Below are 56,073 nucleotides of genomic sequence, written 5' to 3' on the forward strand. Positions count from 1 at the left end.
AGCAAAATTATCTGATTTGCTTTCTAAGATCCTACTTTATAAATTATCTTAAAGCAAAATTTATTTTGGTTTCTTTTGGTATTGTAGTGCTATGAATTTTAATACATGTATATATTTGTGTAACCACCACTACAGCCAAGATATGAAACAGCTGTATAATGCTCCCAAATGCCTTCATAACTCTCTTTCTGAGTTATCTTTCATTTTTATTAGTATTTTGTTAATTCTCTGCCTTTCCAGGATAACTCTAGTAAAATCTATATACACTTACCTTTTGTTTTAAAGTGGGCAAATATTTGAAATTTACTGAACTTCTGCAATGGCTTTTGGGTTGGTTGGCTTTTTTTCCCTTTTAGTTACTTCCTTTCTTTCTCTTTACAGAATAGAAATTTTAAAAATCTTCAAAACAAAGTTGTTTATTATTTCAAAGCCTGCATGAAATGTGGTCAGTGAGGGGAAGACTTTCTTGGGAGCTATTGCTAGTCTTATGGGGAATGTAGGATAGGTATCATAGTTGTAAAGAGTTCAAATTATTGAGACATTTGAGGAGAAAGTTGTTTTTGGAGCGCAATTGACAGATGACTGATTGGCCTTCAAGTAAATATAGTAAGACCCTCGGTTATGGTTTCAGGTTGAGAATCTATATCTAGTATCTTCCTGAGTTATGTGTCATGGACATTTAAAAAATAATGCCAGTTAGAATCATCTCTGCTAGTTATCCTATATTTTATTCACCACTTTCTCTGTGCCAGATATTGTGCTAAGTGTTTTACATTTATTTGTATAATTTAATTCATACACCATCCCTCTAAGTAATGGCAGTACCTTCATTTCTTTCTGTTACTTTGGGCTTTCCAACTTCTCCTTCCACAGATTTCACCTGCTGATGGTGGCAAAAATCATTATACCTACCAGTCTGTACTAACTTTTGGTGTCCTGTCAAAAACTTTAATACATTATTACTCCTTTATATGATTCTTCCAGTATGTAAGATTTCTTTTGTTGACAAAGTACCTTAGCTTAAGAGAGTATCTTTCCAACTTTGAGACATTAAACACTGGGGAATAAAGGTATGAATATTTCCATATTAAAATGAACAGCTTTTTGCTACTTAAATGCTCCTTCAGACTGCTCAAAGGTGTCCTCCTCCTAGGCCAGTCCCAGTTGTGTTCTTTCTGTAATGAACATTGATTGCTTCATCATGAGTGGGTATCTTCACTTTAAATAGCAAAGACACACTCCATGATTCTTGCAACTTTGGGAAAATTCAGCTCAACATTTTAATTATTCCCACTGCAAGTAGACCAGAGTATCCAATTCCTCATCTCCTCAATGTTGCTGCTTTCTAGAGGCTTTTATACGTGGACTGGGGATAACATATGTCCATATTCCAGGCTTACTAAGGACCATGGTGATTTTAGGTTTCTGAACCTTGAAAGATATAGCATTTTTGATTCCTGATGTATAACTGGTAGGTTAAAAGCTGGTAATAATATTAAGGATCTTGAGAAACAGTCAATTGTAAAAACAATTTATTTAATAGTTCTATAAAACAAATATAATGAAGGGGTAGTAAAGAAAAAATGTATATATAAAGATGTAAATATATATATATATATATATAAAGATATAAAGATGGATGGTTTTATTAAATAGATATTAGAGATGCCCTTCTGGACATCAAAGGAGAGAAACCTGACAACTGTTTATTCACTTACAATGAATACACAATATATTAATCATATATATATATATATATATATGCATATATATAAATTAAGTATAATACTTTGAGTTCTCATTACTAACCACATTCTTAAGTTAGGAAAATAGAAGAGATATTCAAATAAACAAGGCTGAGAATTTTCACTGAAGGTAATATATCAAGATACTCATAATTTTCATTTGAAAAGATTTTAACTTCAAAAAGATGATATGGTTTTGTAAGCACATATCTTTTTCTAAAACCCTGAATTAAAACTAGGTTTGAATATTTTTACTATAATTATTATTATCGTTAATGAAATAAAACAAGCTGATTATGTATGAGCAGTATTCTTAAATTTGGATTTTGAAAGCTAGAGAATTCTTGAATGTGGCCCAAGAACTCTAAGTGCTTTATGCAGCTATCTGATTTAATTCTCACAGGTAAAGTCAACAAATCTTACAGAGCCTACTCAGGTACATTCGAGGTGACACAGGTTAAGGACACCATAATCCTTTTAATTACTTTGCCACAGTTCAGTTGTCAGATTGTTGGAATATTGTTCTCTGATAAATTTTACAAATATTTATCAATATTGAGAGAACAATTTGAGTATGTGCAAATAAATGAGGATGAAGCCAAATTTTTCTCTATGGGAAAGCAAGAGATTACCTAAGTGAAAAACATAATAGAAGGCATTTTAGTACTGGCAATGTGCTGCAAATAAAAAACTCAATTTTCCAAAATGAGTGTGAGTCCTTAAAGTGTCTTTTTCTTTTCCCAGTGGCTCCCATATCACTTTGAAATACTTCCACGTAAGTGGGTTTTTTGTTTGCATTGTTTTGCTTTGAGCATCTTATATTTTGGTGTTCCAAGATGCCCAACACTCATATTGTATATTTCTTGGCCCGGTCCTAGAATCTATTTTTGTTTTCCAATCTAAAAAAATAACTGTTGGAGTAGCATGAGATGTAAAAGAGGGATAGTCTCTCTTTTTAAAATGTTTCATTGAGATCATAAAATAAAATTGAGAATAACTCATATGTTACAAGTATATCTTTTAGTTAATAGTTTTATGGAATTAAGAAATTGTTTATATAGAACATATTAAAAATAATAACAATTATAAACAGTGACAAAACAAGTTGAGAATCTATTTGCAAGTGAAGTGAGAATGAAACCGGATTTTTCTGTAGCTGAGAAAACAGGAGACTACTAAAAAAATCATTTATTACTGACATAGGATACTGTATTGGTCTTCTGAAATTGTTATGTTGAACTGTTAATTACATCCAGCATTCAACGATAATGGATTTGACATAATTCTATTTTTTTTGTTGTTTACCAGAAAGTTTGGAGATTATAACCCTTATTTAAACTTTTATATACCTGATTTATTAGTGTAATCTTCCTCCATATAAATTATGTAACTCCTAAGTATACAGAATGGGAATATTATTGTGAGGGTACTTGATAAGTATAACACAAGATGTACTGAGGTTGTTCAAAACCAGGAAGTTCATTTGAAGTGATATCTGATAGCAATTGTTAAGTTTGTCCCAAAAGGAAAAGTCTTTACTGAGATAGTTATTAGTTGGCTTTTAGGTAATCAATGTTCTGGTGAATTATTAATTGATATCATAACTCTCTCATATTTAATTGTAAAAGTGTTACATTTTCTAGCTCTATAATTTTGTCATTACAGAGCAGTGTGCAGATCAATGGAGGAGTTCAACCATTCTAGAGTGTCTGAATTTGTGTTACTTGGACTTACGGATTCTCCTGAGCTCCAGATTTTTTCTTTGTGATATTTTCTGTTTTCTATTTGATAACTATGTTGGGCAACTGTCTTATTTTGCTCACAGTTCTATCCACCCCACACCTTCACTCCCCTATGTATTTCCTCCTCAGCAACCTGTCTCTCATTGACATATGCCTGTCCTCCTTTGCCACTCCAAAGATGATCATGGACTTCTTTGCTAAACATAAGACCATCTCCTTTGAGGGCTGTATTTCTCAGATCTTCTTTTTGCACCTCTTCACTGGGACTGAGATTGTACTATTGATCTCCATGTCTTTTGACAGGTACATTGCCATATGTAAACCTCTCCATTATTCAACAATTATGAACCAAAGAGTGTGTGTTGGGCTTGTGGTAACTTCTTGGACAGTGGGCTTCCTGCATACAACAAGCCAGTTAGCTTTTACCCTCTATTTACCCTTCTGTGGTCCCAATGTTGTAGACAGTTTCTTCTGTGACCTTCCTTTGGTCATCCAGCTCGCTTGTATAGATATATATGTTCTTGGAATCTTCATGATCTCAACCAGTGGTGTGATTGCTCTTGTAAGTTTTCTGCTTTTGCTCACCTCCTATATCATTGTGCTTGTCACTATTAAGGACCGCTCCTTTACAGGAACATCTAAGGCTTTTTCTACCTGCACTGCACATTTCATAGTTGTGTTAATGTTCTTTGGGCCTTGTATCTTTATTTATGTGTGGCCTTTCACCAACTTCCTGATGGACAAAGTTCTGTCCGTTTTCTATACCATTTTCACCCCCTTTCTGAATCCACTTATCTATACTTTGAGAAATCAGGAAGTGAAGATAGCTGTGAAGAAGAAACTAACTAATCAAAGCTTAAATCTTGGGAAAACTAGTCCAAATTACCCAGTGCAGTGAAACTCCTTTCTGAAATTTTCATAATCGGTTTTGTTCTTTTTTTTTTTTTATAAATTTTATTTTATTTTTTATTTATTTATGATAGTCACACAGAATGAGAGAGAGAGAGTCAGAGACACAGGCAGAGGGAGAAGCAGGCTCCATGCACCGGGAGCCTGATGTGGGATTCGATCCCGGGTCTCCAGGATCGCGCCCTGGGCCAAAGGCAGGCGCTAAACCGCTGCGCCACCCAGGGATCCCTGGTTTTGTTCTTTTGTTTTAAGATTTTATCTATTCATTCATGAGAGATACAGAGAGAAAGAGAGAGAGGAGACAGAGACACAGGCAGAGGGAAAAGTGGGCTCCATGCAGGGGGACCGATGCGGGACTTGATCCCAGGACTCCAGGATCCACGTCGTGGCCAAAGGCAGGCACTAAACCACTGAGCCACCCAGGGATCCCCCTAGTTTTATTCTTATAGTATAGAAAATTAAACTTGGAATTTTCATTTCAAGTCCTTTAGTCTAAATTCAGAAAAATAAGAAGCTGGGGTTGAGAGATGTGAGATATCTTTCCTAAAAGTTAGTGAGATGTTTGCAAGCCTTTTGAGATTATAGATGCATTTGAAAATCTGTTGAAATATATAGGTTATTTTCATGAAAAATGCATGTATAATCAAAACATAAGTTCAGGGCTTGACATATCTCTGAATCCTATCAATATACCTCAGTTAACTTAGAGAAGACTGAGATAAAATACTGTTCTTTTGTCTTCTAACCTAGACAATTCCTACTTGCTGGCAGCCTGGTGCACTCTGATGGTATCCACTTGCAGAACTTTGATTAAGAGTTCTGGGCATAAAAAGGTTTTTTTCCATAGAATTGGGAAAATGTTTGTGAGAAAATTCATATTGTGAAGAGATCCTTCTGAAAGTTGAACAATCCTGATTTATTATGTCCAACTGTTTGAGTTCTGAGTCAACCTTTAACGAAACAGAACAATTGGAGGATCTAAAATTTAACAATATGGTTTCTTTCTTAAGAAGTGTACAGATCACTACCACAGTTGCTAATTAATATAGCAAATAACTGATTAAATGGCCATTTTTGAAATTTAAACCATAGAATGTAAACCACTCAAGTCTAACTTTTAAAACCTGGCTGAATATCAAGGATATGATGAATTCATATCATATCTTGAATTTAACATCAAGACTAGGCGTTTGGAAAATTAACGATTTAACATCTGTCATTTCTAAAATAAAATATTCTAAAGTATTATTAGTTTTGTATGAGTTTTGTTTTTCATTTTCAATATAATGTAGTCTATAGGAAGAAAAGATGAAACTAACTTAGAAAATATATAGCACAAAAAAGTTATTTTTTATTAAGACAGTAATGGAAGTCAGCTGGATATCAGCTGACCAAGTCACTTCCCTAATAGCTGAAGGAGTTAAGATACACAGAATTCATAAACTGACTCAAGGGGCAGTCCGGGTGGCTCAGTGGTTTAGCTCTGCCTTCTGTCCAAAGCGTGATCCTGGAATCTCAGGATTGAGTCCCGGGATTGAGTCCCACATCAGGCTCCCTGCATGTAGCCTGCTTCTCCCTCTGTTTATGTCTCTGCCTCTCTCTCTCTGTCTGTCTCTCATGAATAAATAAATAAAATCTTTTTTAAAAAGCTGTCTCAAGATGGAATCATTATAAGAGGCAAAAATCATTTCCCTAAATACACATAGATCTCAAAATTAAATTTTGGAACTTTCATTTCCTAGTTGTCTTATCCTAGGATATTCACTTTGTCTCTCTATTCTTTTAAATTTCTATTATGAAGATAATCAAAATAGATTGTGGACTATTTTATGGAAAACAGACAGAATATACTCTACAAATGTTATTTTCCCTTCCCACCTGCACAGACTCCTACCAAGAATGCATCTTATTTGTAAGTAATATGCCTTTGAAGAATAACTGCATTCAAGTGAAACCAGTAGGTCACAAAATTTAATATTCTAGTTTTAGGATATCTCTTTGTGGCTTATTAAGAGAAAAAGAATAGTTTCAATTTTTTCCATTGCTAACATGGAGGGTAGTTGGAAAAAATTAGATTGCCAGATACTTGTGATTTTTATGAACAACAATATATTGGTTGGCTATATCTCTTTGAACTGAGTGAAGTATATGTAAATAGTTTAGGAGAAAATCTGATAAGATGGATTTAGACAGTTTGACATTAATGGTATCAATAGTTTCTTATAGTCATTCTGGACTTTTAAGGTCATAACATGCTTCAACATAATCTCCAAGCCAAATATTTAATATCTGAAGTTAAATAATATGGCAGAAGTTTATGAAGAAATCTAGTTTGGAATTAGGCATAAAACCACATTCTAGTTCACTTTTAACCAAATTATAAATTCTTCCCTCTTGACTCAAAGTCAATCAGACAAATGAGAAAGTTAAGGTAAAAATGTTCTTTTGTCTCAACTTCATTCTTCAGCAAAAATTATCATCTTTGTTTTTATTTTAGATTTTATTTAAATTCAAGTTAATTAACATACAGTGAATTATTAGTTTCAGGGGTATAAGTTAGTGATTCATTAGTTGCATATAGTTGCATACCCAGTGCTCATTACATCACATGCCCTCCTTAATGCCTCACCCAATTACCTCATCACTCCAACCACCTCCCCTCCAGCAACCCTATTTGTTCCCTATTGTTAAAAGTCTCTTATTGTTTGACTCCCTCTCTGTTTTCATCTTATTTCATTTTTCCTTTCCTTTTCCCATATTCCTCAGTTTTGTGTCCTAAATTCTACATATGAGTGAAATCATGTGGTATTTGTCTTTCTCTGACTGATTTCACTTAGCATAATACACTACCTCCAACCATATCACTGCAAATAGTAAGATTTTACTTTTTTGATGGCTGAGTAATATTCCACCTGTGTGTCTGTGTGTGTGTGTGTGTGTGTTTGGTGTGCACGCACACCACATCTTCTATATCCATTCATCTATCAATGGACATCTGGGCTCTTCCCATATTTTGGCTATTGTGAACATTGCTGCTATAAACATTGGAATGCATGTGCCCTTTCAAATTGCTGTGTTTGTATTCTTTGAATAAATACCTAGTAGAACAATTGCTGGGTCATCAGGTAGTTCTATTTCTAACGTTTTTAAGAACCTCTGTATCTTTTTTTAAATTACATAATTAACCCAGTTAATGGCTAACCATGTTTCAAATGGTGGAACTTCTGCTGGTCTTTCAACTTGTTCAGTCTCCTGATGGCAGACTTTACTGTGATGGCAGAAGTGGTGCTGTTGGTCCAGGCACCACTGGCTATGGTTTTCATGCAGGAGCCACAACTCCAGATGCTCACAGCTCATCTTTTAATCTTGGTTTTTCCATAGAAGGAGCAAGTGCACTTGGTGTGCTGACTTATTTCGATCTTTTTCATCATTTTCCTGAGGGAGGCACCATAATGGGTCTTGTATTTACCCACAATTCTGACCTTCTTGGTGCATTTAGCCATGTTGCTGCAAACTAGGTCCAGGCCCAGAGAGGAAGAGACTCAGTGTGCCAGGAACATCCACATCTTTGTTTTTAAATATAAACCCTTTTTCTGAAAATTCTTTAGTTCAATAACTATTGGGCACCTACACTGTTACAAGTCTTTTCTGGGTGTTTGTGATACGTTAATGTACAAGATCTTTTTCTCTGTTTTAAAAGAACATATATCTAGCAATTAGATGGGACTCTTGTAGATGGAATTCCAGTCTCACCACTTTCTTGTTGTGCAGCTTTGAGCATGTATTCTTAATGTTTCTAAGACATTTTTTTTACCTATAGTATGTGGACTTAATATTTAACTACTAGGAATGTTGTGAAAATTAAACAGAAAGACATGTAACATAATTAGCAGTACTTGACACTGTTTAAGGAATGCTAACTAATAATATTATTGTTATTGTTGCCATTGTGTTAGACATGCATAAATGACAGGATAAATGGGATGGAAATATGTGTGCTTACTTGAACTTAAAGAACATGGTTGTAATATTAACTAATGTTAAAATATTGGATCTGTGCTAATTATTAATCTTTGGTGTATTGATGTAGTTAATGCTGTCTTTTGTATGTTTGTGTTTTTCAAAGGAAGTATTATATTTTAGAAGTTTCTTAATCATTTTAAGTAGAAATAAATACCAAGATGACATGAAAGGGGAAAATAATAAATGTTCTATAAGTCAGTGTCTTGTCACAATGTTTTTAAGTAAAATTTATATGATTAAAAAGTGATAAAATATGTTCACCTGTTTTGACTCTATCTTTTACCCATTCAAAAGATAGTAGTAAAGTGCTTTAAATTCTTATATAGCTAGATTTATTACAAATATTAGCTGGGAAATGAATGACGACACTTAACTTTACACTTTATATTTAGCACATTAATACAATTACAACTATAGGCAGAGGGTTTTTGTCCAGATTCCTGAAAATATAAGGGAATAGTTTATTTGGAGACATGGTAGAAATATCCTTTAAGAAACTATTAAAATCGGAACCATTAAATTATAGCATCAAAAAAAACAAAAAAAAAATTATAGCATCAAGTCAGATATTTCATCTGGCTAAGATACCCTTGAAGCCAGAGGATAAATACTTAATCTCTACCTTGGCATTTTTGTGGTAAAGCCCATTCCTGAGAAAATCAGTTAAGCTCTAAGCTGTCAACATTGCACATTTTTACAAGTATGTTTCAGTGTAATTGGTTTTCTTTATATGCCTATGTATTTCAGTTTGTGTGTTTGCAATATCATTCTAATGAGGAGGCTTTGAGCTTCACTGAACTTCCAGAGGGGTCTGTGGTACACACATGACTAAGAACTCTTGGAGTGGGGACTGTAAGTATCACCAGTGAAGCCAGGTTGTCTGATTTGAACTCAGCTCTATACCACTTACCTGAGGCCTACTTCTGGTTTGGGGCAAGTTTGTCAACTTCTATCCTGGTTTTCTCATCATTCTTGTAGCAGAGTTTGCAAGTCAACATCCTGCATTCCCAAGATGTTTTGTCTTTCCTTAAAGGTTTGTAAACAAATCAAACTAATTTAATACAATTAGAAAATGGGAGCTTTCAAAAGAAAATACAGCTTTGTAGATCTTCTTAAAAAAACAAATAAAGAAAACAAACCTGCCAACACTGGGCCAGAATTCTAAACTATAGATGGAGTTTTTAGATTGGGCTAATACCTGAGATCTCTGTTTTTTCTTGCACTAGGAAAGTCCATTAATGTGTATTACCCCAGCAGTTTCTGATCTTTAAATTTTTTTTAAAATTTATTTATGATAGTCACGGGGAGAGAGAGAGAGAGAGGCAGAGACACAGGCAGAGGGAGAAGCAGGCTCCATCCACCAGGAGCCTGATGTGGGATTCGATCCCAGGTCTCCAGGATCGCGCGCTGGGCCAAAGGCAGGCGCCAAACCGCTGCGCCACCCAGGGATCCCAGTTTCTGATCTTTAATAAAGAAATTAAGATGTATAATATAAATTTCCCATCACCACATCTATAACTTTTCTTGCAGCTCTAACCCTCACCTTGATACAATTTACTCTTGTCCCCAACTTTTGATGGTTCACTCTTAACAAACAGCATTCATTGGATCTCTCTGGAACACTGATATTCATACAAATTATCCTTATGTGATGATGTAAGTCAAACTGGGATATTAATAAGTGGGTTACACTTCTTTTCTTTTTAAATGCCTTTCTTTTCATAGTCTCTTTCAACTTCACTCTTTTCTGATTCTCTTTCAACTTCACTATAGTAGAAATCTACTTTTGGTCACCTGCATTTTATTCTACATTGAAGAACTACCTTAGCTCTTCCCAATGCATTATTACTTGTAGGAGGATAGGACTGGCCTCTTCTTGGAATAGGTAAATAGTTTAGTATTAGTCACTAAAGAGGAGATGACATTATCTTAAGTAGGATTTTCTGCCTTTGTCAAACAGTGCCGCCTCAATCTCTGCCCTCAGTATAGATATCCCCAGAACACTTTTTTTGTTTTTTGTTTTTTGTTTGTTTGTTTGACGGACTATGCTTTGTCCTCTGGAAACGCAATAAAACATTATCTCTACCCTTAAAGAGATTCTATCTAATATAAAGAAAAGTAATCACAATGCAGAGTCATAATGGCCACGATGTAAATTTGAATATGGTAATATGGAACTTAGGAAAAGGCATGTCAGATGCGCCTGCAGAATCAGAGAAAGCTACTCAGAGGTAATACTGAATCTGAGACTTGAAGGCAAAGTTGAGGGGAAAGTATGACACAGGAAAGGAACAGCATGGGCAAAAGCAGAGAAAAGCACAAATGCCTAGTGAACTCAGGAGTTGGATGTGGTTTACTATTTCTAGAGAACAAGTTAAGTTAGCAGTAGTATAAAGAGGCTGTACTGAAAGAAAGTGGCCAGAACCTTGGAAAGAATGAGGAAGCACTGAATAATTGAGGGCAGATTTTAAGCAATGGGCCAGCTTTTACCCAGTTCCTGTTGTAAGGATGTATTATAGCCTGCTCAGGTGATTTGACAAAAGTTTTGTCTTATTTATTTTTTCTTTGGTGGATAACAGGGTATTATACATGTAGTCTGCACTTTAAGACTATATTGGAGATACAGAACAGATGTTCTCCTGGTTCATCTTATCTCTTTTCAATGTCTCCTATATAATCTTGAATTTGCTTACTTAGCCAGTACACTCAATCTCAGGTTATAAGGTGAGCTGACTTGGAACTTGTTTGCCCAGTAGTTTCTAGAAATAGGGCTCCCTTTTATCTCTTCTCTTTTTGTCTCATCACCTTGCATCTTAAAGCTATGTCGCAGAATCTCTTCCACTCCCATACTCTGAAGTGATCTTACTAGCTTCCTGATGTCAGTTCTGAATGGCATGTTGGTATAGTTTCATTGGGGTGATGACATGCAAGTTGGTGGAAATCCTTACATTAAGTGACAGAGAATACTGGAGGGGAGCAGGAAGGATTATAGAAATGACTTGGACATCCCCAGTGAGACATATACTGCTCAGCATTCATCCCTCCAAGGGCAAAATATTCTGATTTGATGATGATTTTAACACTGCTCATTTCACTATTGATGAATATGATTTATGTATTTATTCTCAAATATTTATTACTAAAAACTTTAAATGTGACAGACTTTATTCTATGTATCACAGAAAAAAACACTAATGCGGTTGGGGAATATACAACCATGTATTATTACAATGTATAGTAGGACATGAATCATCTGACTTCTGCTTACTTCCTTAGCCCTATTTTGCATTTCTTTCCCCCTTAAACACTAATCTTCTTCTGCCATGTGCCACTCATGCTATTTTATATGCTTAAATTGTCACAACAAAACTACAAAGTATGTGTCGTGGCATAAAAGGGTAGTTTTTGTATGCAATTAAAGTTAAGTTTTTATCACCCTAAAAGACACTATTTTAAAAAAATATTTTATTTATTTATTCATGAGAGACACAGAGAGAGAGGCAGAGACATAGAGGGAAAAGCAGGTGCCTTGCAGGAAGCCCAATGCGGGACTTGATGCTGGGACTGCTGAGCCACCCAGGCGTCCCAAGATACTGTTAAAACAAGAAGGTTTTTGCAAGTCTCATGGTAACCACAAAGAAATAAACTTGTAGAATACAAGAAAAGGTAAAGAGAAAAGAATCAAAAGATACTATTACAAAGAAGCAGCAAATCAAAAATGAAGATGATGAGAGGAAGCAGAACAAAAGAAACTACAAGACAAAAAAAAAAAAACAAAATAGCAATAAGTAGTCCTTATCTATAAATAATTACTTCCAATGTAAATAGATGAAACTCACCAAACAAAAGACATAGGGCCACTGAAGGGATATAAAGCAAGATCCAACTATGTGCTGTCTATAGGGTATCTTCTTTAGATTTAAGGACACACACACACAGGCTCAAGGTGAAGGGATAGAAAAATATATTTCATTCAAATGGTAACCAAAGGTGGGAGGGGTATCTATGCTTGTGGCAGAAAAAAATAAACTTTAAGTCAAAAACTGTCACAAGAGCAAAGAAGGTCATATGTAATGCTAAAGAGCCAATTCAAAAGAAATACATAATAATTAGAAATATATATGCACACAAAATGTGAATGCCTAAATCTATTAAGCTAACACAGACAGACCTGAAGGAAGAAATAGATAGGAAACAATAAAGTAGACCTCAATACCTCAAATGAAAATGGACAGGTGCTGCAGACTAAATATCAGTAAGGAAACAGCAGGTAAGAACAACACTACAGACCAAATGAACCTAACACATACACAGAACATTTCACCCAATAGCAGCAGAATGTATATTCTTCTCAAGTACACGTGGAACACTCCCCAAAAGAGATCACATGCTAGATCACAAAACATGTCATTACAAATTTGAGAAGATTGAAATAATCTCAAGTATCTTTTCCAACCACACTGGTATGAAACTATAAATCAATACCAAAAGGAAATGAAAAAATTCACAAATATGTGAAAATCAGCATATTTCTGAACTACCATTGTATAAAAAAAGAAAAACAGATAGTAGAACATCTCAAGACAAATGAAAATGAAAACACAACATACCAAAATTTATGGGATGCACACCTTTCTGGGTCTCCAGGATTATTTGAAGGATATAAAACCAGAGTTCCTTTTCCTTTAGATTCTAATCTTCTCCATTTCTCTTGACTTTTAGGAAGTTTTATATTTGAACTACCACAGAATAAAATGAATTGACAATCAAAGGTCCTATGCATGATGATAGTGCTTGAAAAGACTTCATAGAAGATCTAATTAGATTAAAGTTTTGTAGAGGATCCCATAATTCATGGCAGAATTTGATGGGGGGCAGAATTTGGTAGGGGAAACTACTTAGCTCTGAAATTCTCTCTACCTCAATATTTCTATAATTACTATGATACAGTCAAATAATGGTGGAATAGTAACAAAGAAAACACAAAAGGACATTTAGAAAAACATAATTACTGGGAGGCCTGCATGTCTCAGCATTTGAGCATCTGCCTTCAGCTCAGGTCCTGATTCCAGGGTCCTGGGACTGAGTCCCACATAAGGCTCCCCGCAGAGAGTCTGCTTCTTCTCCTGCGGGTGTCTCTGCCTCTCTCTCTCTCTCTCTCTCTCATGAATAAATAAATAAAATCTTTTTTTTAAAAAGTTGTACCAAATCGCTATTTCTAACTGTGCTCTAAGTCAAATGTTATGACAGACACTGAAAACAAATTAGCAGACAAATAAATAATAACAAAAAAACCAAGCAAGGGCAAAGTTTCTGTTCTCAAAATGCTTATAGATTACAAGACATACACAGGAAATGGTTAGGCAACAATATAAAGCAATGTATAAAATTAATAATGCAGGAAATATTAGCTCTGAAAAAAGTAGAGAGAAGTTAATGAAAGAATTGAAAAAGCCTCATCTGAAGAAGTGAGGCTTAAGCTAAACCTTGAAGGGGGTGTTATAGAATCATACTATATCTTGGTTCTAATACCATTGCAATTTTTTGAAATGAAATTTTTTAAAAAAAATTTTATCTATTCATGACAGACACACACCCACACAGAGAGAGAGAGAGAGAAAGAGGCAGAGACACAGGCAGAGGGAGAAGCAGGCTCCATGCAGGGAGCCCGACGTGGGACTCAATCCTGGGTTTCCAGGATCACACCCCAGGGCTGAAGGTGGCACTAAACCGCTGGGCCATCGGGGCTGCCCTGAAATGAAAATTGTAACATCATCTTCTAAGTAGGTTTTCTGGAAGAAAAGGGGTTGGGGGATGCATGAAGTAATAACTGACCAGAAAAAAGCGGCCCATAAATCACTTTTTGTCAAGTTATTAATAATGAAGTGTCACAAATCCCCAGCTACATCATCAAATGAAAGGCTACTTTGCTGATTATCCTTGTGGCTCCTAGAATGATCAGGGAACAGTAGTTCTTTGAGTAGGAACAATGGATTATTTTTTTCTGGAAGAAAAACACATCTAAAGGGATTTTGGTACCAGAAAGCCAGTTTGGGGCTGATGGCTCACTGCTGAAGCTCGTCCAGTCTCAGACAAATATCAATTATTATTTTGTATGAGTACATTTAATTTTTGGACAATATTAAGTATTTTGATATCCCTATCAATCCACTTTGATATCCATATCAAAATGATATTTTTATTCCTGGTTTTGCTTATTAGACTGTAATTAAAAACCAACTCACAAAACAAGCGGAAATAATTTTCTTAATTTGAGTCTTCTCTCTCTTCTTTTTAATAAAGTTGGCTAATGGTTTATCTATCTTATTAATTCTTTCAAAGAACCAACTCCTGGTTCTGTTGATCTGTTCCACAGTCCTTCTGGTCTCGATTTTGTTGAGTTCTGCTCGAATCTTTATTAACTCCCTTCTTCTCCTGGGTGTAGGATCTATTTGCTGTTTTTTCTCTAGCTCCTTTATGTGTAAGGTTAGCTTTTGTATTTGAGTTCTTTCCAGTTTTTGAATGGATGCTTGTATTGCGATGTATTTCCCCCTTAGGACTGCTTTTGCTGCATCCCAAAGATTTTGAACTGTTGTATCTTCATTCTCATTAGTTTCCATGAATATTTTAATTCTTCCTTAATTTCCTGGTTGACCCTTTCATCTTTTAGCAGGATGGTCCTTAACCTCCACGCGTTTGAGGTCCTTCCAAACTTCTTGTTGTGATTTAGTTCTAATTTCAAGGCATTATTGTCCGAGAATATGCAGGGGACGATCCCAATCTTTTGGTATCGGTTCAGACCCGATTTGTGACCCAGTATGTGGTCTATTCTGGAGAAAGTTCCATGTGCACTTGAGAAGAATGGGTATTCAGTTGAGTTTGGATGTAAAGTTCTCTAGATATCTGTGAAATCCATCTGGTCCAGTGTATCATTTAAAGCTCTCGTTTCTTTGGAGATGTTGTGCTTAGAAGACCTATCGAGTATAGAAAGAGCTAGATTGAAGTCACCAAGTATAAGTGTATTATTATCTAAGTATTTCTTCACTTTGGTTAATAATTGATTTATATATTTGGCAGCTCCCACATTCGGGGCATATATATTGAGGATTGTTAAGTCCTCTTGTTGAATAGATCCTTTAAGTATGATATAGTGTCCCTCTTCATCTCTCACTACAGTCTTCGGGGTAAATTTTAGTTTATCTGATATAAGGATGGCTACCGCTGCTTTCTTTTGAGGACCATTTGAATGGTACATGGTTCTCTCACCATTTATTTTCAGGCTGTCAGTGTCCTTAGGTCTAAAATGACTCTTGTTGATAGCAAATAGATGGGTCTTGCTTTTTTATCCAGCCCAATACCTTGCATGTTTTGATGAGGCCATTAAGCCCATTCACATTCAGAGTTACTATTGAAAGATATGAATTTAGTGTCATCATAATATCTATTCAGTCCCTGTTTTTGTGGATTGTTTCCTTGGTTTTCCTCTTTCTTTTACAGAGTCCCCCTTAGTATTTCTTGCAGAGCTGATTTGGTGGTCACATATTCTTTCAGTTTCTATCTTGGAAGCTCTTTATGTCTCCTTCTATTCTGAATGGGAGCCTTTCTGGATACAGAATTCTTGGCTGCAGGTTCTTCTCATTTAGGACCCTGAATATATCCTGCCAGCCCTTTCTGGCCTGCCAGCTCTCCGTGGAGAGGTCTGCTGTTAACCTAATACTTCTCCCCATAAGAGTTAGGGATTTCTTGTCTCTTGCATTTTAAGGATCTTCTCTTTATCTTTGGAATTTGCAAGTTTCACTATTAAATGTTGAGGTGTTGAATGGTTTTTATTGATTTTACGCGGCATCTATTGCTGGATCTGAATGCCTGTTTCCCTTTTCAAGTTAGGGAAGGTCTCTGGTATTATTTGTTTAAGTACACTCTCTGGTCCTCTGTCCCTTTCAGCCCTCTGGAACCCCAATTAAATGTAGGTTTTTCCTTTTGAGGCTGTCATTTATTTCCCTTAACCTTCCCTCATGATCTTTTAATTGTTTTTCTCTTTTTTCCTCAGTTTCCTTCCTTGCCATCAACTTGTCTTCTATGTCACTCACTTGTTCTTCTACCTTGTTAAAACTCATTGTTAGGACCTCCAGCTTGGATTGCATCTCATTTAATTGATTTTTAATTTTGGTCTGATGACATCTAAATTCTGAAGTCATGAAGTCTCTTGAATCATTTATGCTTTTTTTCTAGAACCACAGTAGCTTTATAATTGTGCTCCTGAATTGGCTTTCTGATATTGAATTTTAATCCAAATTTTGTAACTCTGTTGGAGAGAGGACTGTTTCTTATTCTTTTGTGGTGAGTTTTTCCTTCTAGTTATTTTGCTCAGTGCAGAGTGGCCCAAAAGAAGTTGTACTGGAAAAAGGAGAAAAAGAGAGAGAGAAAAAAAGGTGGGAACTGAGAACAAAAAACGCGAGTATCCTCTGATTCTATATACTGTAAATCCCTCGAGTTCCCCTGTTACTTTCCAGTGCTACTTGGTCAATAACTTGTTTTTCCCCTGTCCTTCCTGCTGGTCTTCTGGGGGAGGGGCCTGCTGTGCTGATTCTTAGATGTGTATACCTGGGGGAGCCGCCCAGCCTCCTGCCAGATGCATGGCTCAGTGAGAGTTGTTTATCTTGTGAGGCCCCTGCTCCCTGGCGGCCCTGCTCAGTCCCTGGACAAGGTAACACCAGGAGGAACAACAACAGTGGTGGCAGCCAGCCCTCCAGCTCTGGAGTCAGCTCCTGCAGTAACTACCACAGTCTCCCAGTGTGCAGGGGCCTGGATGCTCCAGGGGCTGGGGGCACTGATCTGCACAGCTTGGGGATGCCCGGTGGCAGTAGTGTCCTTGCTGTGTCCTCCCGGCCTCAGCCTGTCCCGGGGGAAGTTCCAGATCTTGGGCTGTGTCCCCCAGCGCACTGGGCTCCAGGTCCGCACCACTGGAATCTACTCCCGTGCCGTTCAGCCCGCTCCACATGGAGCCACCGCTTGAGCCACCATCCGAGCTGCTCCCGGGGCAGTGCAGCCGCGTTTGCGTGGTATTGCCGCTAGAGCCGCTGCCGGAGCTGCTCCCAGGGCCCAGCCGTGCGCTCGCTGCAACCCTTTAGGGAGATCGGCCCAGGGGGTGTGGCGTGCTCTCCCCTGGGCAGCAGTTCCTCTGTTAGTGCCCCTGGGATCCTGATGGCATCCCTGCCCCTCCTGGGATCCTGCCCGAGTCCCCTGTGAGCACCTTTCTGTCCGGGAAGTTTGGTAAATTTTCTGCTTCTCCAGGACTGGGCTTTCCTGTCCTGGGGGCACTTGTGGGGCCCCTCCCCCTCGGATGCTTTTTTTCTTTATTTTTTTCCATCTTCCTACCTTGATAGAAGCATGAACTCTTCTCACTGTAGCATTCCAGCTGTTCTCTCTTTAAATCTCATGCCAAATTCGTAGGTTTTCAGGATGATTTGAAAGTTATCTACGTAAGTTGGTGGGGACAGGTGACTTGGGGACCCTATTCTTCTGCCATCTTGCCCTGCCTCCCCCTGATAGTTTCTCTTGTATGTAACTTCTTTATGTTCTCTTGCTGCTTTTAAGATTCTTTCTTTGTCACTACTTCTTACCATTTTAATCATTATGCTCCTTGGTGTGGAGCTCCTTGGGTTGATTTTGTACCTCTTGAATCTGGATGTCTGCTTTCTTCCCCAGATTAGGAAAATTTTCAGCTATTATTTCTTCAAATAAATTTTCTATCCCCTTTTCTCACTCTTCTCCTCCTAAAATCCCTGTAATGTGAGTCTTATTTTGCTTGGTGATATTTCTGAGTTCCCTTGACCTACTGTCATTTTTTTATTATTCTTTTACTTTTTGCTGTTCTGCTTGGTTGCTTTCCATTACTCTACCAGATAGCTGATTCATTCTTCTGCTTCCTTTTGTCTACTACTTATTCCATCTAGTGTGCTTTTTAAAAAAATATTTTTACATTTGAAAGAGAGAGAGCAGATGTATGAATTGGCAGGGGTGGGGGCAGAAGGAGAGGGGGATAGCAAATTCTCCAACATTCTCCCAGCTGAGTGCAAAACCCAATGTGGGACTCAATCCCAGGACCCTGAGATCATGATCTGAGTCAAAATCAAGAGCCAGCCATTTTAACTGACTGAGCCACCTTGGTGTTCCCCTGTCATGTATTTTTAATTCCAATTATTGAGTTCTTTATTGCTGATTGTTCTTATATATTCCTTTCTCTTTGCTGAAGATTTCTCTGAGATTCTCCACTCTTTACCAAAGTCCAGTGAAAATATTTATGACCATTATTTTGAAATCTTTATCAGACATACTGCTTATCTCCATTTGATTAAGCTATTTTACTGTGATTTTGTTCTGTTCTTTCACACCCACAAACTGACACATATATTAAAATACTTTTTTCACTGAGGATGTTTTTAAGATTCATCCATGCTATAATATGTATCACTCTTCATACTTCATTTCATTTTATGGCTAAACGGTAATCCATTGCATGGCTCTATCACATTTTGTTCATTCTCTTATCAGTTGATAGATGTTTACACCTGTTAGCTATTCCGAATAGTACTGCTATGAATACTTGTGTATAAGTTTTTGATACAAGAAGAGTGAAATAGAAGTGAAAAATACTGAAATACATATAAATATAAATTAAAAATATATCATGTTCCTGCCCACCATTCTCTCTGTGAGGTAATCAATTTTTAATAGCCTAGTTTGCTTTCTTATTGTTTGATTTTATAAAATCAAGATCATATAATACATATCATCAATTCACTTTTCACTTGAGGCTACTTTGTGGACATATTTTTTGCACTTGTATATTCAAATGAAGCTTTCCCTTTTTGGACAACTGCATTTTTTTTCTTTCAACCTGCTAACTGAATATCTTGCTTCTTTTTAAAAATATGTTATTTATTTATTCATGAGAGACACTGAGAGAGAGAGAGAGGCAGAGACACAGGTAGAGGGAGAAGCAGGCTCCATGCCAGGAGCCCAATGCGGGACTCGATCCCGGGACTCCAGGATCACGCCCCAGGCCGAAGGCAGACACCAAATCACTGAGCGACCCAGGGATCCCCTGAATATTTTTCTTCTGAAAATAATTTTACTGTTTTATTCCCCACATGCATTAAAAAAATTTTTTTTATTGGAGTTCAATTTGCCAACACATAGCATAACACCCAATGTTCATCCCACCAAGTGCCCCCCTCATTGCCCATCACCCAGTCACCCCAACCCCCACCCACTTCCCCTTCCACAACCCCTTGTTTGTTTCCCAAAGTTAGGTGTCTCTCATGTTTTGTCACCCTTACTGATATTTTCACTCACTTTCTCTCCTTTCCCTTTGTTGTTCCCTTTCACTAATTTTTATATTTCCCAAATGAATGAGACCATATAATGTTTGTCCTTTTCCAATTGACTTATTTCACTCAGTGTAATACCCTCCAGGTCCCTCCACGTCAAGTCAAATAGTGGGTATTTGTCATTTCTAATGGCTGAGTAATATTCCACTGTATACATATACCACATCTTCTTTATCCATTCATCTTTCGATGGACACTGAGGCTCCTTCCACAGTTTGGCTATTGTTGACATTGCTGCTATAAACATTGGAGTGCAGGTGCCCTGGAATTTCACTGTATCTGTATCTTTAGGGTAAATCCCCAGGAGTGCAATTGCTGGGTCATAGGACAGATCTATTTTTAAGTCTTTGAGGAACCTCCACACAGTTTTCCAGAGTGGCTGCTCCAGTTCACATTCCCACCAACAGTGCAAGAGGGTTCCCCTTTCTCCACATTCTCTCCAACATTAGCTGTTTCCTGTCTCTAATTTTCCCCATTCTCACTGGTGTGAGGTGGTATCTCATTATGGTTTTGAGTTGTAATTCCCTGATGGCCAGAGTTGTGGAGCATTTTCTCATGTGCTTGTTGGCCATTTCTATGCCTCCCTCTGTGAAATTTCTGTTCATGTCTTTTGCCCATTTCATGATTGGATTGTCTGTTTCTTTGCTGTTGAGTTTAATAAGTTCTTTATAGATCTTGGATACTAGCCCTTTATCTGATGTGTCATTTGCAAATATCTTCTCCTATTCTGTAGGTTGTCTTTTAGTTTTGTTGACTGTTTCTTTTGCTGCGCAGAAGCTTCTTATCTTGATGAAGTCCCAATAATTCATTTTTTCCCACATGCATTTTTAATATATTATCAATCAATATTTGTTTTCATTATAGGCTGAGTTCATGACCTGTCTTCTGCCAGAATACTCTCTTGATTGATTAAGCACATTAGGGGATTCTGGGTGGCTCAGTGGTTGAGTGTCTGCCTTTGCCTCAGGTCGTGATCTCAGGGTCCTTGGATGGAGTCTTCCATCAAGCTCCCCATGGCAAGCCTGCTTTTCCTTCTTCCTGTGTCTCTGCCTCTCTCTGTGTACCTCTCATGAATAAATAAATAAAATATTTTTAAAAATTAAGCACATTATAATTAAAATATTCAGTTATCTAAAATTCCATTCACTCATGGCATTTGAAAATTGCGTGAACATTAGATTTATTTGGCTATTTTTCACATATTTAAAACATTTATTGGTATTTAATATCTCCAAATAAATAATAAACCACTTGAAGTAGAGGTGAATGTTTTTGGATTTTATTCTCTGTTGTCTCTAAAACAGGGTTAGAAAATCAGAAATACTTATTAAAACTCACTGATTTGATATTTCTGGCTACCTCTTAAATGATGGATTTTCAAACTTCCATTCCCTGAATCTCTCCAGTCCAGGTGAAAATAATCATTCTAAATTCCCATAAGACTCTTGACATATATTCCTGTTGTGAACCAAATAATACCATCTTTGCTACTTAATGAATCCCATTGCAAGACGTTTTCTTGCTGAATCCCCAAGTTCCTACAACATCCATTTTATCTACAGCTGCTAAACAACTAATGATTCAACTGGATCCTTTATTTATATTTAAAATTACCTCCTATATGCTAATATACTTATATACTTAATACTGAATTACCCAAAGCCTGATTCTACTGTAGATCTGGTAAGCTTAGGTGTTTTAGAAATGATTTCTATGGAAATATTTTAAATGTCTGTTCCTTTTACTTCCATCTCCTATCTCCTATTCTGTGGAGCTAAAATCAATAAAACAGTTTACGTCTGTTGGCACATATGAAGGGAGAATTCAAATGGGGAGACACTAAAGAGCTTAATCTTTGTGTTCTTTCCCATAAAAATGATGATATACAGTCTTTAGGAGACAAAGGTAAAATTTTAAGTCATAGAATTATAAATATTTATAAGAGAAACAGACTCCTATTTTAACAAAAAAGAAATCGGGATCCCTGGGTGGCGCAGCGGTTTGGCGCCTGCCTTTGGCCCAGGGCGCGATCCTGGAGATCCGGGATCGAATCCCATGTCAGGCTCCCGGTGCATGGAGCCTGCTTCTCCCTCTGCCTGTGTCTCTGCCTCTCTCTCTCTCACTGTGTGCCTATCATGAATAAATAAAAAATTTAACAAAAAAGAAATCACAAAAGTTAAATGCCTTTCTCTGGGCTGTATGACTATAATGTAATAAACTTGGTCATAAAGCAATCTTCTTATATTGGATTCTTACTAATTTTCTGTTTCTGATGAGTTCAACAAGATAACTGTGAATATGTTAAAAATCTTCTCTGGAAATTTACAAGAGTTCTGCACCTGTTTATCAAACTGTTTTTGTAATGTCACTTATATGTGATATAGTTTTATATATTTTTCAATAAAGATATTCTTAGGGATGAACTCTAAATAACTAAATGTGTGTGTGTGTGTGTGTGTGTGTGTGTGCATGTATTTAACACATTGTCATCCCAGAGCAAGTGCTTACTTGCTATTATCTGTAGGATTATACAGATGAATAGAGGACAAATATGTAGATAAGTAGATACCTTCTGGATGATATAATCTCAATTTGATTGCTATTTAGTAACAAAAAAGAAAGTGTTATTTTCAACATCTATGACTTTACTGGTATTTCACTGTGATCTCTAATATTCTATAATTATCTTTCAAACTAACATACCAATGAAAATGGAAAAAAATAGTAGAGATAGAGGAAACAGTCTATGAAAGTGGATTCTTGGAGCTTTTGCTTAAGTAGAATCACACTTTCTCTCTCTCTCTCTCTCTCTCTCTCTCTCTCTCTCTTTGATACAGGTTTTCACCTATCAATCAGGCCAATGGATGCGGCCAATAAGTCTGTTTCTGAATTTGTTTTGCTGGGACTCTCTAAATCCTGGGAACTACAGCTGTTTTTCTTCATGGTGTTTTCACTGTTTTATGTGGCAACAATCATTGGTAATAGCCTCATAGTCATCACAGTTATAGCCGACTCTCACCTACACTCTCCTATGTATTTCCTGCTTACTAACCTTTCTGTTCTTGATATGTCACTTGCTTCCTTTGCCACCCCTAAGATGGTTACAGACTACCTCACTGGACATAAAACTATCTCCTTTGATGGCTGTATCACCCAGATATTTTTTCTACACCTTTTTACTGGTACTGAGATAATTTTACTTATGGCCATGTCCTTTGATAGGTATATTGCAATATGCAAACCTCTCCGCTATGCTTCAGTCATAAGTCCCTGGGTGTGTGTTGCCCTCGTGGTGGCTTCCTGGATTGTGGGAGTCATGCATTCAATGAGCCAGGTCATATTTGCTCTCACATTACCATTCTGTGGTCCCAATGAAGTAGACAGCTTTTTCTGTGACCTTCCTGTGGTGTTCCAGCTGGCTTGTGTGGATACTTATGTTCTGGGCCTCTTTATGATCTCAACTAGTGGCATAATTGCCTTATCCTGCTTTATTATTTTATTCAATTCATATGTTATTGTCCTGGTTACTATCAAACATCATTCTTCAAAAGGATCATCTAAGGCTCTTACTACGTGCACAGCTCATTTCATTGTTGTCCTCATGTTTTTTGGGCCATGCATCCTTATCTATATGTGGCCACTAAACAGTTTTCTTATAGATAAGATTCTGTCTGTGTTTTATACCATCTTCACTCCCATTCTGAACCCAGTAATATATACCTTAAGGAATCAAGAAGTGAAGACAGCTATGAGGAAACTGAAAAATAGGCTTCTAAATCCCAACAAGACAACTCCTTTGCATTATTTTTAGTTTTAAATTCTAGTTCAAGTTTTAACTTCCTAGGCATTATATGTCGCAGTTTTGGTGTACACAGGATTGTGACAAGGCTTTTATTTCTGGAGTTCTCATCAAATTGTAATTGAACCAAATTGAATCAAATTGTATTTTTTTTTCAAATTATAAATATTGAAACTACTCTCTGTCATATGTTTAAAATACATGTTAGATATCAGAAGAGCAAGTTGACATTAACAATTTCTTCCAGAAGCAAAGACTATGTAAACAATGCCTACAGTCCCTGTTTCAGATAGGAAATTAGAGATTAATAATCTATTCACTGGAAAAGATGAACAAAAAATGAGAAAAGGAGGTACAAATTAAAGGGGAACTAGAAGATAATAGCATTTATATACAATTTGTCACTGAAGGCAGGGTGCGCCTTGGTGGCTCACTTGGTTAAGCATCCCATTCTTCATTTCAGCTTAGGTCATGACTCAGGGTAGTGAGATGGAGCCCAGTTTAGGGCAATGTGCTCAGCGCAAAGTCTGCTTGGGTTTCTCTCTCCCTGCCCTGCTCTCACCCCGCTCCCTGCCCTGGCTCTCACTCTACCTCTCTAGAAAAATAAATAAATAAAATAAAATAAAATAAAATAAAATAAAATAAAATAAAATAATAAAATAAAAAACAACTCATCATTGAGTTACTCAGAGAATCATCCCTAAAATATGCCAAATTAATAATATTTCTATAAGCCTTAGAAACTCTATACTGCTGTAGGATTTTCCCCTGACAGTGATTTCCTATGTATATCCTTGAATCGTTCTTACTTAACATTTAAAACAATTTGTAATCTCTTCTATTGAAGAAAACCTTAGACATATTTTATTACAATTGTTGATAAGGCCCAAAGCAAATGGTCTAAAAGTCTCCACCACTAACTTTTAGCAAAGAAATAAGGTCATGACAACTTCTGATAATGCATTATGAATAAAGAGGCAGAAGAATTCTGCAAATTAGAAAATATTATGAAATGAGCTTCAGAGCAGTACAGTTTGTTTTATACAGGCACTGTGTCAGCTTAATGGCTGAGAAGTTAAAACTGGAATTAAATTAAGAGACACAGTTTATGATAACAATTTATGGAGAGCCTATGGCTTTACATTGATTTAAACTACTTTTTCCAGGTGCCTGCTAGCTCAGTTGGTAGAGCATGAGACTCTTATTAAACTACTTTTTCCTTTTAATATTTGGTTGCAAAAATAATAAATCTAGCTTAGTAATCATTGTCAATGTAATAAGTATATTTCTTTATACAAATAGTGTTTTTTTTTAGTTTTAAGTAGGTTCAATATTAGCTTTAAGGTACACAAGGTATCACTAACACCTGCTAGTAGTTACTGGAATTGCTAGCACTGGAAGTCATGAGAAACACTTTTCCCGTGTGCTCTGCTTTGCAAGTCATCTTTAAATGATGGCAAAAATGAAAGAACTGATTGTTATTTGAAATTGACTAAATGATACTTATAGTGTTCAGTATATTATCCAACTTTTATGACAAAAAGAATCTGTTAAAACGACAGTATTTGATAAATATCAAGTTGTTCCTCTTTGGCATTATTAAGAAAAAAACAAACAAGAATTATATATGCATTAATTATCATTGCTGAAAGAGAAGGTAAGAAAAGGAAATTCCTAACTGTTCATTTTAAGCCAAATTATAGGATAAATGTGTCTTCTTCATCAGTGTGTGTTTATTCATTAATGTATTAAATAAGGAAACACATTTACAGTTAATAATGTATGATTTTGTCTTAAAAATGTAGGAATGGTTGAAAATGTTGGGTAAAAATGTCTACAGTATTAACATTAGTCTGAAATGGGTATAACCCCAGAATAATAGCAATAATTCTATTTGAAATAGGGATAAAATGGGTGAATTGAGGGTGTCTGTGTGAGTGAACTCTCAGCTACATGTGCAAATATGTTCAGGATTAAGGAATTAATTTATAAAAATTTTCTGGCCAGTGTTTTATAAATTCCATAAATAATTCTTTCAAATAATATATTTCTTTGAACAGGGAATATATGTATATATTTTAAGAACTGCTTTTTGCAAGATAAAACTGTCAAGCCTTTTCTTTTTTTTTTAATTTATTTTTTATTGGTGTTCAATTTACTAACATACAGAATAACCCCCCGTGCCCGTCATGTCAAGCCTTTTCATAGGAATGTTGTCATACTTCAGTACTTGTGTGGAGAACTTTAAAGCTCAGGACATTTGCCAAAAGTCTCAAAGGTGAAACTCATCTGTAAGGCAAGTCAATAATGAGACTGATTAGTTGGAATTATAGTAAGACTCTGCAGCTGAGAATGAAAAGGACTACAGATGGTCTCTGGAACTACTTACTACTTATCCTGGTGGCCCAGCATGAAAAGTAAGGTACAGGCTATCTCTATGTATTGCATAAAACTTAAATTTTAATTAGGAGCTCCTGGTGGGTTATATTATCACCATGACTCCTCATTGCACTGCTGACATTCTTTTATACAAAGGTAAGTACAATGAAATTCACAGGCTCCCTACACCTTATGATGGTGCCATTTGCTACTAGGGCATCCAAAGCCAAAAATAATGTTTTCAAAGTATTCTAGATGATATTTATTAATCAGCTAATATAAAACAGATAATATAAACATACCAGGTCAAGAATGGCTTTAACTGGTCTAAATTTCCAATAACACAATTGAGAGAGTATTGTGATTAGGATAATCTATAAGAAGACTTTGTTAACAAACAATTCCCTCTTTAGGTATTTGGGAAGACTGGAAATGACAAATTGATGCTTTCAAAATTTTAAAAAACTATCTTGTAAAATTAAGTGGAATAGTAAAATGTAGGTGAAAATGTTAAAAATCAGGTCTAGTTGAAATTATAAAATGTAAATTATAATATGTGAAGGAACTGGATATCTGTAATAGCAATAAAAACTGCACATGATATATACTTCCAAAAATATTTGAGGAAAATTTCAGAATACGATATAGTGTAATGGTGGTGGATTTATATAGCGAATCCTGTTTTAGACCTCCTTTGCCTGTGTTTCCTCCAAGGTCCTAGAATGGACCCTAACAACCACCTACTCACAATTTTGTCCTTATTAATGCATTCCACCCAATTAATTGCCCCATCCCCCCAACCACCTCCCTTCCAACAACCCTCAGGTTATTTTGTAAGTTAAGAGGCTTTTATGGTTTGTCTCCCTCTCTGATTTCATCTTATTTTATTTTCCCCTCCCTTCCCTTATGGTCTTGTTTTGTTTCTTAAATTCCACATATGAGTGAAACTGTATGATAACTGTTTTTCTCTTCAAATGGGCTTTTGGACAAAACATTTAAAGTTGGCATTTCTATACACTAACAATGAGACTGAAGAAAGAGAAATTAAGGAGTCAATCCCATTTACAATTGCACCCAAAAGCATAAGATACCTAGGAATAAACCTAACCAAAGATGTAAAGGATCTATACCCTCAAAACTATAGAACACTTCTGAAAGAAATTGAGGAAGACACAAGAGATGGAAAAATATTCCATGCTCATGGATTGGCAGAATTAATATTGTGAAAATGTCAATGATACCCAGGGCAATATACACGTTAAATGCAATCCCTATCAAAATACCATGGACTTTCTTCAGAGAGTTAGAACAAATTATTTTAAGATTTGTGTGGAATCAGAAAAGACCCCAAATAGCCAGCGGAATTTTAAAAAAGAAAACCATATCTGGGGGCATCACAATGCCAGATTTCAGGTTGTACTACAAAGCTGTGGTCATCAAGACAGTGTGGTACTGGCACAAAAACAGACACATAGATCAGTGGAACAGAATAGAGAACCCAGAAGAGGACCCTGAACTTTATGGTCAACTAATATTCAATAAAGGAGGAAAGACTATCCATTGGAAGAAAGACAGTCTCTTCAATAAATGGTGCTGGGAAAATTGGACATCCACATGCAGAAGAATGAAACTAGACCACTCTCTTGCACCATACACAAAGATAAACTCAAAATGGATGAAAGATCTAAATGTGAGACAAGATTTCATCAAAATCCTAGAGAAGAACACAGGCAACACCCTTTTTGAACTCGGCCACAGTAACTTCTTGCAAGATACATCCACGAAGGCAAAAGAAACAAAAGCAAAAATGAACTATTGGGACTTCATCAAGATAAGAAGCTTTTGCACAGCAAAGGATACAGTCAACAAAACTCAAAGACAACCTACAGAATGGGAGAAGATATTTGCAAATGACATATCAGATAAAGGGCTAGTTTCCAAGATCTATAAAGAACTTATTAAACTCAACACCAAAGAAACAATCCAATCATGAAATGGGCAAAACACATGAAGAGAAATCTCACAGAGGAAGACATAGACATGGCCAACATGCATATGAGAAAATGCTCTGCATCACTTGCCATCAGGGAAATACAAATCAAAACCACAATGAGATACCACCTCACACCGGTGAGAATGGGGCAAATTAACAAGGCAGGAAACAACAAATGTTGGAGAGGATGTGGAGAAAAGGGAACCCTCTTACACTGTTGGTGGGAATGTGAACTGGTGCAGCCACTCTGGAAAACTGTGTGGAGGTTCCTCAAAGAGTTAAAAATAGACCTGCCCTACGACCCAGCAATTGCACTATTGGGGATTTACCCCAAAGATACAGATGCAGTGAAACGCCGGGACACCTGCACCCCGATGTTTATAGCAGCAATGGCCACGATAGCCAAACTGTGGAAGGAGCCTCGGTGTCCAACGAAAGATGAATGGATAAAGAAGATGTGGTTTATGTATACAATGGAATATTACTCAGCTATTAGAAATGACAAATACCCACCATTTGCTTCAACGTGGATGGAACTGGAGGGTATTATGCTGAGTGAAGTAAGTCAGTCGGAGAAGGACAAACATTGTATGTTCTCATTCATTTGGGGAATATAAATAATAGTGAAAGGGAATATAAGGGAAGGGAGAAGAAATGTGTGGGAAATATCAGAAAGGGAGACAGAACGTAAAGACTGCTAACTCTGGGAAACGAACTAGGGGTGGTAGAAGGGGAGGAGGGCGGGGGGTGGGAGTGAATGGGTGACGGGCACTGGGTGTTATTCTGTATGTTAGTAAATTGAACACCAATAAAAAATTAAAAAAAAAGTTGACAAGAGAACTGAATAAACTCTTCTCTTCCTGTTCATTCTCTATTACTATTTTTGAATGGTGAATTTTGGTTGTGTGTATCCAGACTTAAAACTAGGCAAAACAAGCAAGCAAACGAACAAACAAAAAAACAAAAAAAATAAAACAAACAAAAAACCAACCATGGAAACCTAAATCATGTGAACTTTTTGCATGTACTCTTAGAGTCCAGTGAAATACATTGAGCAATTTGATAGTCTTTCAGTTTATATGCTTCTGATCGGATGATTAATTTTTTAAAGATCAGAGTAGTTTTTGTTTTGAATTATTTTTAGTGGTATTAGTTATACCTAAGAGGTAAATATGTCTGGAGGGCTAACAACCAAATGAGGCTGGAACTGTAACTGGGATCATGGGTTGAGGTATTCTGTCTATATGGCTGTTGGTATAACTTGACTTTTTATCTTTTTCTTTCTGATTTTTTGTTAAATACATGCATACATCCCAACATCTATCATGTACCAAAATATCATGTTTGCACTTTTATTTATTACTATGATAATTTACACTGCCAACATAAGAAGATGTATACCTACTTATATTTTATTGTCTCTTTAAAATTTACTTTTTAAAAAAGATTTTATTTATTCATGAGAGACACACAGAGAGAGAGAGAGGCAGAGACACAGGCAGAGGGAGCCATGCCAGGAGCTCAATGTGGGACTTGATCCCAGAATTCTGGGATCACACCCTGAACCAAAGGCAGATGCCCAACCACAGAGCTACCCAGGCATCCCTAAAATTTACTTTATTGAGGAAAATGTTCAGGCCTGGAGGTTTCATGTGTTTTCCATAGTAGCCATTTTATGATTACTAAATGCTAGCTTACTGTTGATTTTGCCTTGTAACTTTGCTAGAACTCTAAGGCCACCAATAAAAGCTCATTATCCCAGTTCCTCACCTACCAGGGCAAATTTAAAGGAGAAAATGTATTTTAGACTGAAATGCTAGTGCTAGAATTGACACTTAAGCTAGAAATTTTATTTTACATAATTATGTATCTACCTCAATCATTCTCTTTGTCAGAGTATAATTATATGGGTTGACCCTCAGTGATGAAAACAGAACACACTGTGTATATTAAGATTTAATAGAGTGCTTTGGATGCTCATAAAATCATCCAAAGAGCTGGAGAAGTGGGACTCAGGGGGCCACTACTAGACTTTCTGGAATCCAGAATAGACCCCAATAGTGAGATCTTAAAGTCAAAGGGTCTTGATGCTATTGCCACTGCCTCACCATCCTCAACACCCTTGTTGCTCTGTACAGTCAGTGGAATACAGGAGGGCTGCCACAATTGCTTCTCCCTTACATCTCATCATCTTGCTCACCAGCAGTGATTATATCAGTACATGTCTTCTGCTTTAACCCAAATTCTAAAGCTAATATTGTTACATCTAATTGGTGGAACATAATTTGCAAAGAAAACCTTGGCTAAAAAATCAATTCACAGATTCCAAGTGTTTTATGTAACAGAAAACATACTAAAGGAGAGTAGAGTCTGAGTCATCAATGATATCTATTATATTAACATTCATTTTTATTATAGCCTTTTTACTGTAGAGTAAAACCAAGGTAAATAAAAATACATAGAGCTTATAGTTTAATGAACTAGAAGGCAAATACCATTATAACCACATCTCAAGTTACAAAATAGAACTCTGACAGTCACCTGGAAATTGTTACATTTGTCCATTTCAAGTACAATTTTTTCTCTCTCCCCATCCAAAATTAACCACTGTACTTTGACATTAAAAATTATTTGCATTTCTTTATAGTTTTATGTATTCATGTATACCCAAATATGCATCCTGAGACACTTGAATTTCATCTTGTCCGTGTTTTTTTCCTTTACTTTTAATGTACAACTCTCCCTCCCACCATCTCTTACATTTCTGTATAATTTATCTTTTGAGGAATCACAGCTATTCACTAGGCAGTGTCTCCCCCATCTGGAATGCATGATTGCATGCATATAGTAGAGCTCAACATATACATCTGTCCTCTTTATATTTGTGGCAATTTACAAATCCAGAAACTTTATCATATTTGGTTTGATATCCTTTACAAGACAGACTAGGGATGGTATTACGTTCTTTCATTTGGAGGACACTAATATCTCCCTCTCGTTTTGGAATCAGAGCAGCTATTATTATTCAATGCCACAGCTTGTACTCAATATCTTTAGTCATTTTTCTTGTCAAAAGTGTATTTTCTATAATATTCCTCAGAACAGCTTCTTGAGAACCATATTCCTTAAATTCTGGCATATTGATAACAGTTTCTCTGGTTCTTTAAACTTGAAAGTCACTTTTGCTGTAAATTCTTGCCATCCCTTTATTTTCTTGAGTACCTTAAATTTAAATTATGACTCCTTTTTTAAGTACTCAGGAGCCTGAAAAACATGTGTTTTTCTATATTACCTGAAAACATTACAAGTTAGGAATTTGGGACTAATCTTATAATTTTTGAAGGGAAGCACTCAAATCCCATCCTGGTAGTTATTAGTGGCCTCTCTAAACCAATCAAATAGGATTCCATTGCATTTGAGAGAATTTTAGGACACCTAAATACCTAAATTTATAAATTTTCTTTAAAAATCTTAAATAAATCTGAATTAAAATGTTCAAGAATAACATATAATTGGGTTATTATCAGTATATCTATTTAAGTTTTCTAATTTTCTTTCAAGGAATGTATAGCTTTATAGGTACCCTGATTTCTTATAAAATAGAATTCCTATAAATATCCTATAGGCTTTTTGCATCTGCTATCCCCATTTCTCATTTCACACAGGCTTTAACATACGAAGAGAGAATGAAACTTGCTGAAACCATTAAAATAATTATGATGCAGAGATTACATGACTATTACTTTAATATATTGTGAACTAGCTCCAAAGGGACAGACGCTGCCCTTTATGTCTGTTTTACCTATATCTCATTAGTAAGGCACATAATCAAAGAGAAAAAAAAATGAGGACAGGTTAAGGGATCTCTTAGAAAACATAAAGCATAACAAAACAAAACAAAACAAAAACATTCACAATAGAGGGGTCCCAGAAGAAGAGAGGGAAAATGATGAAACTTATTTAAAGAAATAATAGCTGTAAACTTCCCAAACTTAGAGAACAAAAGAGACATTCAGGTTCAAGAAGTACAGAAAGTTCCGAACAAGACAAACCCAAGGAGGTACAGAGATTAACACATAATAATTAAAATGTCAAATGTTAAAGATAGAATTTTACAAGTGATTAAGAGAGGCAATAAGTTATGTATAAGGGAAACCCTATAAGGGTATTGGCTGATTTTTCAGCAGTAACTTTGTAGGCTGGCAGGGAGTGTCATGATATATTCAAAGAGCTGAAAGGAAAAAATCTACATCAAAAATATTCTACATTAAGCAAGCTTATCATTCAGAATTGAAGAGGAAATAAAAGGGTTCCCAGGCAAAAGTTAAAGGAGTTTATCACCACTAAACTGGCCTAGTAAGAAATGTTAAAGGGACTTCTTTAAGTGCAAAAGAAATGGTCACAATTAAATGTGAGAGAATTTAGATAAAAATATGTAAAATATGACTGTCTTCCCATAAAATGTAGAGGAGGGAGTAAAATAAATTTTTTAGGAATGTGTTTAAACTTAAATGATTTTAAACTTATATATATGGCTATATATATAGGATACTATAAATGAACATCATAGTAACCACAAATCCAAACTGTAATAGATACACAAAAAAAGGAACACATAACACTATGGCAACTAATCAAATACAAAGAAAGAGACCAAGGGAAGAAAGGAACAGTAAAGAACCACAAAACAACTAGAAAAAAAGTACAAAACAGTATTAAGTACATAACCCATCAATAATTACTTTGAATTTAAATGAACCAAATGCTCTGATTGAAAGACATACATACAATGATAGAATGAATAAAAAACACAAGACCCATCTATATGCTTCCTGCAAGAGACTCACCTCAGACCTAAAGACACAGAGAAACTGAAAATGAAAGGTTGGAAAAACATGAGCCATGCAAATGCAAGTGAAAAAAAAATAAGTCCAAGGCAGCAATACTTATACTAGACAAAATAGTCTTGAAAATAAACACTGTAACAAAAGATAAAGAAAGGCATTTTATAATGATAAAGGGATCAATCCAACAAGAGGACATAATAATTATAAATATTTATGTACCCAACATTAGAGCACCTAAATATATAAAACAAATATTAGTGGGCAAAATGAGAGAAACTGATGGTAATATATTAATAATAATAGGGGAATTTAGCACCCCACTGACATCAATAGATAGATCATCCAGATAATCAATAAGGAAACAGTGTATTTGAATGACACATTAGGCCAGATGGATGTAACAGATATAAACAGAACATTCCATTCCAAAACAACAGAATATACATTCTTTTCAAGGCTGAATGGAACATTTTACAGAATGAATCCTTGTTAGCCCACAAAAAGAAAAAATCTCAAAAAATTTAAAATACTGATGTATCTTTTCCAAATACAACAGTATGAAACTGGAAATGAATCACAAGTAAACAACTAGAAAAAACCAGAAACACATGGTTGCTAAACAATATGCTACTAAAGAATAAAGGGACTAATGAAGAAATTTAAAAAATACATGGAGAAAAATGAAAATGAAACACAACAGTCCAAAAATCTTTGGAGCACAGCAAAAGCTGTTCTAAGAGGGAAATATATAACAATATAGGTCGACTTCAAGAAAAAAGGAAAATCCCAAACAACCTAACATTACACCTAATGGACTAGAAAAAGAAAGCAAAGCCCAAGGTAAGTAGAAAGCAGGGACGATAAAGATCAGAGCAGAAATAAATGACAGATTAAAAGAAAAAAAAATGAAATCAAAAGCAGGTTCTTTGACAATATAAACAAAACTGATAAGCTCTTAGCCAGACAAATCAAGAAAAGAGAAAGGACCCCCAAAACAGAATCAGAAATGAAAAACCAGAACTAATGGCTCATACTATTGAAATACAAAACATTGTAAGACAATACAACAAAATCTATATGCTAACAAATTGGACAACCTAGAAGAAATGGATAGATGCCTCATAACATGAAATCTCCTAAAACTGAATCAAGAATGAAAAACCTGACTATACTAATTTCTGTTAGCAAATTAAATCAATAAAATAAAAAACTACGCAAAGCAAAGGTCTGGGACCAGATGGATGCAAAGGTAAATTCTACCAAACATTAAAAAAAGTTAATGCCCATTTTCCTGAAACCGTTCCAAAAAATAGAAAGAAAGGAAAGCTTTGAAATATATTGTATGGGCTGGCATTACCCTGATACTTAAACCAGACACAGACACCACAAAGAAAGAAACTATAGGCTAATATTCCTAATGGACAGATATGCAAAAGTATTAGCAAAGCATACCCAACAATACATTAAAAGGATCATTCAGGAGGGGCAAGGTGGCGGAAGAGTAGGGTCCCCAAATCACCTGTCTCCACCAAACTACCTAGAAAACCTTCAAATTATCCTGAAAATCTATGAATTCGGCCTGAGATTTAAAGAGAGACCAGCTGGAATGCAACAGTGAGAAGAGTTCGCGCTTCTATCAAGGTAGGAAGACAGGGAAAAAGAAATAAAGAAACAAAAGGCCTCCAAGGGGGAGGGGCCCGCGAGGAGCCGGGCTGAGGCCGGGGCGAGTGTCCCCAGGACAGGAGAGCCCCGTCCCGGAGACGCAGGAGCTGCACCGACCTTCCCGGGGGAAAGGGGCTCGCAGGGAGTTGGAGCAGGACCCAGGAGGGAGGGGATGCCCTCGGGCTCCCCGGGACAGTAACAGCAACTCCGCGCCCAGGAGAGTGCGCCGAGCTCCCTAAGGGCTGCAGAGCGCACGGCGGGACCCGGAGCAGCTCGGGGGGCTCGGGCGGCAGCTCCGCGGAGGGGGCTGCACGGCCCCGGGAGCAGCTCGGCCGGGCTCGGGCAGAGGAAGAGGCTCCGTGCAGAGGGGCCTGCGCGGTTCCAGGAGCAGCTCGGAGGGGCTCGGGCGGCGGCTCCGCGGAGGGGGCTGCGCGGCCCGGGAGCGCGAATCCAACAGCGCAGGCCCCGGAGCACAGGGCGCCGGGACACAGCCCAGGATCCCGCCTCCCCCGGGACAGGCAGAGGCCGCGAGGGCCCAGGACAGCGAGGACGCTCCTGCCCCGAGCTGAGCAGATCAGCGGCCCCGCCCGGAGCCTCCAGGCCCTGCAGACGGAGTTCCTGCCGGAGCTGAATCCAGGTTTCCAGAGCTGCCCCGCCACTGGGGCTGTTCCTCCTGGGGCCTCACGGGGTAAACAACCCCCACTGAGCCCTGCACCAGGCAGGGGCACAGCAACTCCCCCAACTGCTAACACCTGAAAATCAGCACAACAGGCCCCTCCCCCAGAAGACCAGCTAGACTGACTGACAACTTCCAGGAGAAGCCAAGGGACTTAAAGAACACAGAATCAGAAGATACTCCCCTGTGGTTCTTTTTTTTTTTTTTTTTTTTTTTGTTGTTTTTTTGTTGTTTTGTTTTGTTTTGCTTTTTGATTTGTTTCCTCCCCCACCCCCCCTTTTTTTTCTCCTTTCTTTTTCTTTCTCTTTTTCTTCTTTTTTTTTTCTTTCGTTTTTTTTTCTCTTCCCTTTTTTTTCTCTTTCTCTTTTCTTTCCTTCTTTCTCTCCTCTCTTTTTCTCTTTTTCCCAATACAACTTGCTTTTGGCCACTCTGCACTGAGCAAAATGACTAGAAGGAAAACCTCACCTCAAAAGAAAGAATCAGAAACAGTCCTCTCTCCCACAGAGTTACAAAATCTGGATTACAATTCAATGTCAGAAAGCCAATTCAGAAGCACTATTATACAGCTACTGGTGGCTCTAGAAAAAAGTATAAAGGACTCAAGAGACTTCATGACTGCAGAATTTAGAGCTAATCAGGCAGAAATTAAAAATCAATTGAATGAGATGCAATCCAAACTAGAAGTCCTAACGACGAGGGTTAACGAGGTGGAAGAACGAGTGAGTGACATAGAAGACAAGTTGATGGCAAAGAGGGAAACTGAGGAAAAAAGAGACAAACAATTAAAAGACCATGAAGATAGATTAAGGGAAATAAACGACAGCCTGAGGAAGAAAAACCTACGTTTAATTGGGGTTCCCGAGGGCGCCGAAAGGGACAGAGGGCCAGAATATGTATTTGAACAAATTCTAGCTGAAAACTTTCCTAATCTGGGAAGGGAAACAGGCATTCAGATCCAGGAAATAGAGAGATCCCCCCCTAAAATCAATAAAAACCGTTCAACACCTCGACATTTAATTGTGAAGCTTGCAAATTCCAAATATAAGGAGAAGATCCTTAAAGCAGCAAGAGACAAGAAATCCCTGACTTTTATGGGGAGGAGTATTAGGGTAACAGCAGACCTATCCACAGAGACCTGGCAGGCCAGAAAGGGCTGGCAGGATATATTCAGGGTCCTAAATGACAAGAACATGTAACCAAGAATACTTTATCCAGCAAGGCTCTCATTCAAAATGGAAGGAGAGATAAAGAGCTTCCAAGACAGGCAGCAACTAAAAGAATATGTGACCTCCAAACCAGCTCTGCAAGAAATTTTAAGGGGGACTCTTAAAATTCCCCTTTAAGAAGAAGTTCAGTGGAACAGTCCACAAAAACAAAGACTGAATAGATATCATGATGACACTAAACTCATATCTCTCAATAGTAACTCTGAATGTGAACGGGCTTAATGACCCCATCAAAAGGCGCAGGGTTTCAGACTGGATAAAAAGGCAGGACCCATCTATTTGCTGTCTACAAGAGACTCATTTTAGACAGAAGGACACCTACAGCCTGAAAATAAAAGGTTGGAGAACCATTTACCATTCGAATGGTCCTCAAAAGAAAGCAGGAGTAGCCATCCTTATATCAGATAAACTAAAATTTACCCCAAAGACTGTAGTGAGAGATGAAGAGGGACACTATATCATACTTAAAGGATCTATTCAACAAGAGGACTTAACAATCCTCAATATATATGCTCCGAATGTGGGAGCTGCCAAATATATAAATCAATTATTAAGCAAAGTGAAGAAATACTTAGATAATAATACACTTATACTTGGTGACTTCAATCTAGCTGTTTCTATACTCGATAGGTCTTCTAAGCACAACATCTCCAAAGAAACGAGAGCTTTAAATGATACACTGGACCAGATGGATTTCACAGATATCTACAGAACTTTACATCCAAACTCAACTGAATACACATTCTTCTCAAGCGCACATGGAACTTTCTCCAGAATAGACCACATATTGGGACACAAATCGGGTCTGAACCGATACCAAAAGATTGGGATTGTCCCCTGCATATTCTCGGACCATAATGCCTTGAAATGAGAACTAAATCACAACAAGAAGTTTGGAAGGACCTCAAACACGTGGAGGTTAAGGACCATCCTGCTAAAAGATAAAAGGGTCAACCAGGAAATTAAGGAAGAATTAAAAAGATTCATGGAAACTAATGAGAATGAAGATACAACCGTTCAAAATCTTTGGGATGCAGCAAAAGCAGTCCTAAGGGGGAAATACATCGCAATACAAGCATCCATTCAAAAACTGGAAAGAACTCAAATACAAAAGCTAACCTTACACATAAAGGAGCTAGAGAAAAAACAGCAAATAGATCCTACACCCAAGAGAAGAAGGGAGTTAATAAAGATTCGAGCAGAACTCAACGAAATCGAGACCAGAAGAACTGTGGAACAGATCAACAGAACCAGGAGTTGGTTGTTTGAAAGAATTAATAAGATAGATAAACCATTAGCCAGCCTTATTAAAAAGAAGAGAGAGAAGACTCAAATTAATAAAATCATGAATGAGAAAGGAGAGATCACTACCAACACCAAGGAAATACAAACGATTTTAAAAACATATTATGAACAGCTATACGCCAATAAATTAGGCAATCTAGGAGAAATGGACGCATTCCTGGAAAGCCACAAACTACCAAAACTGGAACAGGAAGAAATAGAAAACCTGAACAGGCCAATAAACAGGGAGGAAATTGAAGCAGTCATCAAAAACCTCCCAAGACACAAGAGTCCAGGGCCAGATGGCTTCCCAGGGGAATTTTATCAAACGTTTAAAGAAGAAATCATACCTATTCTCCTAAAGCTGTTTGGAAAGATAGAAAGAGATGGAGTACTTCCAAATTCGTTCTATGAAGCCAGCATCACCTTAATTCCAAAGCCAGACAAAGACTCCACCAAAAAGGAGAATTACAGACCAATATCCCTGATGAACATGGATGCAAAAATTCTCAACAAGATACTGGCCAATAGGATCCAACAGTACATTAAGAAAATTATTCACCATGACCAAGTAGGATTTATCCCTGGGACACAAGGCTGGTTCAACACCCGTAAAACAATCAATGTGATTCATCATATCAGCAAGAGAAAAACCAAGAACCATATGATCCTCTCATTGGATGCAGAGAAAACATTTGACAAAATACAGCATCCATTCCTGATCAAAACTCTTCAGAGTGTAGGGATAGAGGGAACATTCCAGCCATCTATGAAAAGCCCACAGCAAATATCATTCTCAATGGGGAAGCACTAGGAGCCTTTCCCCTAAGATCAGGAACAAGACAGGGATGTCCACTCTCACCACTGCTGTTCAACATAGTACTGGAAGTCCTAGCCTCAGCAATCAGACAACAAAAAGACATTAAAGGCATTCAAATTGGCAAAGAAGAAGTCAAACTCTCCCTCTTCACATATGACATGATACTCTACATAGAAAACCCAAAAGTCTCCACCCCAAGATTGCTAGAACTCATACAGCAATTCGGTAGCGTGGCAGGATACAAAATCAATGCCCAGAAGTCAGTGGCATTTCTATACACTAACAATGAGACTGAAGAAAGAGAAATTAAGGAGTCAATCCCATTTACAATTGCACCCAAAAGCATAAGATACCTAGGAATAAACCTAACCAAAGATGTAAAGGATCTATACCCTCAAAACTATAGAACACTTCTGAAAGAAATTGAGGAAGACACAAAGAGATGGAAAAATATTCCATGCTCATGGATTGGCAGAATTAATATTGTGAAAATGTCAATGTTAACCAGGGCAATTGACACGTTTAATGCAATCCCTATCAAAATACCATGGACTTTCTTCAGAGAGTTAGAACAAATTATTTTAAGATTTGTGTGGAATCAGAAAAGACCCCGAATAGCCAGCGGAATTTTAAAAAAGAAAACCATATCTGGGGGCATCACAATGCCAGATTTCAGGTTGTACTACAAAGCTGTGGTCATCAAGACAGTGTGGTACTGGCACAAAAACAGACACATAGATCAGTGGAACAGAATAGAGAATCCAGAAGTGGACCCTGAACTTTATGGTCAACTAATATTCGATAAAGGAGGAAAGACTATCCATTGGAAGAAAGACAGTCTCTTCAATAAATGGTGCTGGGAAAATTGGACATCCACATGCAGAAGAATGAAACTAGACCACTCTCTTTCACCATACACAAAGATAAACTCAAAATGGATGAAAGATCTAAATGTGAGACAAGATCCCATCAAAATCCTAGAGAAGAACACAGGCAACACCCTTTTTGAACTCGGCCACAGTAACTTCTTGCAAGATACATCCACGAAGGCAAAAGAAACAAAAGCAAAAATGAACTATTGGGACTTCATCAAGATAAGAAGCTTTTGCACAGCAAAGGATACAGTCAACAAAACTAAAAGACAACCTACAGAATGGGAGAAGATATTTGCAAATGACATATCAGATAAAGGGCTAGTTTCCAAGATCTATAAAGAACTTATTAAACTCAACACCAAAGAAACAAACAATCCAATCATGAAATGGGCAAAAGACATGAACAGAAATCTCACAGAGGAAGACATAGACATGGCCAACATGCATATGAGAAAATGTTCTGCATCACTTGCCATCAGGGAAATACAAATCAAAACTACAATGAGATACCACCTCACACCAGTGAGAATGGGGCAAATTAACAAGGCAGGAAACAACAAATGTTGGAGAGGATGTGGAGAAAAGGGAACCCTCTTACACTGTTGGTGGGAATGTGAACTGGTGCAGCCACTCTGGAAAACTGTGTGGAGGTTCCTCAAACAGTTAAAAATATACCTCCCCTACGACCCAGCAATTGCACTGTTGGGGATTTACCCCAAAGATACAAATGCAATGAAACGCCGGGACACCTGCACCCCGATGTTTATAGCAGCAATGGCCACGATAGCCAAACTGTGGAAGGAGCCTCGGTGTCCAACGAAAGATGAATGGATAAAGAAGATGTGGTTTATGTATACAATGGAATATTACTCAGCTATTAGAAATGACAAATACCCACCATTTGCTTCAACGTGGATGGAACTGGAGGGTATTATGCTGAGTGAAGTAAGTCAGTCGGAGAAGGACAAACATTATATGTTCTCATTCATTTGGGGAATATAAATAATAGTGAAAGGGAATATAAGGGAAGGGAGAAGAAATGTGTGGGAAATATCAGAAAGGGAGACAGAACGTAAAGACTGCTAACTCTGGGAAACGAACTAGGGGTGGTAGAAGGGGAGGAGGGCGGGGGGTGGGAGTGAATGGGTGACGGGCACTGGGTGTTATTCTGTATGTTAGTAAATTGAACACCAATAAAAAATAAATTAAAAAAAAAAGGATCATTCACCTTAATTATGTGGGATTTATTCTGGCTATGCAAGGATGGTTGAATATGAATGTGATAAACCATATCAACAAAAGGAAAGGTAGAAGTCATATAATTGCAGTAGAAACAGAAAAAGTACTAGCCCAAATTCAACATCTGTTCATAAAAACTCTCAATAAGGTGGGTTTAGAGGGAAAACACTTCAATATATTGGATCATATAAAAGAACCATATAAAAAAACTACAGTTAACAACATATGCAATGGGAGAAAGCTGAGAACTTATTCTTAAGATCAGGAACAAGATGAAAATGTCTACTATCACCAATTTTTTTAGTAATAAATTTATTTTTTATTGGTGTTCAATTTGCCAACATACAGAATAACACCCAGTGCTCATCCTTCAAGTGCCTCCCTCAGTGCCCGTCACCCATTCACCCGCACCGCCCACCCATCTCCCCTTCCACCACCCCTACTTCATTTCCCAGAGTTAGGAGTCTTTATGTTCTGTCTCCCTTTCTGATATCTCATACCCATTTCTTCCCCCTTCCCTTCGATTCCCTTTCACTATTATTTATATTCCCCAAATGAATGAGAAGATATAATGTTTGTCCTTCTCTGATTGACTCATTTCACTGCCTCTGTATCTGTGGGGTAAATCCTCAACAGTGCAATTGCTGGGTCGTAGGGCAGATCTATTTTTAACTCTTTGAGGAACCTCCACACAGTTTTCCAAAGTGGCTGCACCAGCTCACATTCCCACAAAAAGTGCAAGAGGGTTCCCCTTTCTCCCCATCCTTTCCAACATTTGTGGTTTCCTGCCTTGTTAATTTTCCCCATTCTCACTGGTGTGAGGTGGTATCTCATTGTGGTTTTGTTTGTATTTCCCTGATGGCAAATGATGCAGAGCATTTTCTCATGTGCTTGTTGGCCATGTCTATGTCTTCCTCTGTGAGATTTCTGTTCATGTCTTTTGCCCATTTCATGATTGGATTGTTTGTTTCTTTGCTGTTGAGTTTAACAAGTTCTTTATAGATCTTGGAAACTAGCCCTTTATCTGATAGGTCATTTGGAAATATCTTCTCCCATTCTGTAGGTTGTCTTTTAGTTTTGTTGACTGTATCCTTTGCTGTGCAAAAACTTCTTATCTTGATGAAGTCCCAATAGTTCATTTTTGCTTTTGTTTCTTTTGCCTTCGTGGATGTATCTTGCAAGAAGTTACTGTGGCCGAGTTCAAAAAGGGTGTTGCCTGTGTTCTTCTCTAGGATTTTGATGGGATCTTGTCTCACATTTAGATCTTTCATCCATTTTGAGTTTATCTTTGTGTATGGTGAAAGAGAGTGGTCTAGTTTCATTCTTCTGCATGTGGATGTCCAATTTTCCCAGCACCATTTATTGAAGAGACTGCCTTTCTTCCAGTGGATAGTCTTTCCTCCTTTGTCGAATATTAGTTGACCATAAAGTTCAGGGTCCACTTCTGGGTTCTCTATTCTGTTCCATTGATCTATGTGTCTGTTTTTGTGCCAGTACCACACTGTCTTGATGACCACATCTTTGTAGTACAACCTGAAATCTGGCATTGTGATGCCCCCAGATATGGTTTTCTTTTTTAAAATTCCGCTGGCTATTCGGGGTCTTTTCTGATTCCACACAAATCTTAAAATAATTTGTTCTAACTCTCTGAAAAAAGTCCATGGTGTTTTGATAGGGATTGCATTAAACGTGTCAATTGCCCTGGTTAACATTGACATTTTCACAATATTAATTCTTCCATTCCATGAGCATGGAATATTTTTCCATATCTTCGTGTCTTCCTCAATTTATTTCAGAAGTGTCCTGTAGTTTTTAGGGTATATCCTTTCCTTATTTGGTTAGTTTTATTCCTAGGTATCTTATGCTTTTGGGTGCAATTGTAAATGGGACTGACTCCTTAATTTGTCTTTCTTCAGTTTCATTGTTAGTGTATAGAAATGCCACTGATTTCTGGGCATTGATTATGTATCCTGTCACACTGCCAAATTGCTGTATGAGTTCTAGCAATCTTGGGGGTGGAGTCTTTTGTGTTTTCTATGTACAGCATCATGTCATCAGTGAAGAGAGAGAGTTTGATTTTTTCTTTGCCAGTTTGAATGCCTTTAATTTCTTTTTGTTGTCTGATTGCTGAAGCTAGGACTTCTAGTACTCTGTTGAATAGCAGTGGTGAGAGTGGACATCCCTGTCTTGTTCCTGATCTTAGGGGAAAGGCTCCCAGTGTTTCCCCATTGAGAATGATATTTGCTGTGGGCTTTTCGTAGATGGCTTTTATGTTGAGGAATGTTCCCTCTATCCCTACACTCTGAAGAGTTTTGATCAGGAATGGATGCTATATTTTGTCAAATGCTTTCTCTGCATCTCTTGAGAGGATCATATGGTTCTTGTGTTTTCTCTTGTTAATGTGATCAATCACATTGATTGTTTTACAAGTGTTGAACCAGGCTTGAATCCAGGGGATAAATCCTACTTTGTCATGGTGAATAATCTTCTTAATGCATTGTTGTATCCTATTGGCTAGTATCTTTTTTTAAAGATTTTATTTATTTATTCATGGTAGACAAAGAGAGGCAGACACACAGGTAGAGGGAGAAGCAGGCTCCATGCAGGGAGCCTGAAGTGGGACTCCATCTCCGGAACTCCAGGATGGTGCCCTGGGCCGAAAGGCAGGCGCCAAACCGCTGAGCCACCCAGGGATCCCTATTGGCTAGTATCTTGTTGAGAATTTGCATCCATGTTCATCAGGGATATTGGTCTATAATCCTCCTTTTTGGTGGGGTCTTTGTCTGGTTTTGGAATGAAGGTGATGCTGGCCTCATAGAATGAGTTTGGAAGTACTCCATCTCTTTCTATCTTTCCAAACAGTTTAGTAGAATAGGGATGGTTTCTTCTTCAAACGTTTGATAGAATTCCCTTGGGAAGCCATCTGACCCTGGACTTTTGTGTCTTGGGAGGTTTTTGATGACTGCTTCAATTTCCTCCCTGGTTATTGGCCTGTTTAGGTTTTCTATTTCTTCCAGTTCCAGTTTTGGTAGTTTGTGGTTTTCCAGAAATGCGTCCATTTCTTCTAGATTGCCCAATTTATTGGTGTATACCTGGTCATAATATGTTTTTAAAATCGTTTGTATTTCCTTGGTGTTAGTAGTGATCTCTCCTTTCTCATTAATTAATTTATTAATTTAAGTTTTCTCTCTCTTCTTTTTAATAAGGTTGGCTAATGGTTTATCTATCTTATTAATTCTTTCAAAGAACTAACTCCTGATTTTGTTGTTTTGTTCCGCAGTTCTTCTGGTCGACAAGAGCCTTCCTTAACATGCATCACCCATTTAGTCCATCTCCCATCCACTTCTCTCTAACAACCCTCAGGTTAGAAGTAGACATTTTAAAGAAGTGACAAGAAAAAGGAAATGTCTCTGAGCTCCCAGGACAGCAAATTGTGGAAAGGAGAATATATGGAGGAATGAGTAAAAGATAATCCCACTAGCCTTTTAGTCAGTTTTGTTATAGAGATTCCTTTGGTTCCCTCTCTGGACTGAACATGATCTAGGGTTGTCTGTGATGATTAACTTCTGTCCTTCCCTGATAGAGAGGGACAGGGGAACACCTTTACAAATTTATGTCCTGCTTTTAGGCAAATAGGTGGAAGGTAGAGAGCTTTTTTTATATCTGTTTCTTCTCAGTTGCCTCAGCACAAAATAATTCATATGCCAAAGTGGCATATTTTGGGGTAGTATATCCTAATACTTTTCACAATGTTTTATTCCTAATAAAAATAAAGGAAATATGGTAAAACATTAAAATTTCACAAAGTTGAACATTGTAAATAAAGATATTAAATTCATAGTTATCTTTATTTTCAGTATACTTGAAATATTTTTTTTTAAATTTTTATTTATTTATGATAGTCACACACAGAGAGAGAGGGAGAGGCAGAGACACAGGCAGAGGGAGAAGAAGGCTCCATGCACCAGAAGCCCGACATGGGATTCGATCCCGGGTCTCCAGGATCGCGCCCTGGGCCAAAGGCAGGCGCTAAACCGCTGCGCCACCCAGGGATCCCAGTATACTTGAAATATTTAAAATAATTTTATACAAGGGTAAACTGAGAATCAGAGAGTTAAGTTTGTCCCATAACTTATTCTTAGTTCTTGACAGAACTGAGAAAAAGGATCCATGTCCTCTGAGTTCCAATTAGTTACCCTTTCCTCCATACCTATCACATGTTCAGGTAACAAGGACACAGCATGTCTTCCATTAAAGCCAAAACATTTTTCACTGAGGCAAGAATAATGTATTTTAGCACACATTTCCCCTAGAGTAGCTGGTTCAATTGTACAGAATTCACAGAAGATATTTTACTCTACACAAGGGTTGAATGACCCTGCCTTTTTCTCCTGTGGATCCTTTTTGTAACTGTCAACAATGTGGGATATTACTTACTTTTTCCATTGGGAATATGTAGTTGAAGGTATTAATAATAATCCCCATTGGTAAATGAAAGTTGGCCATCTATTACTAGCTCTCCAAACTTCAATTGATCAATTAGATGAAACCATAGTACTACTCCAATCTGACAAAAGAAAAAGGCATCTATAAATACCAGTACTCAACAGAGACTAATCCCACAACAGAAAAACTGAAGAATTCAATTTACATCTCTGACATGCATTATATCAGGTAGGCTATATCTGAAAAAGGTAACATCAGAAATAGACTGTGTCCAGTTACATATTAAGTTATGAAGCTTGTACCTTAGAGAAGATCTATAAGTGAGAGAAAAATGTATTAGAAGTCAGAGGAAGTGAATCAAGGTGAGGATGTTCGTGCATCTCAGCATGATTAAAAGAATTTGTGAGAAATTATGTATGAAGCTGGAGTTACCTTTGGAGATTATGACAGAGTCTGTACCTAAAAAAATCCATTATGACAGTCTCACCTATCACCTAAAGCAACCAAATAAACATGTAAATCAAGGCCATATAATTCTTTGTGGACATATGCCTATGCAGTAAAGCTAACCCAAAAAATCATGGGAGGTTAAATACCAAAATCAGGTCATAGGTGTATAGTTGTATATCTTTTCATTAATGATTTATTTTACTTACTCTGCATTTGAAGTAGACCAGATAGAATCTAACTTAATAGAACTAGAGTGAAATTTTCTTCCCTTTTATGTATCTCACTTATATCACTTAGTAAAAAGTTGGTAAACAAAATGTGGTTTACTTTTAATACAACAAATAATCAATTTTCTCTAATGCTATGATTCAAAAGGTTTATTTTGTCCCCTTTGCATTTGTTGGCTTGATTATTGCACTGGTTTTAATGACTTAAGTATGAGCTTATATTACTAATGAGATAAAATATTCTTGTTCCATATAGAAATGAAGTTTATGTACATGGCCTACGGTTTGCTGAGTTCAGTCATTCACTGGGAAAGTCTCTGTTAGATTATAAGGTGAAAGCTCAAATAAATGATAGATATAAAGTGATACATATTTCAGCTAATACTAAAATACATATATGAAAAATATTCCAATCACATCTATATACCAAATCCTGTGAAAGATACAAAAGGAGCATGAGAATACAAGGAGCACCGAATATGGCAGGGGAAGAATGTCTATACAAAAACTCTTACTTTGGGAGAGCACATAATCTACATATAAGCAAAGTGATATGACATTAACAAGAAGAGAAATTTCAACTTATGCCTCAAGGAAGGCTTTCAAACCTTCAAAGGTTATCTGTGAAGGGTATCAGAAAATGAACAGAAACTGTCCCCCACCTTAGTAAATGTTGAATAGTCTGGTTTTGTCTAGAGAGTAGTAAGGGGTATAAGTAAACCCAGACCATATTATATGCTTGGCTGTCATGCTAAGGACTTTAAGTTTTACTAGCTTTTCTACTTTGAGGAGTGGTGAGATGTTACAAGTGGGAGAATGAGATCCAGGAAAAAGTAAAACTTCACAACCTGGAGAATAATAGTGACAGTTACATAGTGAAGAAAAGTTTAAAGAGGAAATAGCTGACCTGAGGAGAGAAATTGTGAGCTATGGTCTGAGACGGCTATGCAATAGTCAGAAACATGTTTAGATTACTGAGTATAGTGAGAAATGGTACTGCAAAATCAGTGGTCATCACACAGTGGTGAATAGAATGCCAAGGAAGAGAGGGAACAAAGAGACGAATAAGAACATAAAGTGGTTGTGGAGGTGGTTTTGGTGGGAATGACAACTTTGGTCCTGGAGGGAACTTCAGTGGTCGAGGTGGCTTTGGTGGCAGTCGAGGTGGTGGTGGATACGGTGGCAGTGGGGATGGCTATCACGGATTTGGTAATGATGGAAGCAACTTTGGAGGTGGCGGAAGCTATAACAATTTTGGCAATTACAACAATCAATCCTCAAATTTTGGATCCATGAAAGGAGGAAATTTTGGAGGCAGAGGCTCCTAGGGAGGCCCCTATGGTGGTGGAGGCCAAGATTTTGCCAAACCATGAAACCAAGGTGGCTATGGCGGTTCCAGCAGCAGCAGCAGCAGCAGCTATAGCAGTGGCAGAAGGTTTTAATTACTGCCAGGAAACAAAGCTTAGCAGGAGAGGAGAGCCAGAGAAGTGACAGGGAAACTACAGGCTACAACAGATTTGTGAACTCAGCCAAGCACAGTGGTGGCAGGGCCTAGCTGCCACAAAGAAGACGTGTTTTAGACAATACTCATGTGTATGGGCAAAAAACTCAAGGACTGTATTTGTGACTAATTGTATAACAGGTTATTTTAGTTTCTGTTCTGTGGAAAGTATAAAGCATTCCAACAAAGGGTTTTAATGTAGATGTTTTTTGTACCCATGCTGTTGATTGCTAAATGTAATAGTCTGATCATGACGCTGAATAAATGTGTCTTTAAAAAAAAAAAAAAGAAAGAAAAGAAAAGAACATAAAGTTTCGGGCAGCCCGGGTGGCTCAGAGGTTTAGCGTCGCCTTCAGCCCAGGGCGTGATCCTGGAGACCAGGCTCCCTGTATGAAGCCTGCTTATCCCTCTGCCTTTGTCTCTGCCTCTCTCTCTCTCTCTCTGTGTGTGTCTCTCATGAATAAATAAATAAAATCTATTATAAAAAGAACATAAAGTAAAAGGGAACAAGTACAACGTATGCAGAAGGGGAAGGACTAAATCTGGAAAGCTATGCTAGGTCCTCAATGGAAATCTATTCATAAGGAGCAGTGCATGGATGAAGGAATAATAATATAAATTAAGCAAATAATAAATTAATAGTATTAATTAAAATATATAATATAAAAATTTCAAGAGGAATACCAGGAGTTGCCTCACTTAAAACAAAATTAGCTATCATAACCAGGTCTTTCAAAACATTTGATTTAAAAAATTTTCCTTTGTATACATGGAATATTACTCAGCCATTAGAAACAACAAATACCCACCATTTGCTTCAACGTGGATGGAACTGGAGGGTATTATGCTGAGTGAAACAAGTGAATCGGAGAAGGATAAACATTATATGATCTCATTCATTTGGGGAATATAAAAAATAGTGAAAGGAAATAAAGGGGAAAGGAGAAAAATGAGTGGGAAATATCAGAAAGGGAGACAGAACACGAGAGACTCCTAACTCTCAGAAACGAACTAGGGGTGGTGGAAGGGGAGGTGGGCGGGGGCTGGGGGTGACTGGTTGACGGGCACTGAGGGGAGCACTTGATGGGATGAACACTGGGTGGTTATTCTACAGGTTGGCAAATTGAACACCAATAAAAAATAAATTTATAAATAAAAAAGTTTTCCTTATTGTGGCATCAAAAGGAATAATTGAGGGTGGTAAGGTCTCAATAGTCAGAAAAGCAGCTAAAGGCAGAAGAATTAGGAAATCTTTTTTTCTTATTTCTCGGATGAGTCAGAGTTCTTTGTCAGCAAATGCAAAGATTAAAAGACAGTGGCTGAAACTAAAAATGCCAGCTAAAGATGGCTTAAGTCAGAGAGTCTCACTCAAGGTGACCCTGCCTTCCCTGATACTTTGCAATGTCTTAGATATGTCTTGATCATCACAACGGGGAGGTAAATGCCATTGGCATCTAGTGGGCAAGGCCAAGGATACTACTGAACATCTTACAGTGCACAAGACTGCTTCAGAACCAAAGAATTATCCAACCACAAATGTCAGTAGTGCCCAGGTTGAGGAACCTGGCTAAGTGAAGAACCAGTATTTTTTTTAATTTATTTATTCATGAGAGAGAGGGAGAGGCACAGACACAGGCAGAGGGAGAGGGAGAGAAACAGGCTCCATGCTGGGAGTCTGACATGGGACTCAATCCCGGTTCTCCAGGATCACATCCCAGGCCAAAGGCAATGCCAAACCGCTGGGCCACCGGGGCTGCCTGAAGAACCAGTATTTCATAGTTGGCAGAAAGATGAGAACCAAGAACATATACTGAGGAACTGTTCAATTACAGCACAGTACAAATGGTATGGGTTTCACATCATTCAGATATAAACCTGTAGAATGTAGACTCAGAGAGCTAGCCCTGAAGTCAAAGGTCTGGGTTCAATTTCTAGTTCATTGACTTTCCAGGTACAAAACTCTAGGTAAGTTATTTATCATCTCTGTTATTCTGATTTCTTACTGCAAAATGGGATTGTGTTTACCATGTAATATTATGGGAAAATTTAATTAATTTACATAAATTGCTTGGGGATTACTAAATTTATCTGATCCTTGGTTTTCTCCTCTGTAGCTCTGGAAAATAATGATTTCCCTTTAGGTCTATTGTACAGATCGCTTGATATAACAAAAACACAAACATCTAATTCAATTGATGCTGCCTAGCAGGGTTTCAACAAGTCCAAGCTTTCTTTTCCATTATTTTTCAGATTTTAAAGTTATTATTTATCATTCACTAAAAAATCTACTTCATTTGTTAATTTATATACATTACATCTATACAATAAACATTTTCATTAAGTAGGGTTCATTTTACATGACAAATCCATAAATCTGAGGAAGAACAACTTTATTTTAGAAATGGGGAAAGCTACCTGGGTAGCTCAGTGGTTGAGGGTCTGCCTTCAGCTCAGGGCGTGACCCCAGGGTCCCAGGATAGAGTCCCATATCACGCTCCCTGCAGGGAGCCTGCTTCTCCCTCTGCCTGTGTCTCTGCCTCTCTCTGTGTCTCTCATGAAAAAATAAAATCTAAAAAAAAAATGAGGTGGGGAAAACAGAAAGAATCACACATAAGATAAAGAAATAATATAATTTACAGTATATTTCAGAATCTTCTCAATTATTGTTCTTAATGGTATTATAAATACTGATTCATTATTGTTAATGAATTCACTTAATTTTTATGAATCACCTTAATTTTTTGCTCTGACTCCAGAGTCTGCAAAAGGTGTATGTGGACTAAATGTAGTTTTCTGAACATTCTAGCAAGTACAGGAAATGATTCTGTACTTGAGGGCTTCCCTGTATGGCATGTAAATTACATTGTAGGAGTGGAAAATATTTAGTTTTCCCTTCTTCCCTTCTAAGTTCTTTAGCTGATCTAATAATTAAATTGGCATATGACAGATTAATAGGAGAAAAGCGAATTTAATTTCGTATGCCTGGAAGTCCCATAAAAAATATGAGACTCAAAAAAGTGGCCAAAGTAGGAAGGTTTTATATCTTTTTTAAAAAAATATTTTATTTATTTATTCATGACAGACACAGAGACAGAGAGAGGCAGAGACACGGGAAGCCTGACATGGGACTCAATCCCAGGTCTCCAGGATCACACCACAGGGCTGAAGGCGGTGCTAAACCGCTGGGCCACTGGAGCTGCCCTGGTTTTATATCTTTTAAAAAAGAAATAGTAAGTTTGTGAAGCATTGACAATACAATGAGGTTTGGGCTTAAGATATTAAATCAGTGAAGAAGTAATAATATTTGTTTATATGGACTTCTCAGCCCTAAACTCCCTACATTGGTGATAAGGATGCCTTCTAGCCTTGTAGTATAGGGAAGGTACCTCTCACATGAGACATTTATCTCCTGCTTTCAGGGAAACAAAGGAGGGTCAAAGTTGTTCTTGCACTGGCTATTTCTCAAGTAACTTTAATTCAAAATAATCAATATGCCAAAGTGATATATTTTGGGCTTGTATATTCTGCTTCCCTCCAACATCCATCTAAATGAATGGCTATGGTGATCAAAGGATATAAAGTTTCAGATATGCAAGATGAATAAATTCTGCAGATCTAGTGTGCAGCATGGTGACTTCAGCTAATACTATATTATATACTTGAAATTTACTATGAGTGGATCTTAGGTGTTCTCACAGGAAGGAAAGAAGGAAGGAAGGAAGGAAGGAAGGAAGGAAGGAAGGAAGGAAGGAAGGAAGGAAGGAAGGAAGAAACTATTTGAGGTAATAGATATGTTAGCTTGATTGTCATAGTCACAACACACTGTATATGTATGTCAAAATATCACATGTATGCAACTTTTGTCAATTATAATTCAATAAAGCTGGTGAAAAAAAAGACTTGAGGGTGTATCCTAGGGACTTAAGAAGACTGGTTTCATGTATGAAATAAACAGGCAGTAAAAGATATTTGTGTCCTTACATGGGACTAAGATTACATAACATTCAGGTTCCTTACTAAAACTATAGTCAAATTAATTGTCAGAATATGGTTTCCTAAGAAAGCTTCTTGAAAGTTTTTCTGGTTCAATGAAATTAGATTTATATAGCAGAGCTGCATCCTTATAGGAAAAAAAAAAGAGATGTAGGATTACTTTTTAGGATTATTAGGATTATTCTGATTCCCCCAAAAAATATTTTTAGGAGTATAAGACATTTTAACTCAATTATTTTTTATCTCTTTATGCAAAAACCCCTACAATAACTATTCTTTCATCAGTTATAAAGATGTATTAATAAGGCCATTGATAATAGTAAAACAAGGAAGCATAAATTGGCCTAAATCTAATTTCTTCACAGTTTTATTGAGAAATAACTGATACACATCACTGTATAAGTTTAAGGTATACAGCACGATGGTTTGATTTACATATATTTTGGAATAATTATTACAATAGATTTAGTTAATACCCACCATCTTATACAGACACAATAAAAATAAAAGGAAAAAATTCTCCTTACAATTAGAATTTGTAGGATCTATTCTCTTAACAATTCTCTGGCCTCAGCCTAAGTTTGATCTGCAAAGAAAACGCATAAGAAAATTTAGGTACTGCTTCTAAATAATTGAGTAGAAATTAGTTTTAGATAATTAAGGTAAAGTTATAATATGCATTTTAAGAAATTACATGATGAGTCACTGACAAACTGAGTTGTTTAACTATAGACCTGGATAATATATACCAGTATCTCTTAGTAGGAATTGTCTCAATTCTTTATGATTCCTACAATAGCAGTAAGGTAAAAATTTGTTATTATGGGGGTATTAACATATTAAGAACATCTATTGTATTATAATTATTTTGATACAAGAAAGTCATAAACTACCATTTTTAAACTTCAAAACCTTCCATAAAGTAGGCATTTTTACCCTCCTATCTTTTTTGACATGTAGAATCAAAGCTCAAAAAAACGGTCTACAGTCAAACAATCAGTGTGACTTTACATCACACAATAAACACTAAGCCACAAATACCTCTTGAAGAGTTAAAGATAATGTTATACTTAAGGATTTACTACAGTTAATTATGGAAGATGACCACAAAAACAATATATGCAAATTATTTTTGCCAATCTACAGAGCCCACAGAGCTGGCTTTGAGTGACTCTTCCTGTCTTGTGATCATGAATAAGTTCATAGATAAGCCTGTTTACTATTGTGTGACAGATTATTAAGACTATCCAAAACTCAAGGGGTTCTAATGAGAAGACAAAAAATTTCAGTGTTATTTAAACATTGTCCTAAGCTCCTTCCTTCTCTCCAGATATATTATCATGATCTCTTGACAATTTTTTATTCAGCAAATGCATATTACATCTGGGATCTTAGAATCTTTTGCATTAAAAGTCTGTGTGATTCAGAATTCTGATCCCTTCCTATTTCTCCTCCCTTAGGATTGTTGCAGAGCCTGTTTACAGCCTGGATCCATGGATAAGGTCAATTCTTCAGTGGTGTCTGAATTTGTATTGCTGGGACTCTCCAGTTCTCAGGAGCTCCAGCTTTTCTTTTTTGTTTTTTTCTCTGTGTTATATGTCATCATTGTGCTGGGAAACCTTCTCATAATCATCACAGTAACTTCTGATAACAGTCTGCACTCCCCCATGTACTTCCTCCTAGGAAATCTCTCCTTTGTGGACATCTGTCAGGCTTCTTTTGCTACCCCTAAGATGATTGTAGATTTCCTGAGTGAACATAAGACCATTTCCTTCAATGGCTGCATAGCTCAGATATTCTTCATTCACCTTTTTACTGGAGGAGAGATGGTACTACTTGTCTCCATGGCCTATGATAGATATGTAGCCATATGCAAACCTCTACACTATGTAGTCATCATGAGTCAAAGGACGTGCACTGTCCTGGTAATAGTCTCCTGGGCTGTGGGCTTGGTGCACACATTAAGTCAGTTATCGTTTACCGTGACCCTACCTTTTTGTGGACCTAATGTAGTAGACAGCTTTTTTTGTGATCTTCCTCGAGTGACCAAACTTGCCTGCCTGGACTCTTACATCATTGAAATACTCATTGTAGTCAATAGTGGTATTCTCTCCGTAAGCACTTTCTCTCTCTTAGTTGGCTCTTACATCATTATTCTTGTCACTGTCTGGTTTAAGTCTTCCGCTGCAATGGCCAAGGCATTTTCTACACTGGCTGCCCATATCACTGTAGTAATTTTGTTCTTTGGACCTTGCATTTTCATCTATGTGTGGCCCTTTACCACTTACCCTGTGGATAAACTTCTTGCCATATTTTACACTGTGTTCACTCCCATTCTAAACCCCATTATCTATACACTAAGGAACAGGGATATGAAGGCTGCCATGAGGAATATTATGACCTATTACCTGAGGCCCAAGAAAATTTCTGAAATTCCACTAGCAGTGAGGAGTTCTCTTTATTAATACACAATCCCTTCAAATTCCTCAAATCAATACTCTGTCTATAAATATTTTCAATGTATTCTTGTGCCATATCTCAACTATGATGGAAGTGATGAAGAAGATGAAATAGAGAATATCTGATGGATATTAACTAGGCCCTTTCCAGGTATCATCTAAGCAAAAGCTAAATGTAAAAAAATACGGAAAAATGTATCATGATTACTGGTTTTGGAAATAAAATGTAGAATGACGATATGTGGATAGTATAAATGCTTTCACTGCCTTAGTTGCAGGTAAATATGGCCTTAGTTGCTGGTAAATAGGAATATGATAGGGAAAAAATGAGTACCTGATTCTTTGGTGAGCATGAATTTAAGTATTTTTCCTGGTCTTATGAGTTTCCTCATTTATATGCCTGAAGAATCTAGATAGATAAATAATACTTAGGAATGTGAAACTGAATTTACCCACCCAGAAAATAGCCATTTCACTGATTTAAGTGTGTATACCTAAGTGGAGATTCTTAGATTATGAAATCCCTCCCCCAACATTATGCCTATCCCATATTGTTTCCTAATAACTAACAATGCTTTAAAATGAATTATACATAATCAGGAGCTTGCATTTTAAATCTTTCACTTAATGATCTTTCTGTGATCAGTTTACTCTGAAAACACAGACTCTTTAGCCCGTTCTATAAGAAGCTATGCAAGTCTTTGCATTGGGACCAAACATGGAGTTCTTAGTGACAATGAATCAATGATAAACATACAACTCAACTGTAACCTGGACACTGAAATACCTCTGGAGCTCTACCCTGATTTCTAGGGATGACTAGGGGATTTATTAATATTGATCAAAGTTTTTAGGTCTTTCCCCCCCCAAACTCCTCAATTCATAAAAGGCAATTAGACAGACATAAACATTACTCTCTCCTTTATGCCAAGGATAAAAACACTAAATTTACTTTTTGTTGTTTGCCTTCTTATCTTCCCAATTCCATCTCACCTTTTCTGAACCCAAACATAATAAAGCATCATTAAGTAAAATATTGAAAAAACCTTGGGAATTTCCCCTTCTCCCACCCCTCAATCTTTACTCTCTCCATAGCATTCTGGTTCTTCTGAGACCTGATATTCTTTGCTCTTTTCTACTCTCAAAGTTTACTTTCCATTAAGCAAAGCATAACAGTAATTTATACTGATGTCTAAATTTAAATACATCAGTTACCTCTTCCAAGAATATATACACACTTCTTTCTAATTTTAGGATATAATACCATCAATAGTGAGAAAGGAGACTTCGCAGACTAGATGTAAAACAGGGGCACAAATAAGAGATCTTTCCAATGTTTCCTGACTCTATACCATGCAGGCTGCCTTGTATTCTATTCAAGGAATGAGGTCCAGCCTTATGATTCCTCTTCTTGAATAAAAGACTAAGCACTGCATGATTTTCTCTTAACCATCTGGCAGTACCAAAATATTAGGGAGGTGGAATTCATTAAAAGGCTTATTAATTTCATTCTTTTTTCAATGGTAGGTGATTTGATTATCCTACTATGAAACTGAATTTCTTGTTGGGTATTTTATAAAAATGTTATGTTAAATATAATAAATAGTGAAAATGAATGTGTTAAGAAATTCAGAAAGTATGTAATCTGGTTAACTGCACCAGTTATAGCTACTCAGTTACTCATAACATTCTTTGACTATGGATTTTTTTGAAAATATGATAAATATCATAAATCTCCTTCCCAAACAACAGCATAAACTCTTAAACATAAGATTGAATATACATTATTATTTTACTTCAAAAACCTATTTCATTCATATAAATCAAGCATAAACATAATTTATAAAACTATATCCTTTATTTTTAGGTGCAATTGTAAATAGGATTGACTCCTTAATTTCTCTTTCTTTGGTCTCATTGTTAGTATATAGAAATGCCACTGAGTTCTGGGCATTGATTTTGTATCCTGCCACACTGTCAAATTGCTGTATGAGTTCTAGCAATCTTGGGGGTGGAGCTTTTGGGTTTTCTAGTAGAGTGTCATGTCATCTGCGAAGAGGGAGAGTTTGACTTCTTTTTTGCCAATTTGAATGCCTTTTATTTCTATTTGTTGCCTGATTGCTGAGGCTAGGACTTCTAGTACTATGTTGACTAGCAGTGGTGAGAGTGGACATCCCTGTCGTGTTCCTGATCTTAGTGGAAAGGCTCCCAGTGTTTCCCCATTGAGAATGATATTTGCTGTGAGCTTTTCGTAGATGGCTTTTAAGATGCTGAGGAATGTTCCCTCTATCTCTACACTCTGAAGAGATTTGATCAGGAATGGTTGCTGTATTTTGTCAAATGCTTTCTCTGCATCTATTGAGAGGATCCTATGGTCCTTGTTTT

General features: G+C 37.0%; 3 protein-coding genes, 1 long non-coding RNA gene and 1 pseudogene across 4 annotated transcripts; 3 read left to right on the forward strand and 2 right to left on the reverse strand.

Annotated features, from left to right (window-relative positions):
* Positions 1-3,426: 3,426 nt before the first annotated feature.
* LOC140622565 (olfactory receptor 4K2-like) lies at positions 3,427-4,385 on the forward strand. The gene is given in 2 exon segments (XM_072808213.1): positions 3,427-3,496; positions 3,499-4,385. Coding segments are annotated over 2 exon segments (957 nt in total).
* A 3,208-nt stretch (positions 4,386-7,593) lies between these two features.
* Positions 7,594-7,899, reverse strand: LOC140622566 (large ribosomal subunit protein eL43-like; annotated as a pseudogene).
* A 14,773-nt stretch (positions 7,900-22,672) lies between these two features.
* On the forward strand, positions 22,673-23,623 carry LOC140622834 (olfactory receptor 4K2). The gene has a single exon (XM_072808573.1). The coding sequence runs from the start codon at positions 22,673-22,675 to the stop codon at positions 23,621-23,623; it is 951 nt and encodes a 316-aa protein (XP_072664674.1).
* A 2,142-nt stretch (positions 23,624-25,765) lies between these two features.
* Positions 25,766-45,445, reverse strand: LOC140622900 (uncharacterized). Its single transcript, XR_012022569.1, has 3 exons — positions 45,361-45,445; positions 45,050-45,179; positions 25,766-25,900 (listed from the first exon to the last, which is right to left on the reverse strand). It is a non-coding gene; the product is annotated as an uncharacterized lncRNA (long non-coding RNA).
* A 7,277-nt stretch (positions 45,446-52,722) lies between these two features.
* Positions 52,723-53,849, forward strand: LOC140622652 (olfactory receptor 4K5). The gene has a single exon (XM_072808280.1). It carries the CDS (start codon positions 52,723-52,725, stop codon positions 53,692-53,694), a length of 972 nt encoding a protein of 323 aa, XP_072664381.1. The 3' UTR covers positions 53,695-53,849.
* Positions 53,850-56,073: the final 2,224 nt, after the last annotated feature.

This window comes from Canis lupus, chromosome 32, assembly GCF_048164855.1.
Source record: "Canis lupus baileyi chromosome 32, mCanLup2.hap1, whole genome shotgun sequence".
NCBI lineage: Eukaryota > Metazoa > Chordata > Mammalia > Carnivora > Canidae > Canis > Canis lupus.

Bases quoted from the DNA above. Each gene is read 5' to 3' on its own strand.
- LOC140622834 (XM_072808573.1), top strand. From the start codon at position 22,673: ATGGATGCGGCCAATAAGTCTGTTTCTGAATTTGTTTTGCTGGGACTC.
- LOC140622652 (XM_072808280.1), top strand. From the start codon at position 52,723: ATGGATAAGGTCAATTCTTCAGTGGTGTCTGAATTTGTATTGCTGGGA.